Source organism: Neofelis nebulosa, chromosome 11 (assembly GCF_028018385.1).
Source record: "Neofelis nebulosa isolate mNeoNeb1 chromosome 11, mNeoNeb1.pri, whole genome shotgun sequence".
In the NCBI taxonomy this organism is placed as follows: domain Eukaryota; kingdom Metazoa; phylum Chordata; class Mammalia; order Carnivora; family Felidae; genus Neofelis; species Neofelis nebulosa.
In genome coordinates this window covers 13,207,213-13,267,218 of record NC_080792.1, presented here as the reverse complement: position 1 = coordinate 13,267,218, position 60,006 = coordinate 13,207,213, and the positions used below count along the sequence as shown (strand labels likewise).

Here is a 60,006-nt window from a genome sequence, read left to right as displayed (position 1 = left end):
AAAATGTCAGGGCAGAAGATGAGATTCAGAGTCATGGACAAGCCTGCTAGGGAAGACTCATTTCTGTGCTGTCCTGTCTCTGTTTTGATTTGTTTGTTTTGCTTTTTTTCTTGTGGTGGTGGTTGTTTTTCAATGCCTTGAGGTAGGTGTGGGATCCTCTGTGGCCAAGTATCCAATCCATTTTTGAGTAGAAGAACCCTGTCTTATTTACCAGTTTATAACAAAGCCACCCTGGGAATTCACTCTTCGAACACTTTGCCAGTGGTATCTTGGTGTAACTTCTGGTACCCCTGGTTTTTAAGACCTTTTTTTTCATGAAGTTCCTCACTCTAACATGTCTTCTCATCTCAGGAAATCTCCTTCTAGGGGCTTTCTGCCCTTGTATCCATCTGAATTTCTAGGTTCCACTGGAACTCTGCTTTCCAGTTCCACCAGTCTGCAGCAGCAAAAGAGGGTCCATGTGAAGCCATTCTCCGCTGGTCATGTCACCTGATTCTCTTCCTCCACTTCTTTTTTCTATTTTCATGTCCAGGAGGGGAGTGCAGGGTCCCATCACTTACTCCCGCTGAGTCACTGCTCCTTGTGATAGTGATTGGCAAGTCAACCCTGTTTATCTTTCCCTGGCATTTCTGGTACTTACATAACTCTCTTCCCTGCCATCAATGATGTACTTTTTATCATTACAATTTCTTTTTTTTTTTTTTTTTTTTTTTTTTTTTTTTTCAACGTTTTTTATTTATTTTTGGGACAGAGAGAGACAGAGCATGAACGGGGGAGGGGCAGAGAGAGAGGGAGACACAGAATCGGAAACGGGCTCCAGGCTCCGAGCCATCAGCCCAGAGCCTGACGCGGGGCTCGAACTCACGGACCGCGAGATCGTGACCTGGCTGAAGTCGGACGCTTAACCGACTGCGCCACCCAGGCGCCCCTATCATTACAATTTCTTACAGAATTTCCATTAACATTATATGGGGGATGGGATGAGGGGGTGAGAATTAAATGTATGTTTTCAAATCTCATCTGTTCCCACAGCTTTAAAACTGTTGTACCAGTTAATACATTAGAATATGGAGAGGTGTTATCTTCAAAACTCTTCCACCTGCTTCTGATGTTGAAATCTCTTAAGGGATCGGGGCACCTGGGTGGCTCAGTCGGTCAAGCGTCCGGCTTCGGCTCAGGTCATGATCTCGCGGTCCGTGTGTTCGAGCCCCGCGTCGGGCTCTGTGCTGACAGCTCAGAGCCTGGAGCCTGTTCCAGATTCTGTGTCTCCCTCTCTCTGACCCTCCCCTGTTCATGCTTTGTCTCTCTCTGTCTCAAAAATAAATAAACGTTAAAAAAAAAATCTCTTAAGGGAAAAACTCTTTCCTCCAAGATTAGAGGGATATCCAAGTACGGGTTTCTTTGGGAAAGTGATTCTGATAAAGGTTCAGATTAAGAAGTAATGGCAAATATCACTGCTTTTGAGGTAAGAACAGGTTTTGTTACTGGGGAAGGGGTCAAAACCTAAGGGAGATTTGGAGGGCATTGGGCATTTGAATGGGAGGGAATGAGGAAAAGGGATGTACTCATACTTATACCCTAAGTCTAGCCTTGGCAATGGGTCTGACTCTTCCTGTATCCATAGGGGTGAGTGTGTTTGTGGTGAGGGGGTGAGGGGGTACAGGGGATGTTGTTTCTATAAAAGACTAGTGACCTTCAGATAACTTACTGTATTTTGCCATGCTTACCCTTTCTAACCTGGCACTTACCCCATGGACCAGGGCATCCAGTAAGATGGAGACTGGGTATCCCCAGCCCAAATAAATGGAAATAGAGAACAGAAGTGGTTCCATAAATCAGTGATGCTGGCTGACTTTATTTAACACAAGCAGGGATGTTTCCTTATTTCAGCACACAGACACGACATCTCCATGTTCCACTGTCACAGGGCCATAGCTGTATTTAACGACAAAAGCAAAGCGACAATAATTTTGTGAGGTGGATAGGATTTTTATTTTCCATATAGATCATGGTGCAATGCAAACATGAAAAGTCTTCTTTCAAAAATAATTTAGGAAATGTGCAGGTGGATATGAAGGATGTTTATAGGCCAACCAAAAATACTGCTTGGGCCACAATTAATTAAGTACATATTTTTCAAATGCTTATCAGGTCTCTTACGTTATATTAAATCTTTGGGATTTTAAAGTAGCATGGCTTGCTTTCTGTGCTCAGGAAAAGATCTTATAGGAGTGACTTAGAACTGGCAAGGTAAAATTGTATCTAAAAGGTAGAACATTCAGTAAAATATATGTTGAAAACATATTATCAAGAATGAAAGAAATCAATATGGGTGCATGCTCATATAGAAGATGGTGAAAATGGGGAGACTTGACATGGACCTTGAGTAGTGGGTAACATGTAGATAGAAGAGTATTATACGTACAGTTCTCATTATAGATACAGATTTTCCAGGACTGCCTCAATCTGTTATTACGTTAATAACACATTTATTAAATGCCTACTATATACTAAGTACTTGCGTATGCTACCTATAATCCTCTCAACCATTAACCCTCCCCGTTTTTCCCCATTACCAAAATCCTCCCCATTTTTCAAATAAGCAAAGCAAGACTTAGAGAGCTTGCCAAAGGTCACATGGGTACAAGGTGAGGAGCTGGAATTTCCAGTACACCACACCCTTCTGTATTCTGCCACCAAAAGTGTGCTTCCCAGAAGACCTATCCTGATGTCTGGTTCGGAGTATATGGTCTCTGCCGTGTATTGGGTCATCAGTGTGTCTCCAGAGTCGCACATTGCCATCTGTCATTGGCACAAACGATCCATGTGTTGCAAGCTTATCTTGAGATCTGGGACTTGAGTCGTTTCATCTTCCAGGGACACCATTTGAACTCTAGATAGTGAGTGTGCCCTCGGAATGGTCTCAGTCCTGGGCAGAGGACAGGACTGTCTGAGTCCTGCACCTGGTGCTTGGCCCCTCTTGGCTCTGGCTTACCCCATGTGCATCCCTTCTTTGTGTTCTATTCTGCTGGCTCTGATCCTTGGCTCTTGACTGATAACCTGCCCAACATCCAGGTACATACGGTTTAGATGAGGATGTTTTCTTTCTGTGGTTTACTTGCTCATGAACAAATAGTAGGATGAATAACAGACACTATGGCACCACCCCAGGCTTCCTGCTGAGCAGGGGGCTGCCGTGTGCCTTCCTGAGCTGGACAGGGAAGCCTAGTTGGTATGCCTCTTTGGTGTCCCCTCCATGATTTTTGTACTAGTGCAGTCTGGGAGGGGGGAGGGACTTCCGTGCATTGCTGTCACTACTGCTGCTGTAGTGACCGGCCTCTCCCTCAGGGGTTGAGCCAGTGGGAATTCTGGAGAACTTTCCCGGGACCTTGGCAGAGGTGAGGTGGGAGGAGTGAGGAGTCAGGAGGGAGGAGGCAGGAGGAACCTGAGCCCATCAGTGCAGGTGGCAGAACTGCAGTGGGAGGAGGTAAGTGGCATTCTTATGCATGCTGGGTTATTCTAGAGTATTCTCAGACACCCGAAAATGGATGACAACCCCCAGAGCCTGAGGGCTGTCTGTGTGAGCATTTATCTGCCTTCAGAGGAACAGCTTTGCCTCCGGCATCTGGGTTTCTGGAAGTCAGGCGATGACTTGCTTGGTAAAACCGTAGCCTTCTCTTGCTTCCCTGAAGGCATTGCAAACTCCCCTGTCCTACTCTGTTCTCTTCAGGGTCGTTGTAGAGTGATTTTGCGAAGAGGATGACAGTGGATGGCAGCCTCTATCCCACTGGCCGACATACTGGATATAGGAAAATCAGCTTTGTTCTTTACTGTGTGTGAAAAATGCCTGCCAATTGCAGAACAAAGCCATGCTTATAAAAGATAACTTATGCACTGAATGGATATACTTAATTCTTGCATCTGGGCTTTCTATCCCCCAGGCGTAACGACACGAATAAATATGTGTGAATGAATGAATGGATATTTACAAGCTAGTGTTTTCTACCTTTTTTTTTTTTTAGCAGCAAATGATCTAAAACCCTGATGACAAGTTGCATTCCCCCCAAAAGTCTGCTACGTGTTAGACGCTCCCTGTTGATGATATTTTCATTATTATCAATGATATTTGGCAACTTCTAGCAACAATGGTGAGAGGCTTGAGCTTGTTGTTGTTTTTAGTAATGTTTGGAGCTTTTGAGTACTTGATAAACTTATTCAGAATCAAAAGTTCTCCAAAAAAAGCCAAAGCTGGGTACAGCTGAGCTTTAGAAGGTCTCTGTACTGTAAATGTTGTCTTCTATAATAATTTATAGCCTGGATATCTCTGCTAGTATTTTTGCATTCGATACAGACGGACTAGGGAGTGGGCTTCTCATGGGGCCCCCAAACGGCATGACACAAGAGGAGGGGAAGGAAAAGGACTTTTTAATTTGTGACGCCCTGACCTCTGCGGTTAGAACAGAACTACAACAGGAAACCTTGCATTTAATCAAAGTTGTAGCTGGAAGATTTTGATCCAAAGTCTATGGTGGGGTTTTCAATGCTAACATATTTGAAGAGAAGCTTATATTTATGTTGCTAAATCAATTTGCATTTATTCCTTGACAGAGATGAAGTAAAACTATTCTGGAAGTTTATCTTAGAAAAGAGGTGTGAAGTCTTTTGTCTGGCTGAAAAGTGCTTGGAGATCCATATAGAGCGGACTGAAAACCTCAGTTTCACACTAGGGAAGTGTGCTCTTCTGTTCATGTTTCGTGACAGAATATGGGGTCTGGGTTTGCTCCAAAGCAAACACAGATTTCCTCCTTTATTCTTTGAGAAATAACCAGATTATGTTTTCCTGTCTGAACTTGGTAGTGTTGCCGTAGGTGATGCTGCCTGGAACACCAGCAAATAGATAAAAAGCTCCACCTGTGACATTTTCTAGGTACAAGCCCTCTAGTCTTAGAATGTTCCCCAGAGGTGCAAAGATGGGATAAGGCTGGTTGTCCGGGCCATCCAGAGAGAAGCTGGAGCCCCAAGGACTGTAGTGCATGAGATTCTCTGTGCCCAAGCCCTTCCCTCCAGCTCAGTCAACCTCACTGGCTTCTCTCCTTCCTTGTTCCAGAAGGAGTTGAAGCATCGTCTCTCCTGGAAAGCCTCCTTCAGTTAGTTGCTGTGCCTGCCCCAAAGCTCTTTCCAAGTATCTCCAGCCATCACAGAGCATGGACTGTTGGAAGGAGGCAGGGAAAATGTTAGTAATTTCCTAGTGCCCACAGTGTTCAATCTGAAGTGTTGAGTTGAGGTGGCATTTCAGGCCATAGCTAGAGGATTCCTGTTTGGTTTTTTTTTTTTTTTCCCTATTTCTGAAATGAAGGAAAACAATTTTTCTATACTTCTTTTCTTCTCATTTCCCCTCCTCTCCCCCACCTTTTTCCCCCCATTTTTTCTTTTCCTATGAGAAGTTGAGAAATTTTGGGGTTAGAGGAGGCATGAATAGGGACAAAAATCAGGGATAAGATGAGAAGGACCCTGATTTCTTTCTACTGGTCCTCTTGGCATTACAATTAGCCTGTTTTAATGGCAGACACTGGAGTTTGCAGGTTGACTGAACAGAATTCAGTTACAATAGTATCATTTTAAAGGTGAGTTAGTGAGGCAAACTTGAAGAATTTTAAAAATCTTTATTCAACTATGGACAAGAATTGTATCACATCACCAGCAAAAAGCCTACAGTTCTGTATATAAGATCATTGTAATGGTTGACCAATATGTTATTACCTGTCACCAAAGGTGGAAACAAATAGCAATAACATTTATTGAGATAAATATTAGGGATTTATACATGAGACTTTGAAGTTTAAAAGTAGGAGGTACTCATCTCAGGGCACATGATGTTATGTAATGAGAGCATGCCGTAGGGGATACAAAGTAAAGACCAGAGCTGTTTTCTCACACCTGTTGCTACCTGTTTTCAGGCTCAGATTATGAACTTTGATGTGTGCCAGGTCTCATAAAATCATTACACGGGGTGGGTTTATGAAGTGTTTCAGCAAAGTGGTTGGGAATATGTGTTCCTGCACATGGACAGTGACTGGCCATTTCTGTCCGTGGGGCACAGAGCATCCATTTATGAGTGGTTTGCTCTCAGCCACACCTGCAGGACCCGCAGAAGGATCCAGTGACAACACCACAATCTAACAGCAGTCCCAGCCCGGTCTCTTGTTAAAGGTTGTGAAAGCCAGGCAAGCCATTCATCTCATATGACAAAGTGGGTCTGGACCTCCGCTCCATCACAGTTGAAATCAGGGTGGAGGATAAACAGAGGTTGCTGCTCAGGATTTTGGGGGGAACTGGTGAAGGAGATTCTGTGAGATTAGAAGGCATCAATTACCTAGGGTGGTTAGGCCTGGCACTCCAAGACTTCCTGGCAGCTTCCTCCAAGACTCCTGTCCTACATTTTAGATTTTGACAGTTATTTCCAGAGTTTTGGGTGGACTCAGAGTGTGTGTGTGTGTGTGTGTGTGTGTGTGTGTGTGTGTGTGTGTGAGAGAGAGAGAGAGAGAGAGAGAGAGACAGAGAGAGACAGAGAGAGAGAGAGAAGGAGGAGAAAGAGAGATGTGAGGAAATGGAAACACTTAAAAGGACTCTGATTTGTTTGCGGTTGTCATAACAGTGAATTAAGTCTTTCTTTTCTCAAATTCTCTACTGCTTCCCAAGTTGGTCACCATTACCATTTTGAAAGTTTCTGTTCCGTGTTTCGAGTTAGAAACATAGAAAGTTTATCTTCCTTGTCTAGGAAATTTGGTTAGCTACAAAACAAAAATTTGGATTCTGGATTTTCTGATTCTTATGGAGTCAAATGATTGTGCATAAATTCTATTTATTACAGCATGTGTACCCTTGGAAAAGCAATTGAATCGCTTGAAATTTTCAGCTGAAAATAGGAATAACAATAGTGACAATAATAAAATAACGATATTGAGGGATATGCTTGTGAGGGTCAAGAAAGAGGCTAATTTGCTGTTGCCTTTTTATAGTTTTAGTTGGTGTAATAGTTTTAAGTTATAAAGTTGGATAGAGGTCTGTCAAGAATCAATTGTGTGGTTTGCCAAAGTCTTTAATCTCATTGATTTCCAGAGGGGCATTTAATGCTTTAGGGTAGGAGTTGGCAGACTTTAGCTCTCAGTCCAAACCTGATTTTGTAAATAAAGTTTTAGTGGAACATAGTCATGTCCATTTGTTTACTTACTTGCTATGTCTGCTTTCACGCTACAACTGAAAAATTGAGCTGTGAAAGATGGCCACACGGCACACAGACCCAAAATATTTACTGTCTGGTCGCTCGCAGAAAAAGTTTGCCAACCTCTGCTCCCAGGAGTTCCTGATGAAATAAACGGTCTCGAAATTTCTGCACTGCAGTACTCAGTCTTTCATATAATTGTCAACACTGGACACCACACTTAGCAAAATATCAACAGAGCTCCCCTTCGAGTTCACAGTCTAGTTTGCCTCTCTGGTAAGTTTTAGTTTCTGAGGGGTGCTTTCCTGTTCGCTTGTTTGTCCCTCAACCGCAAGTGGCTTTACCAGGAGGGTGTGTTGCCCACATATTCTAGTAATTACTTCTTCAAACCTTCAGTGTCACATTGCCACATTCTCACAGCACCTGGCCCCGCCCCTGTCATGCACACACTTGGTACAACTGCCATCGCTAACTTTGGCCTACGTAGCAGGCAACAAATGGCACGATTGGTGTGACTTTAAAATATTTACAGATATAAAGCCCCAGAAATCTTTATTAGTATCATGACCACAACTCAGCCCAACTGCCTTCCCGTGCCCAGAGCCTGACACCATCCGCGGAGATGAATTCTTTTTCCTCAGATATTTGTGCATGTCCTGGCTGGTGAAGAGTGGCACATGGGACTTAAATTTTATAATAAACAAATGTTCACTGCCTAAAACGGATTAGTTAATATAAAGTGAAGCAAAAAGTCATGAACTCCTTTCTTTTTTTTAATTAAAAAAAATTTTTTTTAATGTTTATTTATTTTTGAGACAGAGAGAGACAGAGCATGAATGGGGGAGGGGCAGAGAGAGAGGGAGACACAGAATCGGAAGCAGGCTCCAGGCTCCGAGCCATCAGCCCAGAGCCTGACGCGGGGCTCGAACTCACGAACCGTGAGATCGTGACCTGAGCTGAAGTCGGACGCTCATCCGACTGAGCCACCCAGGCGCCCCATGAACTCCTTTCTTAAAGATGCTACCTGATTCACCGAAGCCCTCAGAAATAGAACCACTGTCTAGAAACTGGCTCTAAACACCAATGACTTGGCTCTTATCATCCAGTCTCAAATCTTCTGTGTCTGGCCCCTGGAGAGGCAGTGGTTGACTGTAGAGAGAAGTTTCTGGGACAGTTACAGGGAAAAGATGCTTTAGTGCATGGGCCCGTTTAAACAACCAGATCCTCCTGTCATCTGGATTTTTGGTATATGTGACATACACAAGACTGTCATGGAAACCCTGGTGGCTGTGTGTGATAGGCTTCCCTCCCTGATCCTCCCTCCAAGGCGAACGACCACTATGAGGCCCCTCCTCCCCACCTTTGGCACAGAGCCCAGCTCTTCAAAGGCATTCTCCCAGCATCCAAGTTCACTTAACAGCAAAGAGCAAGAATTTTACCTTTTGGCCAGGGTCCAGGAGCTTTAGTAAGCCCTAAATATTTAAGAAAGATTTCAAAGGGATGCCAAGACTTGATTGGAATCGTCACTGGACCCACTTCTTGGTGGGTGGCTATCAAGCAATTGTAATTGATCACATGCATGGGTACCCATGAAATAATACTTGCCCTTCCTGTGAGCAGTGCTTTATGATCTATTCTATTTGTTCTCATGTGTCCTATACTATTCTGTCTTATCATGTACCAATGTATTTCTTTTTTTTTTTTTTAATGTTGATGTCCATCCACTAAATTTATTTCATTTTCCCCAGTGGATTATAATCTGCAGTTTGAAAAGCAACGTTCTAGGTACATTACTGACTCTTGCCTACTAAAATTGATGGCTAGGAAACAATATATATTTTCTTTCACACATGACACAGCATGACACAGGGACCTAATGGAGCACTCAGGCCTCTCTGGACATACACATCTTTTTTCCTTCTACAACTGGATGGGTTAATTTAAAATCCTGACTGTCTTTTTAATTTCATTATCTAGCTTTTTCTCTTCCTTTCTTATTTCCCCTAGTCTGTCTTTTTTCTTTTTTCTTTTTTCTTTCTGCCTTTGACCACTAGTTCCATCGGCCACTTAAAGGGTTGCCATGTTCCCTACTGTCCCTGAACACTTGCATGTGTGGCTCTGGCTTCCTTTCTTCCCCTCCAGACTGGATCAAGTCCACTTGTCTCTGCTGGGTTTCCCTGCTCCCTCTAGTTCTCAATGAACTCTATTTCTTGGTTGTTCAGACAACACCCCCCTGTGGCACTTTTCATGCTGCCTTGAAATTGTTCATCAACTGTCTCCTTTACCAAACTTTGGGCTCATTGAAGGCTGGGACGGTGTTTTAATTTACCTACCACGGTATCCCCACGGTGTGGCGCAAGCCTAACATCCAGTTGGCTGGCCCCTGATGAAAACTTGTTGGATCAATGAGTAGATAATTTGGAACTGCTGACTGGAGGGGGAAGAACCACTAGATGAAGGATTTGAATGGGCAACCTTATTAAAATAAGTTCTATGGGGCGCCTGGGTGGCTCCATTGGTTGTGGCTCAGGTCATGATCTCACGGCTTATAGGTTCCATCTCCACGTCTGGCTCTGTGCTGACAGCTCAGAGCCTGGAGCCTGCCTCAGATTCTCTCGGTCTCTCTGCCCTTCCCCTGCTCATGCTCATGTTCTGTCTCTCCCTCTCAAATATAAATAAACATTAAAAAAAATTTGGTTCTGTTAATAGTCTTCTTTGGTTTTGTGAATGATGCCAAAATGTCCATAGAATTTCCTCCCGAAATAATACTGTGAGGTTTTTTCCCTCTTCTCTCTGGTGTACAGTCTTTGCATCTTCGTTCAGGTCATCCTCTACTACTGCTGAGTCTGACTTAAAGATTGTTATGTGCATTAGTGTGTGGATCAGATGGTAGGAGACACAGTGGCCTCCTAGACATGTTTATGGGCTGCAGGGAAGTGGGAAGAGATCATATGCATATTAAGGATCCTAGCTTCAGGCACATTCATGAAAGACTGCATGTGCCAAGGATCTGATCTGCATGGTTTTCATTGGCATGGTTGTTGATTGGGTATCGTGGCTGTCTCAGCCAGTGCACATGGGGGTTGGTGCATGCAAGCAACTGGGCTTGTTCTCCAGCAGACCAGATAGCTAAGAGGAAGTACTTTCCCTTGCAATGGCATTTTCATCTCAAATTTTGTATCGATTCAATTGAATTAATCCTATATCTATGGAATATAAGAATATGATTCATTTTATCAATATTTAGTTAAAATTTAACTCTAATATGGTTGATGGCTTTCAACTAATTCAACATGGGAAACGCCACTTCTCGGAAACCTCACCAACAAAAGGAGATTGTTTAGTCCTCTCTTCTTTCTGTAATTTCATTTACGGAAGGACTGTTGTTAGTTTCTACTAAGATAGAGGTTATTGTAGTGATACAACAGACACAGGCATTGCCTTCATGGGGCCTAAAGTATAAAGGAGAGACAGACATTAAACAAATACACATATACATAGTTGTAAGCTCTTATAGCTTAAGAGCTATAGTTGTCAGCTCTAAAGGCGTATAAGCAATGATGGTGGTTTGGACTAAGGTAGTCCAGGAAGAGATGATAAGAAGTGGATAGACCTGGGATAGGTTTTGGAGTAGGAGTTCACTGTAGGACTTGGCAATGGATTGCATACGTATGGGGAAGATGGAGAATTCAAAGGTTATCCTCAAAATTGTGTGCTGAACAACTGGACTAATAGAAGTTCCATTTACATAGAGAGAAGGGCTGAAAAGGAAGAACAGGTTTGGGGAAAGATCATGAGGGAAGATCATGAGATGCTTGTGAGATGTCCAGTAGACATTAGAATATAGGAATTGAAGGAGATCTTGGGTCTGGAGATGCAATTTTGGGAGTCCTCGGTGGTGGGTGACCGTGGAAGTAATGCGAGTGGCTGAGATCTTCCAGAGAGAGGGTGGGAAGAGAGGACCAGCATTTACAGCAGGAAGCAAACAGGAGGATCCCGCAGAGGAGACTGAGGATGGGTAGAGGCTCCACTAGACTTTCATCCACCTCTGAAGATGTCCGAGGGGCAGGGGCACACGCAGGAGACAGAGCGAGAGGCCTGAGTTTTGTTGATCCATTTGACCCTCACTTGTTCTGTGGCTTTGAGCATTTTCTCTCTTCACAACCAACTGCTATGAACACTTAACTTTTTAAAACAGGTAAAATAAGGGCTCTATTAAACGTGGCCTCTTGGGGCGCCTGGGTGGCGCAGTCGGTTAAGCGTCCGACTTCAGCCAGGTCACGATCTCGCGGTCCGTGAGTTCGAGCCCCGCGTCGGGCTCTGGGCTGATGGCTCGGAGCCTGGAGCCTGTTTCCGATTCTGTGTCTCCCTCTCTCTCTGCCCCTCCCCCGTTCATGCTCTGTCTCTCTCTGTCCCAAAAATAAATAAAAAACGTTGGAAAAAAAAAATTAAAAAACAAAACAAACAAAAAAAAAAAACGTGGCCTATCCAGGTATGAATATTTAGGAAGAGAAGAGTCACTTAACATAATGACACATTTCACTATATTCAGTGGCACATTCTAGATTTATCTTTATGTATTTGACCATAAAACAAGAACTATATAAATATCATAACATTTAAAATTAAACATTGAATTACTCTCATGCCTGTAATATTAGCAGATAATTGCGAATTAAGAGGCTGATAAGATATGTTTGAGGTTAGGTCATATCCTTACTTTCAGACTCCATCAGAAATAAAGGGAGGGGGGCCCAGCTACTATAGTCTAGTGTTAAACATATTCTATAACCTTGGGAATTGGGTGGATGAGGTTAGCCACAGACTCACTTTGTAATTATGGAAAGGAATAAAAGGATGGATGAAAGTCCAACTCCAGAAAGAGATTGAGCACCCTAACCAATATCACACAAATCTCTGCTTTTCATTATCAAAATATAGACATCATTTTTCTGAACTGCTACAGGGAATTGTTGAAATCTTTATGTCTTCTCTGTGTAGCTTTGTGCTACAAACTTTCTTGCTGCTTATGTTTGAGATAGTCTAGTTTCAATATTGAAAAAACTGGTAACTAATCCACTTCCAATTTATTAGTGGGCCCACTCATAAATAATTTTATTTTAAAATAATCCTGGGGAAGTTACAGCCAAAACTAAATTTGGTAATGTTCCAGTTCATCAGCTGCTTGACCTAAAGGATTATTACTTGTCCACATTTTAAGTAGTTGTTGTTAAGGTGTTAAGGGAATATAAAGCATTTGTGTAGAGTACTTTAAATAACAGAAAGTCAGAGAAAGGTTAGGGGCTGGAGCTAGGAGAGTTGCAGGTGTTAGTGATAGCTTTGATTTGGGTTTAGTGAGGCAGAAATTAGTGGCCATTGGGCAGAGAAGACTATAACTAGCTTCCTTTGTTAAAGATCGTGTCCTTGGAACATGCACTAAGTTATTTTACTAATTTTTGGCAACTTGAATTCTATCATCTCACCATGCCATGCTTTGAGAATTCCATGACTTGGGAACATATTCCAGGCCAAGGAACCCAGAAAAGAACAAGTTTGACCTGTGTTTCTAAATGGGTCACTATAAAGAATTGCATTACAAAACAATTACAGTTGTGTAGTATTTCCCAAGTTATGAAAACAGAAACTGCATGCCATTTACGTGGTATGAACTGAATTGAAGGCAGGCCCAACAGTGAAACTTACCCAACCTTAAGGGTAAAAGAAAATTCTCCCAAGACTTGGACTCTTATGAGTGATGGATGATCTGACACGTTTGGGTGAATTGTTCTCCATCACAGCCTTGGTCCCAGGATCTGGAGTAGAATAATGTGAAAGCAGATGGGATTTGGTTATCTAACCTACGAAGATGCCACCTCTGTTCTTCTGCAGACTGTACCCCAGTGACACTGGGGTTTTTGGATGTTTCACGAGACCAAATTTGTTTTCTGTCTGATTCATATTCAGGTAAACATGGAGTGACTGAATAGTCTGGCCCTTTGAAGGAAGTCAGGTCTCTGCTTGTTTGAGTTCTGACTGTCTCTATCTCTTTCTACATCCCTTGTATGTTCTTTCCTGCTCCTTCCAAGCTGCTGATGGAAGTGTCCTGAGGAGCCTTCATACTAGTCTTCCAGGAGTGGCTGTCATCAGAGAAACAAGGCTAGTCTCCTTAAGGAACACATGACTCAATGTATTTTTAAAATCACAGACATTAATTCCACTATACTCTGTAATGGGATGTTTTTCTTGAAAAATAAATCTAAAATTCTGTAGTAGAAAATTTAAGTGAGTTGAAAATAGTCAAGACTGTTTTGAAAGCGAGGAGCAATTGGAGGGACTTGCCTTAGCAAATACTGAAACACACTTTCATGAAACAGTTTTAATTCACTGCAAAGAAATGGACAGATGAATGGCATGGAATAGAATGCAGAAATAGACTTACATAGTTAAAACTTAGCTTGTGATGAATGGGAATCACCCAGATTTGGAGGGAAGAGAGTTTAAAGGAATATTAGTAGGATAATTGATTATTATTATTATTATTATTAAATATGTAGATCTTCATTTCATACCAAAAAATAACAGAAAGAAACAAAACAAACTAGCAGAAGACATGGGCAAGTAGATATTGAATCTCAGAGCACAGAGGGAATTTTTAAACATAAGAGCAGTAGAAGAAATCACGTATTTTTAATTGCATAAACATTTAAAATAGGAGTGGGGAGGAGGAGAGGGATGTGTAGGCAGAGCACAGAGGATTTTTAGGGCAGTGAAACTGCTCCGTATAATACTATATACTGGTGGCTATGTGTCATTTGTCCAACCCACAGAATATATAATAAGAGTGAACTCTAATTTAATCGACTATAAACGTTGGGTGATTATGATGTGTCATTGTAGGTTCATCAGATGTAACAAATGTACCACTTAGGCGGGAGACATTGTGTGGGAGGCTAGCTATGAATGGGGGTAGGGTGTATACGGGAAATCTGGTTACCTGCCACTCAGTTTTGCTGTGAACCTAAAATTTCTCTTAAAAAAAAGTCCATTAAAAAAATTTCTTTTATGTATGAATTGCCTGGTCACGACTTTTCTACATTTTTTCCATCAAGTTTTTGGTCCTTTGCCCTTCACATTTAAGACTTCTTTCCATATTCGAAGTATAGACCTTGTGTCTGTGGTGTATGCTGTTAATGTTCCTATAGCTTGACTTGGTTTTTGGTATTTTCTGACACGCATTAATTTTAATTTTTTAGTCACATTTATTAAGCTTTTCTTTTATTGTCTCTGGATTTTTACAAAGCCTTTTTCTTCACAGAAGTTAAAGAGGAATTGACCAGTATTTTTTTTTTTTCTAGTACTTCCATGATTCAGTTTTTTACATTTAGATCCCTATCCATTTGGAGTTGATTCCTATAGATGGGGTGAGATATGGATCTAATTTTATCTTTTTCTACCCAATTGTCCTACCTACAATTGACTACCCAATTGTCCCAGAGTTGCTTATTTAAATGTCCATCTTTATTCCATTGATTTGAGATGCTGCCTTTATCATATTCTAATTTGCCATAGGTATTTGGATGTAACTGTGGACTTTCTTTAATGTTTCTTTTATGCCTGCTACTTCATTGAATTCTTTAATTGTTTGATTTGCTCTTATTACTGATTATCTATGGCTGTCCAGCTATACTATTATAGCATCTAGAAAATACAGGTAACTTAACTTATTTTTTTCGTCCACTCTTATTCTTCTGATTGAGTTCTCTTGTCTAAGGGAATTTGCTCCTACCTTCAGTGCAAAGCTGAGTAGTAGCAGAGATAGTGGACATCTTTTTTCTTCAGCATTTAAATTATTTTTTTTAATCACGAATGGGTATTAAGTTTTGTCAGTGGATTTTTCATCATATGTCCGGATAATCATAATATTTTTTCCTTAGATTTATTAATATGGTATATTATAGCAGTAAAGTTCCTAATATTGAGCTAACCTTGCCTTTCTGTAATAAATTCCACAAGGTATTGGCGTACTGTTTTCTTAATGTCATATTGGATTCTATTTGCTAATATTTTGTTTAGAATTTCTGCATCAATATTTGTGATGTGTGGTATGTGTCCCCTCCCTGCCCTACTGTCTTCCTCTGGTTTAGGTAGCAATGTTACACTTGCTTCAGGGAAGGAATTGGGATGTTTTCTTTCCTTTCAGTGTTCTAGAATAATGAGCACTGGGACTCTGGTCTTTGGAAGTTTGGTAGAATTCTACTGTCAAACCATCTGTACCTGATGTTTTTTTGTGGAGTAGTTCCTTAATAATGCTCTCTTTTTCTCTAATGGAAATTGGTCTGTTTAAGTTTCTCAGCTCTAATCTGGTTTTAATAATCTGTATTTCTTTAGGGAATTATCCAATTCATCTGGATTTTCCAGTGTATCTGCATTTATTTGTTTGTGTGTTTTCTATTTCTTTCAAAAGTGTTTGAAACTGCTAGTTGTAGCATTTTCTAATAGCTGTTTTAAAATCCTCATTTGGGGCACCTGGGTGGCTCATTCGGTCAAGCATCCGACTTCGACTCAGGTCATGCTCTCACAGCTCGTGAGTTCGAGCCTTGCGTCGGGCTCTGTGCTGACAGCTCAGAGCCTGGAGCCTGCTTTGGATTTGTGTCTCCCTCTCTCTCTGTCCCTCCCCACTCACACACACTCTCTCTCTGTCTCTCAAAAATAAATAAATGTAAAAAATATTTAAAAAAATACATAAAAATAAAGTCCTCGTTAGATAATTCCAACACCTGTATCATCTTGATGTTGAAATCTATTAATTATCTTCTGTCATGTGAATTGGGATTTTCATGGATTTTGGTATGATGATTAATTTTGAATTGTATCCTAAACATTTTGAGTATTTTGTAAGGAGACTCGGGTTTCATTTCAATCTTCTCTTTGGTAGGATTTAACACATTTATTATTACAAAGCACATCCTGGCTCCCTTTGGTAAGCTGTGGTTTTAGTGTCGATTTAGTTGCCACAATCTTTGCAGTACTATTCTGGTCTGCCCCACTTCTGCATTATCCAGAGGCCTGTGTGAAACTGCACCACAATTCCCTTCTCCCAGTGTTTGCTTTATTGATTCTGTTTGGTTTTACAGATGAGTGGAACAGGGGTGTGCCTGGGGCTTCATATACAAATTTGAAAGATCTTTTTTTTCCATCTCTTGCCTTTGTGTGATCCTTCTCAAACTCTCTAGTTGGGAGAGGAGGGGGCTACTTGTTTGTTGGTTATTGTATTCTTCATTTTCCTTCCTTCAGGGTGGTCAGAGTGGACAAGATCCCACCTCAAAGACTGTGTTCTCGGTGTAAATGGGAAGGAGTAGGGTTCTATTTTCTGTGGCTGCAGCCACCACCAGTGGCCAGACGTGTGACACTGTTTGCTTGAGGTAGGTGGGGACGCTCACCGTGGTTTCACCCCACTGTCTCTGCCGCAACCAGGCCAAGGTGAGGGGGAGTTGGGGCGTTGCTTCCTTCATGACAGCTGCCTGTAATTGTTTGGGTGCGGTCTAAAGGTCTCTGTCCTGCTGGGCTACCCTCTTCCTAGACCTCTGGCTGGAGAGAACAGGCTTTCCTTCAAGATTTCTTTCCTGTCCCTGGTAGTACTTCCAAAGTATGGAACACAGGCTGGAATGTATAGGAGGATAAAGACCCAGCTGTGCCTCTAGTCCTGAGGTTCTAGCCTTTCTTCCTCCTTTTTTTTCCCCACCATTCACAGTCGTCTCATGGCTTTTGTCCAGGGATTTTAGTTGTAATTCATAGGAAAAAATGGGGTGGGGTATGTTTTTCCTATTCTGACTGGAACTGGAAACCATTGTCATTATTATTATTATTATTATTATTATTATTATTGTAATTTCAGTTTCTATTTTCCCTTTCCCCTAGGAGTTAACAGGATGTTTACTATCTATGCGGAAGGGTCTTTTTGTGCTCTGTGTTTGTTCGTAAACTCTAGTTTTGCTGCGATGGGATCAGAAGGTGTTGTTGGCAGTACTCCCTTTGTTGAAGCCACTGATGGATGCTTTCTTTGTGAGCCAGTATATGGTCAAGTTCTATGAATTAGCCATGGGCATTTGAGAAGAGTGTATTCTGTGTTCTCAGGATATAAAATTCATATAGGTCCATTAGATTTACTCTGATGACAATGCTGTGTAAATATGTTAGCATCTTACCTTATTTTATTGCCATGTCTTTCTCTGTCTCTCTCTCTCTCTCTCTCTCTCTCTCACACACACACACACACACACACACGCCAAAGAATGTTACCACCCTTCACCAGAATAAAGGGGGATGATAGTCTCATGAAATGTAATCAGAGTGGGAGAGAAGCTGAACTTCCAAAAGATGTGCATGCACTTCGCATGGTGAGGAGGAGCGGTGGGTTCCCTGCCGTTAGGTGTTACGTGGGCGGCGATACTGCAATCTTGAGTAAAACAGGAAGGGGTGAATGGAAAGTGGGGCATAATCGTGGTGAGGAAATATGTATTTGTGATACAGGGAAGGATATTTAGCTGCTGCTGTGAGTGACAGTTTGGGGGTGGGAAGAGAGATCTAAAAAGGATCTAGAAGGGACTTTTTGTGTGGCAGGCTTTGCAAAGTCCTTAGAATGGTCTCTTTAAGGAAGCTAATAAATGGAGTGGGATATGTGTTTTCTTCGAATGTGACTTTTTTTTAGAGTTTATTTATTTTGAGAAAGAGAGGGAGAGAGAGAGCAGGAGCAGGGGAAGGGCATGGAGAGAGGGAAAGAGAGAGAATTGGGGCCCAATGTCACAACCGTGACATCATGACCTGAGCCAAAATCAAGCGTCGGATGCTTAACCTACAGAGCAGCCCTGGTGCCCCCAGAACCATGATGTCAAAGGATGAGGAAATAAAAGGTTATAGAAAAACTAAATACAAAGGTTTCCCCTGCTATCCTTTTGTAAGCTGAAATGGCCTCAAGCGAAGAAGAAGAAGAAGCGATTACTATTAATTTACATGGCAAATATTTGAGTATTCCCTGACCCCAAAATAACCCCTGTTAGGCTTTCCTGGTACCTTAGGACCCAGATGCACCAGTAAATGGAGACAAAGCCCAGATGCTCACACACACAGTTCAAAGGTCTGGGGCTTGCTGCTGAGACGCCTTGTGCGGTTCCCCGGAAGGAGCTGGGCAAGTACCACTCTCGCTGCTAGGTTAGCGCTGCCTCTGCAGTGGCTCCTGCAAAACTCATTTTGTACCTTTTCTCATAAAAGAGAAACTCCTCTTTGGAATTATTTCGGTTAGACCTACTGATGCAGGTCTTTCCTTAAAAGCCAAGTGGCTTAACTTGGAGAAGTGGGGGATGTCTGTACATCACTTATGTTCAACTTGACCACCAAAGTTGTTCAAAGCTTCATGAGTCTGCGGATTTAAAATCTTTATTTTTCACGAAAGATAGGTGATATTCCAGTTGGGGTGAAAATGTAATTCAGGAAACCAAATGGGGCCGATTATTGCATTTATTTGGGAAATTGACATTCTGCTATGGGAAAGTGGACTCTAATTTGCTTCTTAAGCTAGAACTAAAAGAGTTCAAATGGGAAAGGTTACTAAGAAGCAACAGTGATGACTCGATTCTTTGGGAACTTACCATTTATTATTCTGTTGTTTGTGACCATGACCCCAGTGCAAAATGACATGGCAGAAATAAGTGGAAACCAATAAGGCCTCCGATATTTGAAATTCTCATGGGAAAAGATTGTAGGACATTCCAATGACTGCATTCATTGAAATGTCGGAGGAGAATGCTCCATCACGGTATTTATGGCCAGGTGAGAGCTAAGCTCATTCGTTTCATAAATAAAAGGGGGAAGAAGAAAGTGGAGGAAGAAGACCGAGAAGGGAAGATTGGGTAAATACATGTAAATAAGAGATGTAGACTAATGGAATTCTTTTGTGCCCTGCCCATCTCGCAACAACAGAGAATACAAGAAATAAAAATAGACCTAGCATTCAAAGCATTTAGGATGAATTAACCATGACGCAATATGATATTAAGCCATGGAACTTGCTGCTGCAAGGTTTTACTCAAATAGATAACTTAGATTAGAGGATTAGATAGGGTACACACAGTTTATAATAAAATTTCAGTGTCTGCAATTCAGAACAAACGAATGAAACACCAAACGAAACAAAACGCAAATGACTTCAGCTTCCAGGGAGGGAGTGTCGGAATCTATTTTAAGATGTGTAGGAAATTTCCCTTAAGTAATGTTTTATTGCTATGCTTTTTGATGGATTTTAATAATAACCTCCAAAACTAGCACTGCTGAAGAAGAGGCAGAAGCGATGCAGTATGAATTCATTGCTTTTCAAAGGAAGTGGCCATAACTGTATTGTAACAGTTAAAAATTGTGTAAAGAGAAACTTCAGGGAGAAAAGGTGAAAACATCGTTACGTCAGTACACAGTTTAGTGTAGTGAGAGGAATAAGCATTTTGGAGGTCTGCAAACTTCCTCCCAGTTTTCCTCCTACTCTCTCGCCTCTTGCTTCTGCCTTGGACGCTTATTCGATCGGACTGAATCCTACCTAGCCCACCAACGAGAATTCAGCAAGCCCGTGGATTGCAAAACATCAACCTGAAATGACAGGTAGATCTTGATCAGACTATTTGCGTACCTCAGAGTGTTCCCTGCCAACTCTAGGAGCTCACAGAGGAATATTTGATGCTGAAGAGGGTGACGATGATGGTTGTAGTAGAGGAAACGGTCAAAATACGGCAGCCTAGTCCTCAGGGGTCTCCGACAGGTCTCTGTCCCAGCTCTCAAACTTGACCTACACATGAATGCTATAAGGGACCCCAACTGGTCTCTTTCCCCTTCAAGCGGTGAGGACATGAAATGTGTATTTTATCCTTTTTTTTTTTAACTTAATTTAATGGTGTACTATTGTTCTCTTCCTAGACTGTCATTCCAATAGACATTTTAAATTGTTGTTGTTGTTGTTTTTAATATTTAAGAGAGACAGAGACAGAATGTGAGTGGTTTAGGGGCAGAGAGAGAGGGAGACACAGAATCCGAAGCAGGCTCCAGGCTCCGAGCTGTCGGCATGGAGCCCGACGCGGGGCTCAAACTCGCAAGCTGTGAGATCACGACCTGAGTCGAAGTCGGATGCTCAACCGACTGAGCCACCCAGGCACCCCTCCAGTAGACATTTTAAAATTACATTTTATTGTTTCTGAAGCACATGCAGAGACAGAGAGAGAGAAAGTAGTCTAAAGCAAACCCTGTTATCCACCAACCAGATTGAACAGATTCAACACGTGGCCAGTATTGTTTCATCCCCACGTCATTCTGCCACATCGTGGGGTTATTTTGAAACAAATCCTTAATAAGGTGTCAATTTTAATGCTCAGGTCAGGTCTTTCCGATGCGAACATCCTCTCCCGGAGTAGCCTGCCTGCTTCTCTTCATTCTAAACACACAAGTTCAAAACCGGCATCGTCCATGCCGCAATCGTGACAACTTCAGACTGCGAGGATCTCAGCCTCTGTCCACTTAGACTCTAAACTCTATACACTTAGACTGTGTATTATTTGTCAGTGCCACTCTGTATCTCTCCTTCTTTGTATGCATTTTAATGTCCTTTGACCCTAAGTATACTGAAAAGTCCATGAGGACAGGGACTTCTTTTTTCACTCCCCATATGTGCTTTTATCACGCCCCTTTTAGAATCTTACTATGGAAGGCACGTAATAAAGAGTTTTTGTTCTGTTCCTTGGGAAAGTCAGCACTAAGCCGTAGGCCAGTCCCCTTTCAGAGCACCCTTCTAGATTTGCACCCTCCAGTATGCCCTCCCCGTCAGTATTCTTTCACCACAGAAACTGTGTATTCTCAGCCCAACTACAGAGCTCTCTAATCAGAGTTCACAGCCTCCTCAACCCATACCTCATATAATCCTGAATTTATTCTGAGTACTTGCTACAAATTCTTCTCAATGGAAGCTGTTTACTCCCTATGAACTCCTTATCTGAGGCCAGGAGAAGAAGGTAGGAGGTTTACTCTGGCTCCCCACCATCATTTTCAGAGAATTTTTCTATCTTCTTGTATTGCCCTTTCTCCTTTCTCCCATCTGCCAGATTCTTAGTTACCCCCTTAGAACTCTAGAGGACTTTGGCATCTTAGTTACTGTTTTTGATTTTGCTTCCAAGCGTTCCTGGCTTGAACATTCACGTTGGTATGCCATCTGATATCTAGCCTCCTGTCTTCCTCAGCTGCCCATTTCTCTGAGCACGTGTGGACCTTGTTATCTGCTGAAGAGGGTCCACTTCTGAAGTTTTGAGCCCTTTACCCCAGTCACATGTACTGACCTTTGTGTGGCCCACATTCCCAATAAACATGCTTAGTAACATCTTGTTTTCCAGCATAGTGATGTGCATAATCTTATGTTCCATCATTTTTTTAATAAACATTTTTAAAAATGTTTATTTGTGTGTTTATTTATTTATTTTGAGAGAGGGAGAGAGCACACCCATGAGTGGGGGAAGAACAGAGAGAGAGGGACAGAGAGACAAGGAGAGAATCCTTAGCAGGCTCCACTCTGTCACTGCAGAGCACAACGCAGGGCTTGATCCCCTGAACCGTGAGATCATGACCAGTGCCTTAACCAAGAGTCGGATGCTTAACTGACTGAGCCACCCAGGTGCCCCACATTCCATCTTCTCTGTAGCCCGCCAAGGCTCACCATGCTCAGGGCAGTTACAGGAATTTCGGGTGGGAGCCCCCTGTGTTGATGTCCATCGTTCTGAAACAGTCTCTGCTCTGGGATATTGTGAAGACGGTCATGCTCTCTCTTTACTACGCTGTGTCTAACCTGAACTTTGTGCTCCACCATTTCAACCACACTTTCATCAACACTAACTTTGAATCCACCTCATCTGCATTTAAAATTCAAAACCCAACCATTTTTTTTCTCTGCGCTGCTCTTGGACTTCCTGCTGCTACTTCAGAGAAGTCTCGCGACCTTGCTACTTAGCTCCTCTTTGGGTATTTAATTTCTAGCCACAGCTGGTTGCCTGGACTTTGTAAGTCTCATTAGGGGTCTAGATCCTTGCTGTGCCTATCTTGTAAATGGAGAAATGTCTCAGGGATCCTTCCCAATGAGGTTTTAGTCTTCTTGCTCTGGACCCTTTGTCTGGTAATCTCAGTCATGGTTTTAGTTACCATCCCGGTGTCAAAGATTCCTAAATTCGCATCTGCATCGCCAACTGCCTCTTTCATAGACCTGAATTTCCAAGTACTTTTTTTTTTTTCCATCTGGGTGTCCTCTAGGCATCTCAAATTCAACATATTAAAAGCAGACCTTGTTACCTCTTCTCCTCCTGTCCCGCATACTCTTCCTGCTGGGTTCTTTGTCTCTGTTCATGACCTCGTCCGTCACCTATCCAGGCGGCAGAGCCTACGGGGCCTCCAGCCCTCCACGCCACCTCACTAGGTTCTTGCTGGGCTATTCCGAGAGCACACTGTGTACAGCACTTCCCAAGGGCTTGCACTCCTGCTGTTCTGTCTCCCTGGAATGCCTCTCATTTTCTCCATTTCCCAAGATCCAGCTCAAATGCTTGTTCACTTCTGAGGCCTACTTAAGACTCCCACTTCCAATTAATTATTCCTTCTGTAGAGCTCTCACTTGTTTGCTTTTCTGTCATAACATTTATTTTACCCTAGGCCCTTTCATTAATTCAATAGTATTTATTAAGGCGGAATGAAATACCAGACGCTGTCATATACATGAGGGAAGAAAGAGAGATGCCTTTGGGTCTAGATAGACTACTTTGTTTTATTCCCCAGACTTCTGTTGGAAAGAGTGGGCATTTTATTCACTTTATATTATGCCTTTAAAGAGAATATATGCCTAGTGGGCCATTTGAGGACAGTAACAGAAAAACATGCTTCAGATAAAGCCTTTGTATTAAATGTTAAAGATAGAAAGTGCAGGGGCGCCTGGGTGGCTCAGTCGGTTAAGCGGCCGAGTTTGGCTCAGGTCATGATTTCACGGTCCGTGAGTTCGAGCCCCGCGTCGGGCTCTGTGCTGACAGCTCGGAGCCTGGAGCCTGTTTCAGATTCTGTGTCTCCCTCTCTCTGACCCTCCCCCATTCATGCTCTCTCTCTGTCTCAAAAATAAAAACGTTAAAAAAAAAAATAAAGATAGAAAGTGCAGTAGTTACTTTAAAGAAAATGCAGACATATTTGGGTCTTATGATGGCTCGGTAGTCCCCCAAAGTGCCTGCTTATTATTGTTTAATTGAGGCAAGGAGCCTATCCAAAGGATGTTCATGCATAGGCATTTATGGGCACCACGGGCGAGTGAGAAAACAAGAACAGAGGAACCTCTGTTATTCGTCTGGTCCTAAGGATAAGCATCAGCCAAAGAAACTGTTAAGATGACAAATCCTGGGAGATGCATCCCTGCTAGGTGCCTGGCAATACAGTATAATATGAGCAGGGAAGGGACCTTCTTCCCATTTTTTCATGGGGCCAAATGAAGATGTTGAAAACCCCTCCATGACAGTTGTGAGGGCACCAGGAAGGTATTCTTGGTAGGGACACCAGTGCTCCCTCATTAAGCACCAGCAGCAGTAACAAGGGTGAGGGAGCCTCAAGGATCCTGGAGGTTGAGGATGTTGATGAAGGTACCAGAACAGACAAGAAATATGGAAGGCTTATGTAGTGGTTCCAGCTGATGAGCAAATTTGTTTCCTTGGGAACCCTCAAGCATCATAGCAGGCTTCAGTCCTGGGTAAATAAGTGAGGGCAAGAGACAGTCAAATTTAGCTTATTACAATTTATGAAACCTCATCTGTACTCATGAACTGGTGAGGCCTTCGGAAATTGGGCTTGTTGACGTGTGGCAAAGAAGAAGAATTGACGTGACACACCAGTTCCCATGGCTGAACTTCCTTCCCAGACTTACGTCACTTTGGGATTGGTTAGTTCTAAATAGCCTATTGCAAATACGGTAGTAAGAGAGTTGCCTGGGTTAAAGTGGAGAAGGAAACAATGATGAGAACTTTAATTATGATTGACTCTTGGTAATTCCAGGAGGATTGGCCAGTTTATGTGTCACTCGAATCTCTTACCTTTTACCTATTGGCTGTTTCACCACTTGGAAGTACTTTCTGCCTACAACAGGTAGATAGATGGTAGGAAGAATTTGGAATTCAACGTATTTCAGCTCTGTGCAATGAGAATACAGAGAACAGGAAATCCATCTGTAACCCTGTCTTCCGTATTAACAACAGCCTTCTCCATCAGAAAATTTATTGAAACTGCTAAGTCAAAATCAAGTTTCCCAGATTAATTGTAACTTTATTTTTCTCTACTGTTATATTACTCATAGACCATCATGGAAATAAATGATCCATTTGATTTTGGATAAGCTAGTTGGATCTCCTTCCTGGGAAAGAAACAAGACTAGACAAAATTGACAAGCCACTGTAAGATTATGGCCCCTTCAGATTCCAATAGCTCTTTACAAGAGAGGATCCAGTAATTTGGGTAAGCGTTGGCGACTCTTTGGAAAACATTCAGCGAGAAGAACTAGGCTTGTAGTTCCTTTTGTGCACAGCAGACGCAGGTGGGTACAGCAAGGAGCTCAAACATGTGATGTTAGCACAGACACTGGAATGTATGCCCCAGTATGGTATGTTCTGATGGTAAAGGTGTCAGCACCCAGTTGGTCCCAACCTACCTTTGTCTACACGTGGCCACTTAAGCAAGGGGCAAACCCATTTCGATGAACTCTAGCCAGGATTCTAGGAGGGAGAATCGAGGTGTTGTAGATGTGGCTTTCCATTGCCAGATCAGAAGGGTGGAGAAGAGTCTGGCTGAGTGACAATAATGAACTAACACCCCAAGTTTCAGCTTCTACCTGAGGCTGGTGCATCAGAGAAGCCAGGTGGGATTACAAACCCAACAGATATGTTTCTGGAAAATTTCGGGCCAGAAAAAAACTGGGATAAAGGGAAAGTAGGGGAAGGATGGAGGACAGGACAAAAAGAAACCAGTGAAAATAGTCTGAGGTCCAGATGAACATCTGAGTCTGAGGAATGATGAAAATATTGTATTAAATTCTATTTTAGGCCCTTAAGCTAAGCACATTTACACCGGATAGGGTTGAAAGGAATTAGAGGATTAGAGATCATCGACAAGGTGTGATAAAACTTTGTAGAAAACTCAGAGTCTCTGCTGTCTTTTTTTAATCTGTTGATGATCCTTCTCACAAAGGATATGTTTTGAGACAGGCTGATAAATACCGTAGATCCTGAATTTTTTTTTCATGTTTACATTAAAACCATTGGCATTGTAAAGAACAGAGATGGGCAGGTTACACATTTACATTTTGGGGCACCGGAGTGGCTCAGTAGGTTAGGCGTCCGACTTCAGCTCAGGCCATGATCTCGTGGTCTGTAAGTTTAAGCCCTGTGTTGGGCTCTGTGCTGACAGCTCAGAGCCTGGAGCCTGCTTCAGATTCTGTGTCTCCCTCTCTCTCTCTCTGCCCCTCACCCTCCCCCACTCACACTTTATCTCCCCCCACAAGACAAATAAAAATTAAAAACAATTTTTTAATTTGACTCACATACAAACTGAGTGAATCCCATAATGGCCGTCTTTATCCAGAGACTATTCTGAAACCTGGGGCGAAGGTCTAAATGCTTGTTAGCTTCTTTAGAGACAGTGCTTGCTCTGAGTCACAGGGAATCCATCCCAGAAGGTAAGTCTACACATCAATAAGCAGGTGCTTGGGCAGGGAGGGTGTAGACTGCACCCGCAGACAGCCTTTAACACCTAATCCTAAGGTTTTTAGAAAAAAATCTACTTAGGGACGCTTGTTTCTTTTTATTGGCGGGTGGTGACTCAGGCTTTCAGCTTGCCTCTTTCAGCTTTTGTCCTCTTCCTAACTGCGCCGGGAACACATGGAGGCTGAACAGTCCAGAGCAGCATGGAAATATTTCCTTTGTGAGAATGCATCACTTTGAGAAAGGAGATCAGATTCTCATCACTGCATTTGTGCACCAGGGATGTGGGTATGAATATGCATTATTGATCTGCATATTCAAAAGGATTCTCACATTTCTGCTGCAGTAGGGAAGAGGAAAGCTCCCTGCTGAATCTCCAGAAAGATGTAGAAAAATGGCCAATGATTTCATGCAGAGGCCTGAAATCTCTCCAGGTCACTTCTCCGGAGGGATTGCTAGGTTTGGGGGTTGCTGGAGGGAACACGGGGACGCCTGGTCTCCATCATGCACTGTGTTGGTCTGGTCTCTTGGCCTTCTCTGACATCCTACTCTTTACCTCATTGCCACTCTGTTTATCTTGGCCTCAGGGTCCCCAGCCCATCCTCCATCAAAATCTGCACTCAGGAATAGACCAATTATCAGTTAATGTACAACGCACTTGCTCCTGTTTCGGAGGTATTTTATTTCCTTATGTATTTTGACCAACTTTTTAAAATTATGAAATATAACTTGGATACATACAAGTACATACATACGTTTTATGTATGCATATTTACATATGCAGTTGTATATGTACACAGTTTAACAAATAGAACATTTTCAGAACCTCTGACACCTCCCTCCTCATTCTTTTACCAACAAAAACTTCCCTCTCCCAAGAGGTAAGTAGAGCTAAGTAAAGGGAATCATTCCCTTAACATACATAGTCTGCCCACCTATGTAGGCATCATTAAAAATGCAATTTTTCTTGGCCAGATCTTTTCATAAAGGGAATCGTAATGTGTGTAGTCTTTTGTGCCTTACTTCTGACTGTGGCTTGGGACCCCACCAGTCACGGTGATTTCACGCATCAGTGAGCAGATGAGGACATATTCTTAGCGTCTGGAATACATGTCTGTCTCAAGATAGTTTGAGTTGAATGACCATGACCTGCTGTGGAGCACAGTTTTGGGGTGTGCTAGATGAGCAACGGTCTGGGAACTGTTCTTGCATCCAACCAGGACTGAGGGGGTCCCAGGATGTGGGACTTTCAGGCAAACTGGAACCAATTGAATACTCAGTTCTTTTGCCCACATATCAAGCTCCATGCCAACAGTGGTCCCTTCCCCCACTCTTAACTCTCAGCTTTCACTCCCAACTGCCCACTAGTCCTAAAAGTCTTCCCCATTCCTCCTATGAAGGAGGATGAAAATCTCTCAAATATTTTGAGAGAGAGAGAGAGAGAGAGAGCGAGAGCAGGGGAGGGGCCGAAGGAGAGGGAGAAAGAGAATCCCAAGCAGGCTCCAGGCCCAGCAGAGCCTGACTTGGGGCTTGTTCCCACGAGACCATGAAATTATGACCTGAGCTGAAATCAAGAGTCGGATGCTTAACTGACTTAGCCACCCAGGTGCCCCCCCAAATCTCCATATATTATGTATCACTGTATTATTTCAGAGGGATGGAACTATCACACTAGAGGGATAGTAGCAGTAAAACTCCAGATTCTGGAAGGCAGAATGCTACATAAAAACAGTTGAAGTGATCCAACTTCTTATACTGTGTGTAATCACAGGTAATACGATATAGCAAAGGCAAAGTGAGCATTGAGGAGGATTAACATTTTCGAGGGCCCATCCTGCAGCCAACGCTGTGCTGGTGTATATAGTATCTACGTATGTGCACATGCATTCATATGTTTTCAAATAAAAATAAAAATAGAACTGATCTGAATTCTTATTTTACAGATGGGAAAATGGGGGGCTCAGAGAAATGAAGTTATTTGCTCAAGGTCACACAGCTAGTTGAGTTGCCTGGCTGGAATGTATTCCTAGATCTAGTATTTTATCCATCTATTTGCCAAGTTCATATAGGACCTAAGCAGTGAATGGTCTCTAAAGGAGACCAAGGAGACCTCAGAGCTGATGGAGTAGACCAGCAGTGCCCTTCTCCCTCCCCCTCTCACCCTGCTTCTCCCCTAACAGGAAAAACAACTCTCAATGCTTCTGTTTTTAAAACCACTTCATTAAAGTATGATTGATTGTGGTGGTGATTTCATGGGTGTATACTTATCTCCAATCTCAAGTGCTTGGATCTTTCTCCAGACATCTCAATACCATGCTAATGTTGCTTGGTTTTTTGTTTTTGGGTTTTTGGGTTTGTTGTTGTTGTTGTTGTTGTTGTTTTATTTTGTTTTACATTTTACTCTTATGGATTATTTGTAGACTTCATTTCATGGAAGGAAGATATGCTTCCTGGATTCCCCATTCCCCACCCACCCCCTACAATTTCCTCCCAGCATCCTTAGAAATCATGAGTCTTGTTTAGATCAGTACTTGGTTGTTTAAATCATTACAACTAAGAATATTATCCACAGCTGAACTATAAAATGCAGTGGGGGGGGGGGGCGCCTGGGTGGCTCAGTTGGTTAAGCATCTGACTTCAGCTCAGGTCATGATCTCACTGTTTGTGAGTTCGAGCCCCGCGTCAGGCTCTGTGCTGACAGCTTGGGGCCTGGAGCCTGCTTCAGATTCTGTGTCTCCCTCTCTCTCTGCCCCTCCCCCACTCACTCTGTCTCTCTCTCTCTCTCTCTAAAAAATAAATAAACATTAAAAAAAAAGTGTAGTGGGATATATGTTTCATTGTGGAATCTGTGCTTTCTCACTAATTAACAATTATATTCCCCCCCACCCTTTTTTGTTATTTGTTTAGTTTCCAGGGTTCCTATCACCAGCTCATTCCTCTCTGGTGGAGATAGGTATTACGCCATGTTTTATATACGTTCTAACACATCTATCCCTCTGATGGGATATTCACCTTAGAGAACTTTCAACTTTCAATGATCAGGAGATCAGGATATTCCCTTTTAGCATTAAAACACACAACTAAATGAAGGCAGGGTGGGCGAACGCTTGTAGGAATAGTGTGTAAGGCAAAATGAGAAACACTATCTGTGTGAAGTAAACCTGACGACTCCTGAAAGACTGAGCTCCCCTGCTCTCCCAAAAACAGAAATCCCCAGTCTTGGGGCCAGAGCAGTGCCTCCCTGCACTCTGTCCTCCAGCTCTTTGCTCTCTGCCCTCCTCTAGGGAGGAAGCCTTTCCATATGGAAAAATACCAGGTGTCCCACGATACATGAATATTTACATACACTACATAAAAATACGATGTGATGTTAATATCAAATTAGATAAAATTCCATGCTAAAATTTGACTATTAAAACCTATCTGTTTTGACTACTTTGAATTGGATCTGTAGGACGTATGTGACACATTTCTCTTCATTTGCTTTATAAAGGGCCTTAACACAATTGCATTTTAATGCCATTATTTAAAATTTCCATGGTCATCACAAAAGGAAGCAGGGAGTGTCTGAGTCAGAGGCTTTATATTTCAGAGTAATGCAAGGAACTCTTTCAGACTCACCCAACCAGCTGCTAACTTCCTCTATGAAGAGAGTAAGGTAAATATTTCTGAAGCCCACAACTTAAAGTCTGGCAGACACTTTGAATGAGAGTCAAAGAGGTTAAGAGAGAAAGGTAGAGAGAGAGAGAGAGAGAGTGCGAGAGAGAACAGTGGCTGTTTCACTGTCCCTGAGGGTCTGAACTCATCAAACACCATCAAAGTCATTGTCTAGTCCTGTCGTCAGCTTCTCTGTCTTCTGGCTTGTCTATGGCTGAGTGTCTGTGGTGTCGTGGGGAGGATGGCAGGCACCATCATGCAGGGGATCAGCGACAAGTTGAATACCTCATATTCCATTTTGGAATAGAGAAACAAATAGCAGGTGGGGAATTCTGTACAAATCTAGATTCTGTATTTCCAGTGTTTTTCTCCAAGGCATTATGGGTTGGAATATACTAAGTTTTGAGATGAGAACTGAACTTTAAAAATCACTCAGCAAGATTTTTGATGACAGAGTTATCAAAATTTGAAACCATATTCTGAAAGAAATAGATTTGAAAATACTTGGGTAGAAAAGTAACTACTGATAGCCTTACATCTGATTTATATGATAGGAATAAAAATTAAGCATGCTCAATAGTAGTTTTTACCTACTGCTTTCCCCCTCCAGTATGTGTATTCTCATTCAGTAACTATAGGAGTTTTTATTTTCTTCAACAATGTACCATGAAGTAAGATTGCTTTTCCTTGTATAAACAAAATTATCCTGAGATTAGGTAATATTTTGATCAATCATTTAAGGCACATTATTTATCAATCAAGTATAGTAAGTTTGGGTCCATAAAATATCACTATAATTTCATGGGGTTTTTTAGTGTGTTTTGTCCCTAGTTTTTCCTATGCTTTATTTAAAAATTATTTTTCTTGCCTTTTATTAGACTTAAAAAACTTCAGTGAGAACATACGTATCCTTTTGTTTTGACATGAAAAATGTAGTTAAGAAGGATAGCACATTTCTTGCATTGAAATATACCATTAAGTAAGCAAATGGGCTTTGGGCTCCTGTGGACTTTTAGATCCTTAAGTTGGATGTTTGGGATTTAAAAACCATCATGAGTCTTTGTTAGTTTGTGTTAACCTGTAAATTGTAAATTTCATGTCTGTACATTAAACTAAAATGTTTGTGTAAAGAATGTAAGAATACAGTATATCTTTAGTGGAATGAAAAATTAATCTGAAGCCAGATTCTGTCATGATTTGGAAAGAATATTCCTTCGTTGCTATGTCTGGACCATGGCCTAATGGGTAGAGTCATGCTGACATTTTCTGTGGCTTCACGTAACTTATTTTCTTCTTCAACTTCCTTCAGTTATTTAACTGAGACCCAAATCACTGGATACTTGTGCGTATTAACTTATTTCTGTTGGTGCTTGTTTATTTCTTTAAAAGATGCTATGCAAAGTAATTATAGGAGAAAGGAAAATCACACTTTTCCTTATAATAATAAGGAAATAATACTCCAATAAATACTAATGCTAGTATTTATTCATGTCACCAGATGGAATCTGGGGAGTGTATAAAAAGTAATTTGACCTTAAATATAGTTATCTATTTGCCAATGGGATTTAGACTTTATATCAAAAGAGAAGGAAAGAATCTTGCTTTCATTCCTGGAAACTAACCGTGTACCTGCATAGAGAAAGATAAAAACAAGTATGTGAAGTGGAAACATACTATTGGCATTTATTTTCAAAATGCATAAACATGTCTGTACAGGAATGTTTAAGGATAAGTGATCTGGTACCATTAATTAATTAATTAATTAATTAATTAATTAATTTTGAAGTTTATATATATTTGAGAGAGAGAGAGAGAGAGAATGAGTGGGGTAAGGGCAGAAAGAGAGGGAGACACAGAATCCAAAGCAGGCTCCAGGCTCTGAGCTGTCAGCACAGAGCCCAACGCGGGGCTCGAACTCACGAACCGCGAGATCATGACCTGAGCCGAAGTTGGACACTTAACCAACGGAGCCACCCAGGCAACCCTGAATAAGATGAAATTTAGAAGGTTACGGAAGTGAAAGACTTGACCCAGGTCATACAACTGTTAGTAACAAGTTTGGGATTAGCAGTGGGTCCCTTAAGGGACTCTTGGAACCTGCCACACCATTAGGTGTAATGTCACAGAATATTCAAGGAGAATAATTTGGAGGATCCATGTTAATCCATTTAGTCAGGGCAACCCCACCTGTGGGACTGGGGATCAGTTTGAGCATTGTGGAAAAAGTCTGCAAAGAAATACCAGAGCAGATACCTGAAGAATTCCATGCCGGTGGCAGCCTTCTATATTTCGGAAACATTATCAAGAATTTGAAGACAGCCATATTTTCATCCTAGATTCTAAATTAGCTGTTATACCTTAGGTTCTCCGGTAAGAGATAGACCTCTGTGTTGGAAGGTCATGTGTGTGTTTGTGATTCATAATATGGTTAATAGCATTTCCATTCCCCCTAAATTAGAAAAAGGTGTGACAATAACAACTACAGGATTAAGGATGTATAATATTTGAAATTGGGGAAGTCCTGAAAAGAGTTAGGATATAGGATCACTCTAAGCACATGTATGGTGGCTATACTGGAGAGTAGGAAATTATGTGTTCAATCTCCAAATGTTAACCTTTTTTAAAACTACAGATTTAGAAAGCAAGGACTATAGCTTCTTTAATAGACTGTCTAATGTCCTAATATTTGTTTTACTGCAAAGAGCACTTTTGCTCTATTTCAGCTTAGGAAGTTGAGGTGATTCACTAAACGGCCCCAGGAGGGGGTCTGCTTAGGAGGTGAGAACAGAACTGTCTGAGGCCACCGATGCTAGAAATGCCCCATCAAGGACAAATGGGAATCCGTCCTGGATGTGAGTAGGAGAGCAGAGGCAGAGACATAGAGACATTGCACTAATGTGTGTCCGTGTAAAAAAGATGCATGTATCATGATGTTGCCAGGAGAGATCGTTTTAGAGTTGTTGGTAACAAGGACACTGGACCAGAGGAAGTTGTTTTCTTTTTGTTCTAAGTTATTTGATGGTTACCTCCAAGGCTGAAGAAATGAAGCTTCAGATCTAAAACAACAGATGAATATAAAAACCTTCTTACGTCCAGAGGGTGTACTTGGAACTCATCCCGTTTCTCTGCGTTCTCTAGGCTGCGCACCGTTCCGCAATGGCCTCCCTTGCTGCAGCAAATGCAGAGTTTTGCATCAACCTGTTCGGAGAGATGGATAACAGTCAAGGGAATGGAAATGTGTTCTTTTCTTCTCTGAGCATCTTCACTGCCCTGGCCCTGGTCCGTTTGGGTGCACGAGGTGACTGTGCTTCTCAGATTGATAAGGTCAGTCTCGGGTTGTGCCACTGCCCATGGTTCCGGCAATGAATCTTGTAGGGCAGATTGTTTTCTGCAAGAGCATATTCTACTGCAGTGGTCCCATGTAAATGAGGCCATCTCAAGGAGGCGAAGGACACACACTGCTCCTAGCGCTTGGGTTTGAGATGAGAGACAACAGGAATTTTCTCAGAACTGTCGCTTTGATTCTTTACCTTGGTCAAGTGGTTCTTGAAGTGTGTTTCCTAGACCAGCTGCATCAGCATCACCTGGAGAACTTGTTAGTGTTTATTTATTTTTGAGAGAGAGAGAGACAGAGACAGAGCGCAAGCAGGGGAGGGGCAGAGAGAGAGGGAGACAGAATCCGAAGCAGGCTCCAGGCTCCGAGCCGTCAGCACGGAGCCCGATGCGGGGCTCGAACTCACGAACCGCGAGATCGTGACCTGAGCCGAAGTCGGACGCCTAACCGACTGAGCCGCCCAGGTGCCCCCTGGAGAATTTGTCAGGAATGCAAATGCTTGGACCCCACCTGAGACCTAGTGAATCAGAGATTATGGGGATGGAGCCCAGCAATCTGTGGTTTCATAAACTCTGCAGGTGCACACGAAGGCTTGGGAGCCAGTGCCTGAGTAGAAGTAGATGAGAAAGAAGCACAAGCAGAAGATGCCAGGGTCCCAACTCAAACATGAATGACCTGGGCACAAATGATGCAATAGTACATTCCAGGTAACAGCAGCCTACCTGAGCGGTTTTCACATTGTCACCAACAGCCGTGGAAAGCGCTTTTTATGTTACCCTTCGTACGCTACCCCGAACCGGGCTGGACGGGGAAGTGAAACGATCATGGTTTCCCTCTCCTCTCGGGAGTTGTAGGAGCTCGATGGCAGGTGAGACAGCAGGTCCACGCTGCACGTGGAGGTCTTCGTCATCCCTTTCTGCCCCCTCGTTCCCCCCATTATTTTCGTTCATAAATTGGAGCTAGAGGAAGATGGTCCATGTTGTAACCTTTCACAACTAAGCTCTTGTTAAAGAGTGTTTGTGCAGGTAATTTAGAATTACTCATTAGAATATTATTAGAATAATTCATTTCTCTCTCCCAATAGCTCAGTGAATATTTGCTGCTAGGGAATAACCAGGATGGCCTCAGGATGCCATTTGTTTCCAAGAGCCGGAGTGAGTCCCAGCCAAGTACACTGAGCACCTTTAATGCGATGACAGCAGCTATAACTGCTGAGAACTTCGTCAGTGTCAGGCTCTGGGCTAAGCTCTACAGATATCTTATTTGCTGCTCGCAGTGACATCAGAGTGGGTGATATTACCTTGATTTCGTGTGTTCCCGTGCCATCTTGACTAGCAAGTGGCAGAGCTAGGATTCAAATTCAGGGTGATCTTCTAAATCAGGGTTTCAAAACCTTGGACATTTTGGGCCAGATAGTTCTTCATTGTGAGGGGCTTTTCCCCACTAGATACCCTTCGGGTACCTCTTTCCAGTAGTGAGAAGCAAAAATGCCTCCAGATATTGCCAGATATCCCCCAGGAGGCAGAATCAAAAGAGTTGAGAACCATTCTCCCTAAAGCCACCGAACTGAAATGCAGCCCGAAGTACATTATTACAAAGCCTCAGTTTTTATGAAGTTAGTGCTTTGATAAATATATAGCCTTTGGTGGGGGTGGGGGTGGGGAATGTAGCCACTAATAAAAATGTATTCATTCATTAGTATAAGTACATAATGCTTTAGAACCAAGGAAGGCAACTTGGTCTTGGAGTTAGAAAATTAGATCCAAATTCTGGTTTGGGAAAATTAGTTCATCTGTGTTAGCCTCAGTATCCTTACCTGTAAACTATAGGGTGGTGGGGGGGAGGGGAGACTTGGTACCCACTTAAAAAATAGCTTAAAAGGTGTTTCTATTCCAAAGACGTGGAGACTTCACACCTATGATGAAACACCATGCCTTTAACACGACAGAAGGCACAGTTACTTGTTATTGTATGATGTCAGGTTAGGAACTTTCTTGGGCTATTGCCTGATTCATTTCCTGAGGTCTCTTTGCGAGCCCCTCTCCTGCCCCCCTCCCAAGCTGCCTGGCGGGACCAGTCAACCCTTGGGAGGTGGGTCACAGTGAATTCAAAGAGCCTGTATTGCTGGGGTCTGCTCTTTTATAGTCACTGACAGGATCAGTGCCTTTCCTGAATTACTTTTTATAGCCCCTGCTCTTACAACCTCTTATAAGAAACAGGTAAGAGGACCCTCTCTCCCTCTCTGCCCTTCCCCTGCTCTCTCTCTCTGTCAAAATAAGTTTAAAAAATAAAAAAAAAAGAAGTATGTAACAGGAAAAAAATGACAACTGTAGGCACAAAACCATTCACATAACTCATTTGTACAAATATTTAGTCCTCTGCAGTATACCTCCTTGGAAATCGATTGTTTAGCTTCCCCCTCTCGCCCCCACAACCCTGGCCCAGTTAGTTTCTTGTCGCAGTGCCCAACACTTGATTCTGTGTGTCACATATGTATATTTGATCAGTTTAGTCTCTGTGGCATCCATCTATCTGTCTCTCTTAAGCATTGCCATGGACCAGTGGTCATTCTTATTTTTTATTTTTGATGCTCGGATGGTCACAGTTGGGCCAGGAGAAATCCCTTTAAACTTGTCCCTTTTTTTTGTTTTAAAATTTATTTTTATTTGAGAGACAGTGAGCGAGCAGGGGAGGGGCAGAAAGAGAGAGAGAGAGAGAGAGAGAGAATCCCAAGCACACTCCTCACTGTCAGCACAGAGCCCAACATGGGACTCAATCCTGGGAACTGTGAGATCATGACCCGAGCCAAAATCAAGAGTCAGACACTAAACCGACTGAGCCACCCGGGTGCCCCCTAAACTTGTCCTTTTTAAACAGTCCTTTCAGATGGCTCTAAATCTTTGCTACCCGACCCGGTGTTCTGGGCCTGTCCTGAATTTTCTTGGTTCAAGATAGGTCAGCTACTCTCAACAAAGATGTGATTCCTTTACTGGATAACAGTACTGAAATCCAGAATCGGCATGAAATCTTCAATCAATTCAGTGGAGTTCAGGTGACATAGCAGGCTGATTCCCATTTGAGTGAAAAAGCAGAAAAGTACATTTATTTACAAGATCATGTGTTCAGGTTCATATTTTTTCATTTAGCTTTAATATTACTGTGCTTTTTAAATACAATGGTTTTTAAAATTTAGTTTTGTTTTCTTTGAGATGCCTACTTCCTCTCTTTTCTCTCACATAACATTTCATTGAAATAAAGTATGTCATAAATTTTTGTCTTAAATCATGTCTTTATATCACAGTGTTTTTTAAAAGTTAGGCAAATTTGAATTTTCTAAAACAATTGGGTTTTACCAAAAACATTTCAAAAATAATCACTGTAATATGTTACTTATTCTACCACTTCTGTGAGAAGACATAATAGTTTTATCATTTGGCAAGAATACACAGGTAGAAAGAAGTCCATTGGGATGCAGATAATTCATAGTCTTTTTTTTTTTTTTGGAAAAAAATTTTTTTTAATGTTTATTTATTTTTGAGAGACAGAGTGTGAGGTGAGGGAAGGGCAGAGAGAGAAGGAGACACAGAACCTGAAGCAGCCTTCAGGCTCTGAGCTGTCAACACAGAGCCCGACGCGGGCCCGAACTCCCGAACTGCGAGATAAGGACCTGAGCTGAAGTCAGATGCTTATCTGACTGAGCCACCCAGGTGCCCCAGTCTTTTTTTTTTTTTTTTTTTTTTTTACCCTCAATCCAAAGATCCTGAAATATCTTACATTGTGTAGATCCAGGATTTTCCTTGTTTGTCGTTATCTGAATATGTTACCAGTTATGAACAAGAAAAAGAAATTCTGATTTTCCTACATGGGTCAATCAGGGAATATGAGACCACAGGACTGCTAGCATTTTGGATTGTGTTATCTATGCTCTTTGATATTTTATTTCATATTTATTACATTTGACTATTTACTAGTGTCCCTGTTCATCTTTAGTCATGGTAATTTTATTGTTGAATGTACAATTTCTTAGAGTTTCTGAAAATGTAAAAACATGTATGTATCACCTCAATATTGTACCAGTCAGGTTTACTAAAAGCCAATTGGGAATATCAGAAGAGATGGCCAGATCATTATCAAAATAGATTAAAATTAGAAATGATCAAAGAATGATGTTAAATGTTTGTGCTTGTTAAAGCTTTATTCAAAAACTTAACAAGGATGACGTCTAGGGATTCAGACACCTTTTATAATATTGCTTGGGTTCCACAAAAGTTAGTTCAGGAAAGACATTTGCATTTTTGAGTCCTGACCCTGTCCCACGATAGTTTATGTTTCTGGTACATCCATATATTCCCAAATGCCCGTCTATCCAATGTCAAGGCAAAATGAGAAGGGAGGCTGATAGTTTTCATGCTCCACAATGGCACAGTCCTGGGGGATGGGGGACGGCGGGATGACCCCCTTGTTGCCAGGCATGGTGCCTTGATGCCTGCAAAGACCCCGCTAGTGAATTTTAAACTGACTACCAATTTGTGTATCGAACGTGCCTTGTTACCTGTGCCTTATCTCTCACTCCATCTCATATTAATTATTATTCCAGATTAAGAAGATGTAGAAATTGAGGTAGGCTCCAATTCTCCGTGACCCGTTGAGACTAACAGTGACACTCATAGCCTTCATACATTTTCATATATTTTACTGAGCTGTTCCATTTTCTCCTACCCAGTAAGATGGTGCTATTGATTAGGGTTCTGAAGCCTTGAAGTTGAAAGCCTGCATAGAGGCACGGATAGCAGCACTGACTTAATTAAGTTCCCATGCGTAATTTCTAACGGACTTCACCCCTTCTCCCTCCCTCCACCTCCCACTAGGGATATTGTTCAAATGTAGCACATACGAGCCCTTCAGGAAAACCTACATCTTTCTTACAGAAAATCTTAGCTGTTTCTGTGTATCATCCACCCACGCCTGGGAGTCAGAACACATTCGGTTTGCTCCCGACAGTTGCATAAATGAGTATCATATGCGTAGAACACTTTATGAGAAGCTGTTTTGCATTTCAGATCCTGTGGACATCAGGGCCTGGGGAAATTCAGATAAAGTGCAACAGAACATTAAAGCTTGGGCAGAATAGCAATTATGAGAGCAATGGGATTATAAGAGCCACACGGGAAAAGCAAACACCTAAAATGATTTAATTCCAAATAATTGAAGAAGCTGAAATTACATCTCTCAAGTCCCAATTTTGCTTCACATTTAGGATTTCCTAGATGTTCAGTAACTACTTCTCCCTTTTCCATCTTGGTGCCTACGTAATTAGCCCTAATCTTGGCCGCCACGTAGGTAAATAAAGTTTCCATTTTTTTTTAATGTCTATTTTTGAGAGAGAGAGAGAGGGAGGGAGAAGGAGAGCATGAGCAGGGTAAGGGCAGAGAGAGAGAGAGGGAGACACAGAATCCGAAGCAGGCTTCAGACTTTGAGTTGTCAGCACAGAGCCCGACGCGGGGCTCAAACTCGTGAACGACGAGATCGTGACCTGAGCCGAAGTCAGACAGTTAACCCACTGAGCCACCCAGGCGCCCCAAAGTTTTCTATTTGATTTCAGTTTTTTATGTGATTCGTTTTGATCCTTGTCTACGTTTAGTCAGTGAGTAATTGTAAGATTGTTCCACCAGAATGAGCAAACCAAAATAGTTATCAAACACATTTCATTTTGTAGCCATCAATTTATTAACTCTGCCGGCTGGTGGCACTTGCCCCGAGTAATCTGTGTTCTAACCATGTCAGTAGGGTGGCTGCACCTGTCCCTGCTGCCCGGTGTGCTAATAAGCACACACACAGATACAGCCATTAACAATGAAGTATCTTCCTTGCTTGGTTCTGTGGGGTCTCTTCTCGTTCATCAGGACCTGGTAACTGCTTTTCTTCTTTCCTGTCTGCAGATACTTCACTTCCACAGGGTCTCAGGATGGGGAAACTCTTCTAACACTCAGGTAAGGACAATACATTCTTCTAGGCGGGGGGAATGTGGGGCTAAAATTTGAGAAATTACTGTCTCGCCGATGTATTTAATTATGCTCACTGTCTCCTCAAAGCAGAAGAGTATGTCTCACTCGGATTGTCATATTGTGGTATCTCAGGAACAAGTTTTGATAATTTACTTGTTAATTGTTAATTTCCCAATATTTCACCATGTGTTGGCTGGATTTTGGCAAGACAGTATGGAACTAAATGTTTTGCTTTTATCCTTCGATATCCATGGCCAACTTAGAGAGGTAAAATGAATTATTTAGCACACATATGAGGCAGATTCATTATCTGCTGTTAAGAATTTTATTCTGAGGTTAATTATTTTAGTAAAACTTTTAATTAACTTTGATCACAGATACTATTCTGAGAAGAGCAAGAAATCGTAAATTTCTGTGGCATTGCTGCTTTTATGAGCATCATTCTTTTTCAGTTCTTTTATAGCACAATATACATGTTTTATTTCATGTGTAAATGAGAACGTGGATATATTTGCCATCCCATAACACATTTTTTTATAAATCTTTTCAATAACAGCCAGGACTTCAGTCTCAACTGAAGAAAGTTCTCTCCGACATAAACACATCCCATAGGGACTATGAGCTCAGCATTGCCAATGGTCTTTTTGCAGAAAAAGTGTTTGACTTTCACAAGGTAAGTGCGGCCTCCCATGTCACAAGGTTATTTCCACTCTGGATCCTAGTCTTGTTCGATCCATCGTCTGTAAAAGGGCTTGTGTCTTTCTACAGAGCCAGACAATGGTGATTTTTTTGGTTTCTTATAGCTGCTAATCATGTTCCCAGATATCTTTGAAATATCATCACTGTGTTTCCAGAGTACAGCTTTACGTCTTTAGCTGAGGGATCCCCACGTTCAGGGTCACCAGACTGAGAGGCTCCAAAACCAGAAGAGACAGTGCTCTCTGGCAGTGAGGCAGAGCTATGATCGGGTGGGAGGAGAAGGCAGCTCATTTAGGGTTGTCCGTGGGCAGCAGAAAAAGTCTACCCACTTTTCCTCTAAGCTCTGTGATCCTGGGATCGCTGTGCATCCCCAGAGCTCAGTTCACCTCCTCTGTTCTCAGCTGTGCCCCGTGATCTCTCCTGCCAGCAGTAACTTTGCAGGGCGATCACTTACAAGAGCCCCTTGTGGGGGACGTAGGCAGGTAAGGACCCTGGCAAGGGGGCAGATCGGGCTGGATAGAGGCAGGGATACCGTTCACTCGAGGTCAGCAGGTGAGTGGCTCATACTGCTCGTGAAGTCTGAGCATTTGCTGTGGCATCCCACTCACCCAAGGACCAGGGAGACCCACACTGTGTTCTCCGTGCCACTGTGCTCGATCCATGCGTTCGAGCCATCGCTGCTGTGACAACCGGAAGCTGGTTAGTAGATGCATTCAAGTGGATGCAGTGCCCATGATTTTCAGGGCGTGTGTGTTCTCCCTTTTAATTCTCCACTTGTCAGACAACCATAAAGCTTTGCTTCCATGCCCTCTCCGGGCTAATCTCCACTTGTATCTTTGCCAGCATTCTGTGTTCCACCCAACCATCATTGTCTCCTCTGTCTGTCACCCACACGGATTCTTTGCCCCCTTCTGACGCCACTCCCAACCCTTTGGCAGCCTGCCAATTATGAGGCATGAAGCCACTTTGTTTTTTAATGTTTCCAAGAAGAATCCCACACAAGGTTTACAGGGGCCACCCTGTATGTTCAGATCCACATTTTGTGTCTCTTTTCCCACACACACTGCCGAGTTCCTGAGGGACTGCCAACTCTGTTGAACAGGAAGTCGAGGTGTCTATCATGTTACTGTTCACAGCACACATCCGGGTTCCCTTATCCAGCACTTAGTGTGTGTGGGGAGCAGGGCACCCAGAAGCACTGTGAACGTGAGATCTGACCACGAACATGGAAAATAGAGACACTGCCATCTTTTCCCTCCCAGACATTTACAAGTAGAGGTAGTTATTCTAAAGAGTCCTTTTTGGGGGTGCCTGGATGGCTTAGTTGGTTAAGTGTCCGGCTCTTGATTTCGGCTCAGGTCATGATCTCACGGTTCAGGAGACTGAGTCTCGAACTGGGCTCCTCGCAGAGTGTGGAGCCTGCTTAAGATTCTCTCTCTCTCTCTCTCTCTCTCTCTCTCCCCCTCTGACCTTCCCCTGCTTGTGTTCACGCTCTCTCTCAACAATAAAAAATAAAATAAAATGAGAACTTTTAAAAAGTTTCTCTATTTTGAGAGAGGGACAGAGCATGAGTAGGGGAGGGGCAGAGAGAGAGGGAGAGAGAGAATTCCAAGAAGGCTCGATGCTGTCAGCACAGAGCCCAATGCAGGGCTTGAACTCACAAACCATGCATGAGATGACCTGAGCCGACATCAAGAATCGGATGCTTAATCGACTGAGCCATCCAGGCGCCCCATAAAAACTAGTTTTGATTAAAGATGTAACTATTGTTAACTTTCAGTTGTCCGATCAGTACAAAGATAGAGCATCTCCAATTTTTTTACATTTTGTTTTACAACAGTTTTTTTTTACTCATATCTGAATATGGATGAGTCTATGAGAACTGATGAGGATAATAATAACGTATAAATTATCTTTACAAAAAGTAAGGTAGCATAGAAGACCTAACCACCATCTCCCCATACTTTCTCCCTCCTCCCCAAATCCGTGCTAAATCTCTCTTGGTCAGACCTCTGAGGATGTCATTCCATTACTCCCCCAAGCTCTGCTATCATTTTGGGTAAGTTCAGTGTCCTGCGACACCCAGCTGTGAGGTCACCTTCCCTCCTTATAGTCTCCTGACCCTCTCTCTCTACCATTACAGTGACAAATGCTCAAGCCACACCCTGAAACTCATCAACGCCCAGAATGTTGCACTCCTGAAATCTACAACTTGAGTTTCCCCTTAGTGGCCACATCATCCCATACTTCTCAGTCTCTCATTATTTCATGCCCACTCCACCTGTTCCTCAACTTGCACTGACTGAGTTCTGCAATCTTTCCCTCTCTGCATCGGCTCTCAACGTATCAGCTCTCTCTTTCCCCCAACAGAACCCCACCTGGATCAACCCCATGACTTCTCTCCGCAGGTGCACCTCAGCTCCTACGTGACGCTTGCGCCACGCCTGGATATGTGGTCACCACCGCAACACCCTGGGCTCCCAGCCTAGCTAGGTGTTCTCAGTACTGACCGACAGTCAGCTGTGTGCTCATGGTCATTTCTTTCTCCCATTCCTCACAACAGTTATTGAAATCTCTTCTGCTTCTCTCAATTTCCCAACAACCTCTTATTGCCACCATCAGTTTCAACTGGGTCTGTGCCAGGAGCTCCAGGTCTCTGATGCCTTAGATTTTTCTAGTTGGCGCTGGAGCAGGAGAAGGGCCCAGTGCTGTGGGAGCCCATGTGAGGACAGGAAGTCGTGGGATTTAGTAGAAAAAAGCCTGGGCTTTCTTCAGTATACTTGCTGCCTCCCCTGGTCAGAGAATCACCACAGTAACAGGATTTCAAACACTGCCTTTGGGTGGGTGGATGTCTGGATCATGAGGGGTTGCCCGAGACCTCAGGGTGACACCCCTTTGCTCCTTAGAGCTGCCGCTCTGGGCTCCTGGAATGACCAGCCAGAGGGAAGGGATGGCTCTGCTCGCCCCCCCTCTCACCCCCACCACCCCACTGCTCTCCACCTGGTCATGACCACAGACTGGGACTTGATCCTAAATCTTCCAATCGTTTGCCATGTACCCAAAAATAGTTTCCATACCTGGCACAAGCACTTTCAACTTTCAAATGTCTTTTTCTTTAAGAGAAAATTAATTTAATACTGAAATGAAATATATGTTGTAATATACACAGGATGAATATTTTGTCCTAGATAGGCAATTTGATCTTAAAGTTAATGGAGGAATTTTCAAGAGACAAAGCAACAGTATGACTCTTTCTTAAAGATGAACACATTATATACGTTCATGGAACAAACTGTATATGGAGACAAAGGATTGGACATGAGTTGTCTTACGTTTCAGCTTCTCTTCTACAGGTAGAAGCACATCCACCTCAGAATAATGTGTTTTCATTTTTAAGCAATAAATTCCCATCTCCACTTGTCTTTTACTTGGCAAAGACAATAGAGGCCATCGGGGGGATCCACATCTAACTCACACCCTGCCCCCTTTCCCCTTCCCTTCATTTTCAGAGGGGATACTTTGTTTAATGGATAATTCATCCATTTCTTTTTGCCTCTTCACCCCCAGTTGCTTGGTGACATGTTTCTAGCAGTATTTTTCTGGAACCTCTCTCACTCTACTGTCTTCTTCCTCATAGCATATAAATGTGCTCCAGGTACACATCTTCTAAATTTTTCTCTCCTTTTTTTGTTTTTTTTTTAAAGCTACCCCATGGTTCTCTTCCCTTTTCTGTGCATCTCACTCTGTCAATCTAAGCTTGAAAAGTCAAGCTTCTCCGATCAAGCTTCTGTATAGGCAGAATCCGTTTTCCACCCTCTCTCACTGCTCTCTCTATTGCAATACACCTTCTACCTTCTACTTCTCCTGAAGCTTCTCTTACCAAGGTGACTAATGGCTTCCAGTGGACACCAGGCTGTGGGCTCTTGGCAAAGTTTTGATCTTACCCGCCTCCTTAGCGTTCACACTGCTGTAGCAACCCCGAAAACCTTTGTGGTTTCTGTGGCATTGATTTCTCCTGTTTTTCTATCTTCTCCTTTATCTCCGTTTCCTTTGTTTATCTTTATTCGGCTACTCATCTCTGAAATAGGAGTGTTCTTTAGAGTTTTGCCCTCAGGCAACTTCCAATTTGAGTCTACTCGCTGCCTCAATTCAGGACCTTTCTTTTTTTTTTTTTTTTAATTTTTTTTTTCAACATTTTTTATTTATTTTTGGGACAGAGAGAGACAGAGCATGAACGGGGGAGGGGCAGAGATAGAGGGAGACACAGAATCGGAAACAGGCTCCAGGCTCCGAGCCATCAGCCCAGAGCCTGACGCGGGGCTCGAACTCACGGACCGCGAGATCGTGACCTGGCTGAAGTCAGACGCTTAACCGACTGCGCCACCCAGGCGCCCCAATTCAGGACCTTTCTATATCCCTCGGGATAAACTCTAAGGACATTTTAACAAGTTCCTCTATCTCCAATCCATTGTTTTTCCTAGGCTGATTTCAGAGTCACCTTTACAAAATGCACATTTAATTACATTACTCTCCTCTTCACATCCTTTCAATAACTCTCCCTAAAATAAAACGAAAGCTCCTTATCCAAGGAGACAAGACATGCTCTTCCTCTGTCCTGGCTTGTGCCTCCACCTGCCCCATTCACCATAGGCTTCAGGCATCACAAACTCCTGCTGGGCTCCTGAGTGTGCAAAGATCCTCTTACTCCCCTGAGGGTACTGCTGCCTGGAGGGCTCGCCTTTTCTGCTCTTCCTCCTCAACTTCACATCTTCCTTCCTTCCTTTCTTTCTTTCTTTCTTTCTTTCTTTCAGTTTTATTTATTTAAATAAGCTCTATACCCAATGTGGGGCTCAAGAGTCACATGCTTGTCTGACTAAGCCAGCCAGGCGCCCCAACTTCATTTCTTTTCAAGTACAGGCAAGTCTAGGGGCTTGAGCTGTATCTTAAGTGCAGGAAGTAGCCTGGAAGCCTTCCTACTGCTTTCAGTATGAAGGGGGTGATGCAAGCAAGGGAGGCAAGCTAGGAGGCTGTTGAAGTGTTTGTGATGAGAAAGCAGTGGTAAAGCCAAGGGAATGGGCTTTAGTCGTAGTCGCTGTTAGCCTCCCCTAATCCATTTCAGATAAACTTACGTTCAAATAGCATGCTTGCTGTGCAAATTCAGTTGCAGGCTTTCCAGCTCCCCTTCCAGCCATATTTTCATATTTCTAGCCATATTTCCCCATCTTTGAGTGAGGAGTGAGTCCTCGAGTAAGATGGTGGAAATAAAGAGACAAGTTCAAAAACAGATTTGTTATATGCTTAGTTAATGATGTAAATACAAGAACTGTGTATTGCTTATAGACTTACTTCTTACTGTAATTATTTATGTTTTTTAGAACTATATTGAGTGTGCTGAAAAATTATACAATGCCAAAGTGGAACGAGTTGACTTTACAAATGATGTAGAAGATACCAGATATAAAATTAATAAATGGATTGAAAATGAGACACATGGTGAGTGCAACCCTATTTTTCTAAAAGATTGTCAGTGATATGTGAATCCTGAGAATGGTCAACTTTAGAGCTGGAAGTCTTTTGTAAGACGTGAAAGGAAACAGTTCCTCCTAATCCAATGTAATGATTGCTGTTATTGAAAATTGCTCGTGCACTGTTGGTGGGAAGCAAATTGGTGCAGCCACTGTGGAAAACAGCATGGAGGTTCTTCAAAAAGTTAAAAACAGAATTATCAATATGACCCAGTAATTCCACTCCTGGGTATTTACCCAAAGAGAACAAAAACACTAATTTGAAAAGATATATGCACGCCTGTGGTTACTGCAGCATTATTAACAGTAGCCAAGTTATGGAAGCAGCCCATGTGCCCATCAGGAGATTAATAAAGAATATGTGGTATATGTATCTATATCTAGATAGAGAGATAAATATATATATAGATAGATAGATAAGAGTATTACTAAGCTATAAAAAAGAATGAGATCTTACCATTTGCACCAATGTGGGTAGACCTAGTGGGTATTATGCTAACTGAAATAAGTGAGACAGAGAAAGACAAATATTATGATTTCACTCATATGTTGAATTTAAAAAACAAAACAAATAAAGAAAAAAGATACAAACAAACGACCAGACTTTTAAATACAGAGAACAAACTAATGGTTGCCAGAGGGGAGGCAGGTGTGAGTATGAAATAGGTGAAGGGAGTTAAGATACACTTATCTTGATGAGCACTGAGTAATGCATAGACTTGTTGAATGATCATATTGTATACCTGAAAGGAATATAACACTGTATGTTAGTTATACTTCAATTAAAAACAAAATAGAATGGCGGTTACCAAGGGCTGGGGGTTGGTGCTTAAAGGGGAGTTGTTCGGTGCATTTAGAGTTTCAGTTTTGTGAGATGAGTTCTGAATATGTGATATACAGCAAAATGTTTACCATTAATGCCACTGACCTGTTAGATGATAAATTTTATGTTTTTTCACTCACATTAAAAAATGGGGAGCAAAAATTCCTCACAATCCTAGCACCTCAACAAATCACTGGCTTCATTTTCCCATGTTCTATTCTAGTCCTTGGCCTCATACATAAGGAATAAGTTGACCTAGTTATGTTCATAGTTTATGTTCACATCTGTGTCTAGATTTTCTTCTTCACATTCTATCTCTGACATTTTTACAGGCGACTTTGCAATTTTTCATAACCATTTAATTGCATAGACCAAGTATGAAATAAAGAATGTAAACATAACCCTTAATAATTTTTCTACTTCTTATATGGTGGAATGATAATATTTGAGACACACTGGTTAAATAAAATATATTATTAAATAAAAAAGAAAGAAAATTGCTTTAGTATTTGTCCACAATGTGGTTTTGAGTAATTTTAATAATGGGAATGCTTTATACTTTTCAGAAATCTTATCTATTATTACATTATCTCATTGGATTGAGAAAGAATCCTGTGAGACAAATACTGATTTTATTATGACCATTTCATAAATTAGTGACAAGCTGAATTAATATACTCAATTATCCTCATTATCTTACACCTGGTTAGTGAACAAAGACTAAAAGTGGTTTATAGGATATTATTTTCAATGACCACAGCATTATATTTCATTCTAATGATTAATCCAATATCTTTCTGTTTTCTTCTTGGGTTGAAGAATCGCATTAAAATTATGACATCCTACTGTGAAATGTATTTTTATATGATTGCTTCTCTTACAAGATGTGTAGTTTATCTTTCACTTTAAAATTCTCTTCATTTATCAAAATAATATATGTGTCAAAGGTAGTATCTTCCCGAAAAAGTACATTGCTTAATTGGTTGGTAAGTGTCTTGCACAGCTAAAAACTGAATTCCCGCAAATGTTCTGGTTTAGTTCAAAACAAATAAGGAAATGTATTCACTGCTATTTTGCTAATCGGTTGATTCCAAACCGAGTCATTTCTTTACCAAAGGCTGACCTTGGTTTATACTCTGAAAAACACACATGTATTTGCTGAGTCTGGTTCTGTTTCAAAAATATGAGACATGACTTGCATTCTTCAATGCAAACATACTATAATTAGCCCTGGGAATAAGAGTGCGGTGTCTCAATTTGCTTTTTGTTCATTGGTCATTACCTCAGTAGAGGGTTACTTTGACCATTAGCCATTACATGTTTCAAATATACTACTCTCAAACCAAGAAAAAATATGCAATTGCTTTTTCTTTCTTTTAAGTTTATTTCTTTATTTTTGAGAGAGAGAGAGGGAGACAGAGGATCTGAAGTGTCTCTGTGCTGACAGCAGAGAGCCTGATGCGAGCTCAAACTCACGAACCATAAGACCATGACCTGAGTTGAAGTCAGAAGCTTAACTGACTGGGCCACCCAGGCGCCCCTGCAATTGCTTTTTCTGATAACTGAGTGGGACTGTATTTAGTGTTTAGTGTTTAAGGGTATCAGATTGCTAATACGTTTTTCCATCTGGACCAATGATTAATTTCTCTTCCTTTTTTATTCAAATCTATCCGAAAATTATTCTCATTTTGGTAAGCATTGGTTCTTAATGCTGAATACTTCAGAATGCTGCCAACATTTCACCAAACTCACCCAAGTCTTGTTGCCCCTTGCCCATCCTCCGCACACTACCAGAGCACCCCTTTTGGAAGGTAAATCTGACCCATCATGACCTTGTCCTTTCTTATCTTCCAGTGGATCCTCAGCAATCATTTTCCATTGCCTTCAGGATAATCCAAAATTACTGCCAGACATTCAAGGCTCTTCACTAGTTGGCCCCTCCCTCTAACCTTTCCAACCCTCCTTTCCCTAATGCATCAGAATGTGCTAGGCTTTCCCCAAACACACCGTGCTTTTCCAGGCTTCCATGTCTTCGAATAAAGAGCTTCTGCTATACGCAATTTCTCTCCACCTCGCGCCTCACCCTCAGCTCAAGCAGAGGGCCGAGCCAGAGAGGGCAGCCCTTGTCTGTGCTCCCACAGCACACTGAGCACATGACTATGGTACCAGTGTGGGCAGCTCCCTGAACTGGACTGTGAGTCCAATGTTGGCAAAGACCATGTCTTTCATGGTTGTGATTCAAGCATCAAGAATAGGGTTGACATCGAGCAAAAATCTTGTTATGTGGAATGAAGGAAGTAATTAGCCCTCTCAACAGAATGAATTTAAGCTATATCTGGAATGCTGTGGCCTCGTCCAGGTGGTAAAGGTAGTTTGGGCTTACCAGCAAGGAGGGGCTTCGGGAGTCCTCTTTCTGGGTTGGAGTCCTGTTGCCGTAACTTCTTGTTGTGTGATGTAAAAATTACTTACTCTCTCTGTGCTCCAGCATCCTCAACAGGAAATGGAAACAATCATAGTGCCTACCCCACAGAGACTTTTGTGAGGATTAAACCAAATCTTGCACACAAAGTATTTAGAGAGTACTGGACAGAGTGATTGATTGCTCATAGGCTATGACAAATATCATTGTTATTATTCTAATTATGTCATAAGGAAGAATATCATGTTCATCTTGTCTTTTTAGAAAAATTACATTAAAACTTAACATTTTTTTTCTCCACTTATTTTTCAAAAGGCAAAATCAAGAACATCTTTCAAGAAGGTAGCATAAGTTCTTCCGCTGTCATGGTGCTGGTGAACGCTGTGTACTTCAAGGGCAAGTGGGAGTCGGCCTTCTCCAAGAACGAAACCCTAAATTGCCGTTTCAGATCTCCCAAGGTATGGAAATCTATTCAATTAAGATTCTTTTGCCAAGAGTATTCCCACACTTGATCTTAGCCAAAAGGCCGAGAAGCGATTGCCAATAATATTCCTTTGCAGAAATTATGATATTTACATAGACAAAGGATGGACTCATCATTTCTTTGCTCCTTTCTTCCACTGCTCACCAATGCTTTGTGGTGGATTGCTTATAAAACACACTTTCTATTCTCCTGATAATGCAGGTTATGGATCACAATTGGAGGTATCCCAGAAATTGACATTTCTTAAAATATATTCAAAATTGAGAAAGGTAATAAAGTACGAATTCATTTTTAAGATATTCTAGTTGGATGCCTGTAAGAAGAAAATGGGACAAAAGCGTGTCCTGTATTTTTCTTCTGATTCTAACTGTGGGTGGGGTGTACGGTTCTAGTCATTTAATACCGATGAGTTTTCCCGAGTCAAAGTGAGGGTGCATTTGTTTCCTTTTACAGAGGAAGAAGTTATGTTTAGTAACGTTATGCATTTCCAAGTGTCAGTCCTAATCAACTTGTAAAATATATATTCTTGTGTTTTTTGTTTGTTTTTTGTTTTTACCAATTTGTACACAATAATCTTAGAGTATAGTAGTAGCATCAAGGCTTTGGAGTCGGAAGTACTGTGTTGGGGTCCCTGCCTCGTGTCACAGAATCTGCGTTGTCCTAGGCAAGTCAGCTTAACCACAGTAGACCTTCCTACCCTCACAAATAAGGCGATTCCGCTAACTGACCTGTAAAGTTTCTTTCAATCATTCAGCCTTTTATGTTCATGCAGAGAAGACTAAACTTGATAAATATTGCTATGAATACTGAAGATGTTTTCTTTCATTGGAGGTAAAATACAGACCAGTACTATCAAAATCACACAATTTTAGATGAGGTCTTATTAAAAAATCTATAGCATTCATTTTAAATTATAATTCTATTTAATAATTATTCATTACTTATATAGACATTTTCAGGTAAAACACTAGGTGCAAGGCCATGTACCAAGTTCTAGGTATATTAAGTCACATCATCTCTACAATGGTCCTATGCAGTAGAGACTATTTTTACCTGCATTATATGAATGAGGAAATGGAAGCACAGAGAGGTGCTAGCCCAAAGCTATACATCTGGGAGTTTTAAACCCAGGCAGTTAATCCCAAAGCTGGGAACCAATGCAATGCAATCACTATTGGCAACAGGTCAGGAAGAATCTACTGAATTGACTGGACAAAGGCTAAAGACTATTCTTATTTTATTGTGAAATAAGGTGGGCTTATAAAATGTTTTTTGTGACTTGACTTTCAGTGTCCTGGGAAAGCAATCACCATGATGCACCAAGAACGGAAGTTCAATTTGTCTGTCATTAGGGACCCGCCCATGCAGGTTGTTGAGCTCAAGTATCATGGCGGCATAAGCATGTACATAATGCTGCCCGAGAATGACCTGTCCCAAGTAAGTTACTACTGCCACTTTCACTACTGGGGACTTAGAAGATTTTTAAGATATTATTGATTGTGTTTTTATGCATCCACTTGATGATTTCAGGCTGTAAGAATCAGAGATTTGCCTGCTGATTCCTTTATTTGACAAATATTTAAGGAGTACCTACTCTGTGCCTGACACCATTATAGATAGATGCTGAGATTGACTTACTTCAGTTTAGCCTAAATTTTAGTTGAATAGCTATGAAATTGGCACCCTCTCAAACCTCAGTGTTGGAGGGAAAAGGGTATGAGCTTAGGTCTTTGCACTTGACCATCAAAACAGTCTTGCATGTGTTATTAGAACTTTGATAGACTGACCATTTTAGGCAGGAATGATACAGTGGGGTTTTGGGCCTTTGAGCATCAAAATGTACGGTCTCACCGAGTTTCTGTGTCTCTGCGAAAAGCATAGGTTAGGGACTGCCCTGTGACTGATGTAGCCAGGGCAACAGACCAGCACAGTGCAAGGGACAAAAAGAGGCATCCCAGGGGCCCCACAAGGCCACATGGCATCACCATGTCTCAGATCCTGATTTTCTTCCAGTCCTTCTTTCTCGTTTTCTCCCTGTGAATTTGGCCTCCTGAGCCTGTGACCTGAAATCCCAGAAGCCTGGATCTTTGGTTGCTCTCTGTACTTCCAATCAGAAGGAATAATAGACGCCATTCAGTGAGCACCTACTGTGTGCCGGGCCGTGTGCTCTGAGCCTCATTCATGTTGTCTTATTTGGTCCACACAGCAACCATGTGGGATAGGGAAAGGAGGCTCATGGGATTTGGTCAATTTGTCTGATAAATACCTATGTACAAATGTGTGTGTGTGCACATATATCAACTACCCTAAAAAGTTACATCTAAAGTTTAAAATATTTTTGTGTTTTGATTTGTAAAATAATGAATGTTGCTTGTAAAATAACTGGGAAGTAAAAAGAATATGAAGAAATGCTCCTCCTACCCAGAGGTATTATTTTCCATTCCATCTTTTTCCTATGATTTAGAAACTTTGGACTTTAAAACTTGGGACATGTAATTTCTACAGGGACAAAACCACCCAATCATTATAATGATTTTCATTTAGTTTCATTTTAATTACCTTTTTGGACATGGACAGCAAGAAGAATGTCATAAAGTTGCTATTATTAAATCTAAAGTTGACAATATAAAATATTGGTATTCCTATGAAATCAATAATTCACTCGATAATCTTTATCAACATTTTAGCACACATCAATTATTTTAACTTCAAATAATCTACAGTAATAGAGAAAGTAGCCCATATAAAACAAACAGTAGATAACTCGAAAGATAGATTTGTTCTTACACTTATTGTCTGAGTTTTTCTTTTCTGTCATGGATTTTCCTAATGATGTTTCAATCAGATTAATATAAATCCACTATATACCTACATTATCCTACATAATGGAATAATGAGGAAGTTGGCTTTACAGTGAGCCATCAAATGAGGAAAAAATTCTAAGTCAGAATGAGACGTTATTACCGACTAACCATGAACTGGATAATTTACACACATAAAATTTAAATTAGGCTAGGGGCGCCTGGGTGGCTCAGTCGGTTAAGCGGCTGACTTCGGCTCGGGTCATGATCTCATGGTCCATGAGTTCAAGCCCCGCGTCGGGCTCCGTGCTGACAGCTCAGAGCCTGGAGCCTGTTTCGGATTCTGTGTCTCCCTCTCTCTGACCCTCCCCCATTCATGCTCTGTCTCTCTCTGTCTCAAAAATAAATAAATGTTAAAAAAAAATTAAAAAAAAAATTTAAATTAGGCTAAATTTGATTATATAAGTTTAGGTTCTTGATAAGGATAGCTGTGAAAGGCTGTTTAGGATTCTAGTGAGCCTGAATTTGAGAACAAATGTCTATATATAAGATCTGTAATCAGTGTGCGTGTGACTAGTCTCTGATCAGTTCTCAGTATTCAGGAGTTGGTGAATTCCACTCATGAATCATCTGGGGCAACAGTGGTGCTGGAGAGAGAGCCATGGGCTCCTAGCTGTGTAACCGAGGTGCCCACCTATGCAGTTCAGCACATTTCCTTACAATGTCTTGAACTTCAGTTGTCAAGTTGGGTAGGAGAGCGTGTTTGGATCCAAGCCGCCCAGATGGTGTAGGTGACGGTGCTGGAAGGTAGTGATCACCTAAACCCTTGAAGCTAGAGCTCTGGGCTCCTTGCCTTGGGCCACCTGGGGTCCATTGGTTCTTCCCGCAAGCTGTGCAAACATTACCATTTTCTATGTCTTTAGTGATGGGAAATGGTCGAGAAATGCTGACTTAAATGACCACTAACTTCCTTTCTCCCTCTGATGATCTCTGATACCCTAATTCCTTCACTTGCTCGTTGTTCCACTTTGGCTATATTTGTGGCTATATTTGTTTGTATGGGGGCAGAGAACAGAAATGCCTGGAAATACAAGTCACACCTTGTCACAGCAGAGCAAATTAAACAAGTGATTTAATAGAGTGCTTGAACTGTTTGTGTTAATAGTTTCCCATTTTCAGACTCTCCAAAATCCATTCGCATACTTACATGCAAATATCTAGGAGAGGATAATTATGGAAAACTGTCTTTGTAGTTGATGATGTTTCATTTCTCTCTTAAGCATATTTTTTTTTTTGAGAGAGAGAGTGTGTGGGAGAGCAGGGGAGGGGCAGAGAGAGGGGGAGAGCACTAGCAGGAGAGAGGGGCAGAGGGAGAGAGAGAGAGAGAGAGAGAGAGAGAGAGAGAGAGAGAAAGAGAGAGAATGAATATCAAGCAGGCTCCATGCTCAGTGCAGAGCCTGATGTCGGGCTCGATCCCACAACCCTGGGATCATGACCTGAGTCAAAATCAAGATTCCCATGCTCAGCCAGCTGGGCCACCCAGATGTGCCTTAAGCATATGATTCTAAATTGCCTTTTCAACATTCCTACAGATTGAAAACAAGCTGACCTTTCGGAATCTAATGCAGTGGACCGATCCGAGAAAAATGAGCTCTCAGCATGTCGAGGTGTTTCTCCCTCGGTTCAAGATAGAGAAGAATTATGAAATCAAGCATCATTTAAGAGCCCTGGGGCTGAAGGACATCTTTGATGAATCCAGAGCTGATCTCTCCGGTGTAGCTGCTGGAGGTCGTCTGTATGTGTCCAAAATGATGCACAAGTCATACATAGAGGTTGCTGAGGAGGGCACAGAGGCGGCCGCCGCCACAGGGAATAACATAGTAGAAAAGCAGCTCCCTGAGTCCAGGGTGTTCAGAGCTGATCACCCGTTCCTCTTTGTCATCAGGAAGGATGACATCATCTTGTTTAGCGGCAAAGTCTCTTGCCCTTGAAAATCCAGTTGGTTTCTATGACAGTAGTTCCCTGCAACATCAAGGAACCACCACAAGGGAATAGATTTGAGTGTGACGGAAGCACGTGGTGTTTCCCTTGCATTTGCTTCCTTCTAATATTGGTCAGGCAGATGATTTGGGTGTCTTGACCCTTCGCAGACACCTGGTGGCTTGTCCTGATCCCGCTTTAGCCTTTCTACTACCGTGTGCCTCGCCCATTTCTAAGTTCACTCTCTTTTTACCCCCACTCATTCCCGCCATTCTCCCCTGGAGCCCCTTGCACCCAGAGCTGGGCCCCGTCTGGGAATTGTGGAGTTGCTCTGCTGGCAGTGACGATGCAGAAGCGGCCCTCGGATCTTGTCTGAAACTCTGTAGTTATCCCAGCTACTGGATATGGATATCCCAGCTACTCCGGTTTCATGGTTAACGAGCTCGGAAGGAAGCCCGGCTACTGAACCTGGGTGTGAGGGATAACCTTTCCTTGCCGACCTAAGAAGACAGTAGAGCTTACTTTCACACATCCGATTTGAAATTAGTGTCTAATTTAGATGCTAAAAACTATAGATTTGGGATTAGGGGACAACGAAAATATTTCGTCAATAACTTCAAGTTGATGTCTTTCGGTCTTTCCTTGATACAGACTTTTTTTCCTTGATAGAGACTTAATGTGTACATAGTTTTTCAAATATTAAATATCTTTTCACTACTGCCATTTGTTATTTACAGTAGATATCTCATGTGCTGTGTAGTTTACAAGTTTTTCCTCTTATTTATCAGAATAAATAAATACAACAGAGCTGGACAGTGTGATTGTTCTCCTCTAACCAATGGTAAGACTACCAGCACTTTATCTGGTAGGCCAAGCAAACAAGCAACAAGCGGAAAGAATGCTTTTTAAGTATAAATCTGATTTGGTTCAATGTTGCTAATTTATTACACATGAAAGTTACTTTTACAGACACATAGGCTGATAAGGTAATTTTAAATACTAAGATTTAAGTTCATTAGGAAAAGGATTTGCATATGTGAATATTTATAATAAGACATAAGTAACTTTACAAAACAGATCAAAAATAAGTTGAGAATGAGTAGACCAAGCTGAACTCATTTAGAATTTTATCAACAGGAACAGCCTATTGACTTATGTTTTTATCACAGAAGACTTTCACCTGAATAGAAACTAAATAAATCTGGATAGTCTATAGCATGGCATTGTGGTGCATAAAACTAGCCCTGGCAGCTATTTGATTTTCAACCATTATTTTGGAGTCCGTGAATACAGCACGAATGAGTTAGTGTGACATGATTTGACAGATGTAGAAAAACCTCCGACCGAATAATCACTAACCTGCCACACCTGAAATAACTATTGTGTCTTTAAGAGATATTATGGGGGGATTTAATTTATAAATTAACTGGTATGCATCGGTATCTTTTTTTTCAGGAACTAATTTTTCTGATTAACCCCATTCCCACCTATTGCCATTCAAAAATGACATACTTCTAGATTCTGCTCTTAGATGATAAAGATACAGGATGAGGGTACAGGAGCATGAGTGGTGACGGTAGCCATAACGTTCAGAAGCATGGATGCTCCTCTCTGCGGATAGCATTTTCTGTGGGACTCGCAGCTACTGAGGTTTGAAGCAAGCATCAGGAAGACTTTGGTCAGGTCTGTAAGGAGATAGTTTGGAAAAACTCGTAGAAGCTTGCCCTACGATTTCGGTTGGTTGGTCCTGCCCACATGGCCACCTCATGGTTAAGGACCCTAGCTCACGCAGAGAAGGTCTACCTTGTCTAGTCATGATCTAGGCTTAGTTTGGTGTTACTTTCACAAGTCTGTAACTGTTGTCAGTACACCCCTGGCTCAGTGACAGCAAAGGTAACAGCTGTTGAATTTTTGTTAGCATTGAACTTCATGCTTCTTGAGGCAGGAGCCATGCCTGATTTGTTTCTATAACCAACACCTCTAGAACAATGCTTAATGTATAACAGGCACTCATTGTGTCTTTAAAATAAGTGTAGTTGTGAGTCCCAAGGGTGTGATTTGAGATGGAAATGAGACCTCAGGGACCACTTTGGTATAAGATCAAGTCATTGATCTTATAATTGATTTCTTTTTATACAAAGACTACTTTTTATCTTTTAGGGTCATATTTTTTTTTCAGTCTGCTTATTTAACCATAAGTATTTCCAAATCTCTTCTTCACTTACTCAAAATTCTCTCTCTGTATGATCCCATCTAAACACGTGGCTTCTGTAATAGCTGATGACACCTATCTCTATGTGTAACTTCATCCAAATTCACTACTGCCTCCTGAAATGTCCACCTGAATTTCCTAGAGTAAAACTAAACATGTCTCAGCTAAAACACATCACCATCCTCCACGTGATCTTCTTGGGGGCCCACCTTTAGTTAAGGACAAATGTTTTCTAAAACTCCAAGCTCAAAACATCAAGATTATCTTTGTGTATTCCTTCTTTTTCACACTGGAACTGTTCGCTGGTCTTACTACTAAAACGTCTCTTGAATTTATCTCTTTTTCTTCCTTCCCATGAGCACTGCTTGAGTTTAGGCAAATTCAAACTACTTCTGTAGTTTGTTGCTTATCTTTTCTTCCTGCTTCTTGTGACTTGTATTTCCCTTTCACTCTTAAGCCCAAAGTTGTGAAGATTTCTGTTTCCTTCTTAAGAACAAAATTTTAATGTTTATTTATTTTTGAGAGAGAGAGAGAGAGAGAGAGAGAGAGAGAGAATGAGCGGGGGAGGGGCAGAGAGACAGTCACAGAATCCAAAGCAGGCTCCAGACTCTGACCTGTCAGCACAGAGCCCAATGTGGGGCTCAAACCCATGAACCTCAAGATCATGACCTGAACCAAAGTTGGACCCTTAACTGACTGAGCCACCCAGGTGCCCCAGAGATTTCTGTTTTCATCCGGAGATGCCAGTTGTCTTCCTGAAACACAGATGGGAAGAAGCCACTGTCTTATAAAAGACTTGATTCCTCTTTACCACCTAAAGACAGAGTCTAAACTTCTGCATGGCACTGCAGGCCTTCCCCAATTTTCCTTATCCTCCTCTTTACCTCGTTTAGCCACTTAGCCACTCTCCGACAAGACTCTGAACTCAACACACCTTGGACTAATTGAAAACCAAATCCAATATTTCATGTTGTTCAACCTGTCCCTTCTGAGTGACATACTCTCCCCATCTTCGCTTAATATCCATCCAATTGTTCAAACATCTGACCATGTTCATATTCCCTGGGGAGATCTCTATTCTAGTAGACCCACAAAACACATCGTGCCTCCTTTTACGAGAGCTATGCTCACATTTCTTGCTATGTTCTGTTAGTGGGTGTGTGTGCGCGCATGCGGCTAGGTCATAAGCTCTATAAAGGCAGGGTATGGCATATGGTTGGTATGGTGAGGTCCCTTCCTCATCTCAAATCAATAGGTCCTCTAAAGGACCCAAGAAAAAAAACTCGGAGAGTGTGGTATAGATGGAGACTCTGGCCAGATAGTGGGGACCCTTGCCAGCACCTTGTCAGTGCCTCCTTGAGGGCGTGCCGCGCGAGTCAGGTGCCAAAGCCAATCTAAAGGCAAGCTCTCAAAGGTGGGTGAGAGCACTGTTGGATCTTGTATGTTTGCAGGAACGGGAAGAAGCTGTTTTCCACCCATTCTTCAATGAAGAGGAAGAGCAACATTGTCGTCCTTACCCACCGTCACTGCTTCATCATTTCCAAAATGTTTTCGTGGACCCCATCTCGATTCTGCTTACGGTCCTGTAAGGTGGAACCTATTATGATTCTTAATGTTATTTATTTTTATTTCATCAGGAAAATTGGGGTCAGAGAAGCTGGGCAATTGCCTGACATCACGTGTGCTCTTTCCATCGTAACACACTGCCTTGGACATCCTTCCGAATCTCACTTGCACCTTGGTTCTGCTCAGGATCCTCCCATCTCGTGCTCCAACACCTCACATGGCTCACTCCTTCTTTGGCATGCCTACCGACTGACACCACGTGTCTCGGATGACCTCAGGCTTTCCTAAAACACCACACCTCTTATAAATTTGGGCAAATCCAAAATTACATGACTCTGTGTTCTTATATTTGGGCCATTTACACTTTTATGATTTAGGTGATTAACTTGACTCTGTATCATTTGTCTTACTAATATACTTTTTGAGAGTCTATATAGGAATTATAATGATATTATAGACTCTTCCAATCATAAACCCTCCTAAGTATAAACTCTCTGAGACAAGACACAATTATCTTCTGCTTGCTTTGTAATTTCTCTTCTGCACGTTCAACACCACTTCACTGACTGACAGGTTCTAGTCATCAACAAACAAAGCCAGCATATGTGTCTGTAATCTGGTTATCATTTGACACTAACATTGCATTTCTGTCCTGACCGACAAACCTAGAATTTGTAAAGAGCCATGACTAGAACAGCCTTCATAAGCTTAATCTTCCCTATAGATGCCAGCAGCACCTTGAAGAAGAGAAAGCCACAGTGAGTTTACCTCCAAGTGGTAAATGTCGGCTGTTAGAGCTTAATTGTGTTATGAGACATTTCTCTGATATTCTCTGTACTTCTTCTTTCTTGCCTGTGGCACGGCAAACCAAAAACAAGAATGCCATTGTACTTGAAACTTGAAAGTCATTTAGTGAAACTAAGGTGACTAATCTTTTCTAAATATTAAGTTTTATGATTGGCTTGTAATTTGAATGATGAAAAATAATGTGCTTGGGTATACTCAGTGTGTTAGGAGGGAGAGAAAAGGGAGCAGAATGGAAAGAGTGTGGAGGGAAGAGAAGACAAATACTTTCTAGATATTTTTAAAACATTTCATTTTTAAATGTAAAATTTCTCTCCAAGTGTGTCTCTTCAGAAAGGACTTGTCGACGCTGCTATGAGTTTGAGTCTTAGGCTGGACCGAACTATCACAATTTTTGCAAACCATAGCAGTGTGATGAGTTCTGTGAATGAGGCAGAGATGCTGTGAAAGTGTGCGGCAGGGGCTTCTCAACCAGCCTTTGTAGAACAGGAGGGCTTCCTGGAGGAAGGAACCTTGTAGCTAAAACCAGAAGGAGGAGTAGGTAAAGGGACAAGGAGGAGAGGGGAGGAGGGGTCCAGTAGAGGCGCCAGAATGTTCAAGGCCCACCAGCGAAAGACCCCGGGCTCCTCTGATCACTGCAGGGGTGACCGCGGAATGTGAGGGCAGAGGGCTGTGAAAAGTAGACTGGTAGGAGCTGGAGCAGGGCCCCGGGCACTACTATGTGGGGTTTGCCTTATTCTAAGTTTGGTGCAAAGGCAGGAAAGGCTGCAAGGAGGAGAGCGACGGCTCTCAAGTCTGCATTTTGAATGATTGTGTTTGCTGCGTGGACGCTGATATGGTGCTACAAGACTGTTAGCAGGGAGAAGTGGGAAGTGGTCCAGCTGGGAGGCAATGATGGTCTGGACCAGAATGCAGGTCTTAAGGGTAGTCAGGTGACAGGTGTCGTACATAGCCTTTGGTTGAATGAATATGGGGTCAGGACTTCGTGGCTGAGCGAATTTGGGGGCAAAAGATAAGGACTTCTCAAGATTCAATTTAGCACTCTTTAAATGACGGTGACATCAGGCAGCCAGAGCACAGAGGGTGGACACCAGAGACGGGGAAGGCTGAAGCACAGGGGCACCAGTGTGAGGCCACTAGGAGCTTTGATTGTCGTGCTCCTTTATTTTTGAAATAAATGCTCCCTTTAAGAATCAGATTAAAATACCAAAACAAGCACATATATAAGAATTTACATGTACAAATTTAAGTTCAAAGACTGCTTGACTCTCATCTGCTGGATTAAAAATCATTGTTACGTATACCTCAGGGGTGCCTGGGTGGCTTACGTGGTTAAGCGTCCAACTTCGGCTCAGGTCACAATCTTATGGTTCATGGGTTTGTACCCTGCATTGGGCTCTGTGCTGACAGCTCAGAGCCTGGAGCCTGCTTCAGATTCTGTGTCTCCCTCTCTCTCTGCCCCTCCCTTGCTCATGCTGTATGTCTCTCAAAAATGAATAAATGTTAAAAAAAATTTAAGGAAAATCGCTGTTATATATATACATCAGTTAATGAATTCTCGGTGGAAGCCATCCATTGTAACACAGAGAAAATTAAATGCAAGAGCCATGATCCACTAAATGCGTACTGTTTCTATGAAATTAGGGCTCCAGGGGTGACTGTATACAATTATCTGTCCATTTAACCA

General features: G+C 42.0%; 1 protein-coding gene and 1 long non-coding RNA gene across 3 annotated transcripts; one reads left to right on the top strand and one right to left on the bottom strand.

The window, feature by feature from the left end:
- Positions 1–1,822: 1,822 nt before the first annotated feature.
- LOC131489948 (uncharacterized) lies at positions 1,823–13,032 on the bottom strand. Its single transcript, XR_009250841.1, has 3 exons — positions 12,926–13,032; positions 10,546–10,674; positions 1,823–1,935 (listed from the first exon to the last, which is right to left on the bottom strand). It is a non-coding gene; the product is annotated as an uncharacterized LOC131489948 (long non-coding RNA).
- Positions 3,381–54,544, top strand: SERPINB7 (serpin family B member 7). 2 transcript variants are annotated; one of them, XM_058691865.1, is made up of 8 exons: positions 3,381–3,487; positions 32,806–32,991; positions 38,941–38,991; positions 39,563–39,679; positions 45,081–45,198; positions 48,788–48,930; positions 50,247–50,393; positions 53,350–54,544. In XM_058691865.1, exons 2-8 carry the CDS (start codon positions 32,824–32,826, stop codon positions 53,746–53,748), a joined length of 1,143 nt encoding a protein of 380 aa, XP_058547848.1. In that variant the 5' UTR covers positions 3,381–3,487; positions 32,806–32,823; the 3' UTR covers positions 53,749–54,544. The 2 variants fall into 2 exon arrangements, with proteins under 2 accessions (XP_058547848.1, XP_058547847.1); XM_058691864.1 differs by lacking the exon at positions 3,381–3,487 and adding an exon at positions 29,567–29,668.
- The last annotated feature ends 5,462 nt before the right edge of the window (positions 54,545–60,006 follow it).

Bases quoted from the DNA above. Each gene is read 5' to 3' on its own strand.
- SERPINB7 (XM_058691865.1), top strand. From the start codon at position 32,824: ATGGCCTCCCTTGCTGCAGCAAATGCAGAGTTTTGCATCAACCTGTTC. The intron at 45,199-48,787 runs GTGAGTGCAACC...ATTTTTCAAAAG, and splicing joins GATTGAAAATGAGACACATG to GCAAAATCAAGAACATCTTT. The intron at 50,394-53,349 runs GTAAGTTACTAC...ACATTCCTACAG, and splicing joins CCGAGAATGACCTGTCCCAA to ATTGAAAACAAGCTGACCTT.